This window comes from Vigna umbellata, chromosome 10 (genome assembly GCF_029865625.1).
Source record: "Vigna umbellata cultivar VRB3 chromosome 10, Vumbellata_1.0, whole genome shotgun sequence".
In the NCBI taxonomy this organism is placed as follows: Eukaryota; Viridiplantae; Streptophyta; class Magnoliopsida; order Fabales; family Fabaceae; genus Vigna; species Vigna umbellata.
This window is the reverse complement of record NC_142174.1, coordinates 14,442,658-14,504,163: the sequence shown is the minus strand read 5'-3', so window position 1 is coordinate 14,504,163 and position 61,506 is coordinate 14,442,658. Positions and strand designations below refer to the sequence as shown.

At 33.1% G+C, this 61,506-nt stretch overlaps 5 protein-coding genes and 1 long non-coding RNA gene across 8 annotated transcripts; 2 read left to right on the top strand and 4 right to left on the bottom strand.

The window, feature by feature from the left end:
* Positions 1 to 14,538: 14,538 nt before the first annotated feature.
* On the top strand, positions 14,539 to 16,115 carry LOC124834340 (uncharacterized). The gene has a single exon (XM_047309007.2). It carries the CDS (start codon positions 14,642 to 14,644, stop codon positions 15,866 to 15,868), a length of 1,227 nt encoding a protein of 408 aa, XP_047164963.1. The 5' UTR covers positions 14,539 to 14,641; the 3' UTR covers positions 15,869 to 16,115.
* Positions 16,116 to 23,518: 7,403 nt separating this feature from the next.
* Positions 23,519 to 34,676, bottom strand: LOC124834330 (zeaxanthin epoxidase, chloroplastic-like). Of its 3 annotated transcripts, XM_088100523.1 has the most exons (17): positions 34,093 to 34,675; positions 33,046 to 33,208; positions 32,813 to 32,887; positions 32,420 to 32,520; positions 32,205 to 32,320; positions 31,630 to 31,841; positions 30,469 to 30,560; positions 30,120 to 30,234; positions 29,915 to 30,018; positions 29,020 to 29,262; positions 27,110 to 27,155; positions 26,921 to 26,985; positions 26,735 to 26,818; positions 26,521 to 26,575; positions 26,350 to 26,438; positions 26,180 to 26,264; positions 23,519 to 23,947 (listed from the first exon to the last, which is right to left on the bottom strand). In XM_088100523.1, the coding sequence occupies exons 1-17, from the start codon at positions 34,593 to 34,595 to the stop codon at positions 23,867 to 23,869; spliced, it is 2,229 nt and encodes a 742-aa protein (XP_087956649.1). In that variant the 5' UTR covers positions 34,596 to 34,675; the 3' UTR covers positions 23,519 to 23,866. The 3 variants fall into 3 exon arrangements, 2 of the variants coding, with proteins under 2 accessions (XP_087956649.1, XP_047164948.1); XM_047308992.2 differs by lacking the exon at positions 29,020 to 29,262 and having other exon boundaries at positions 34,093 to 34,672; XR_007028476.2 differs by lacking the exons at positions 23,519 to 23,947; positions 26,180 to 26,264; positions 29,020 to 29,262 and having other exon boundaries at positions 26,369 to 26,438; positions 26,521 to 26,591; positions 34,093 to 34,676.
* A 5,031-nt stretch (positions 34,677 to 39,707) lies between these two features.
* LOC148191977 (uncharacterized) lies at positions 39,708 to 43,333 on the bottom strand. The gene is made up of 2 exons (XR_015782718.1): positions 42,942 to 43,333; positions 39,708 to 39,964 (listed from the first exon to the last, which is right to left on the bottom strand). It is a non-coding gene; the product is annotated as an uncharacterized LOC148191977 (long non-coding RNA).
* Positions 43,334 to 44,028: 695 nt separating this feature from the next.
* Positions 44,029 to 46,820, top strand: LOC124834335 (Remorin family protein). Its single transcript, XM_047309000.2, has 4 exons — positions 44,029 to 45,058; positions 45,516 to 45,840; positions 46,075 to 46,156; positions 46,403 to 46,820. The coding sequence occupies exons 1-4, from the start codon at positions 44,440 to 44,442 to the stop codon at positions 46,607 to 46,609; spliced, it is 1,233 nt and encodes a 410-aa protein (XP_047164956.2). The 5' UTR covers positions 44,029 to 44,439; the 3' UTR covers positions 46,610 to 46,820.
* Positions 46,821 to 47,335: 515 nt separating this feature from the next.
* Positions 47,336 to 51,623, bottom strand: LOC124834339 (RNA-binding (RRM/RBD/RNP motifs) family protein). Its single transcript, XM_047309006.2, has 14 exons — positions 51,463 to 51,623; positions 51,059 to 51,290; positions 50,841 to 50,930; positions 50,245 to 50,310; positions 50,046 to 50,111; positions 49,831 to 49,916; positions 49,653 to 49,698; positions 49,415 to 49,469; positions 49,144 to 49,220; positions 48,788 to 48,929; positions 48,576 to 48,703; positions 48,345 to 48,449; positions 47,781 to 47,912; positions 47,336 to 47,634 (listed from the first exon to the last, which is right to left on the bottom strand). Exons 2-14 carry the CDS (start codon positions 51,077 to 51,079, stop codon positions 47,578 to 47,580), a joined length of 1,071 nt encoding a protein of 356 aa, XP_047164962.1. The 5' UTR covers positions 51,080 to 51,290; positions 51,463 to 51,623; the 3' UTR covers positions 47,336 to 47,577.
* Positions 51,624 to 52,209: 586 nt separating this feature from the next.
* On the bottom strand, positions 52,210 to 57,423 carry LOC124834333 (triacylglycerol lipase OBL1-like). The gene is made up of 5 exons (XM_088100995.1): positions 57,024 to 57,423; positions 55,305 to 55,495; positions 55,165 to 55,198; positions 53,713 to 54,326; positions 52,210 to 53,407 (listed from the first exon to the last, which is right to left on the bottom strand). Exons 1-5 carry the CDS (start codon positions 57,349 to 57,351, stop codon positions 53,153 to 53,155), a joined length of 1,422 nt encoding a protein of 473 aa, XP_087957121.1. The 5' UTR covers positions 57,352 to 57,423; the 3' UTR covers positions 52,210 to 53,152.
* Between the last annotated feature and the right edge of the window lie 4,083 nt (positions 57,424 to 61,506).

Genomic DNA, 61,506 nt, shown 5'->3' with positions numbered 1-61,506 from the left:
ATTAAAATAATACAGTTTAAAATATATACAATTTTGTATGAATTCTATTCAAAATTATGTGGTGATTATTTTTAATAAAATCTCTAATTATTTTGAAATAGAAAAAATTGTTTAACTATTTATTTTATTAAAGAAATAAATACATTTTTTTATTAATTTGTAAAAAGTTTCAATTAAAAGATGTATGTATATCCATATATAATAATATAGATAAATATATGTTTATTATGGAACTCACGTATCATTACCAGCTGAGCTGGTGAACATTTTACGCATAAGATGTCGTCCTCCGGTATAATTATTAAATGCTATTCGGAAGAGTATTTTTTTTCTTCAAGATAAGGCAAAACTCTAAATAGTGCATTCAATTTGAATAATTAGTTCTTATTCCTAATTTGATTTAACGTGATGATGTGAATCGTTAATCTGCTATGATTTAATGGAAAGTATCACGCAATGGTAACATACATTCTTTTATCCATGGTATTGAACTAATATAAAAGTAGTTATATTTATTGAAAGAAAATTGATTTTTGGTAAAGTTACTTTCAATTTTTTTTATTTTTCTGTATATTAAATGTAACATCACAAAATATAGTATAAACTATATCATAGAATATTCACATATTAACAATATTACAGTTCAGTTCTGAAAGCAAATGGGGTACGTTCATGGCCGAACAACCTTACAAAAATATTACAAACTTTAAGATTTACAAAACACAGTCTAGACCAAACGGTTACCAAAACTACGATCATATCGATCGATTATACAAAATAAAATCCAACTTAATGACCGAACAGTCCTATGGTTCCGCTTTCACATCCACTTCTTCCAGAGCCTCTTCCAACAGCTCTTCTCTTTCTGCTCACATCCACAAGATGATCATTGCAACAGGAAAAGACAACCGAACGGACAATACAGACAAGACAGAAAAATAGGGTAAACTTATGTAATTTAATTAATTCGGTAAAACCTATACTTCACATAAACCTAACATAATTCAATATATAATCATGTAACATCCAATCATGCACTTCCAATCAAAATTTCACGTAAAGCATGCAATGACCGACCACTTTACTCTGACTGTCCGGACTGTATGAATTATGTGTAGCTACAACGTTTTGGCACCCGGGTGATGTAATAGCAGGGATGCCCTCAACAGCTGCCACCCGAGGTTAGTCCGTTCCGTCCAAGTTCACCTTATGGACTAGGACCTTTTGCCATTCTCACAGATGACTTACTCCTCTCTACTTGAGAATGAGTAATCACAGAATATCAGAATAACCGCTAGCTAAGCATAACCACATTCATACTCTACCATTCAATAACCACTCATGAGATATTCCTCCCTGGAATACTCTTTCATTTCCATACCATTCCATTTATATTCCATAATACAATCAAACCGAACCAACACAAACAGATCCCATCTGAAACTAAAACTGAACAATAATATCTACCTCAGAGACAAGACCGAATGTTTTGAATACTATCTAAACTAACACAATTGAAAACTTAGTGTAAGACCGAGCGGTCTTCCACTTATACATAGAACAGGACCGAACGGTCCACACTCTATATAAGACTCATCATAAGCCGAACACTCGTAATAATATTTGGACGTTTTACTGGTTACTCAACAATTACTACAGAACAATATTTTACTAGACAGAACTCCTAAGAATGTACAAAATACTAAAGAATACATATAATTTAGACTTAACCAAAAATTAAAATAACTATTGATGGAACCTGAGAACTTAAACCAAACCCTACAAGATTTGATCGAATAATATTGACTTGGACCGAACACTCTTAGTTCAAATAGAGTACACAATGGGTTATAATAAAAATACCGAGCGCTTGGTTAAAGACCAACCACTATAAAGACCGATCGCTTGGTTCAAGACCGAGCACTACTGAGCTTAAATCAAAATGAAAGAATATATATATATATATATATATACATACACACACAATTACACAACACTTATTTTCAATGAAGGATAAAATAACATCTAAGACTTTAAATATTATCAAATATATTACTAACTGATTAGGAAACGTAAAGAGGAAACTATAATTAGACCGAACGCTTACTTACAAGTATACTAAGAGAAAAACGATCGGTCATTAACTGAAATTCTCCACAAAAGAAGAATCCAGTTCAGACCGAATACCCAAGGATAAACCGAACGGTCAATAATGACTCTCGGTTACAGTTTACAGAATTATGCAGATTATTGCAGAATCACTATCAAACTATATTCCTACCCAATTTATGCCTTTTTCCTCAATCATCAATATATCCAAACAAACATGCAGTAACACCAATACTTCATAATAATCAAATGACCAAACAAACATACAACCATTCAAAACAAAGAAAATATTCAAATTATATAAGCTTCCCTTACCTCTAAACGTAGTCGAACGCTCACAAATGCAGGATATGGTTCACCACTACCAGTCTTATACACTTAGAGCTCACCGATTTAAAAACTAAACCAAATACAAGACGAGAATTTCTATCAGAATGAGATAATAAACTCATGCAACCAGAATTTGGGTTTGCATGTGACAGAAAAACGAACGGTCTAAGAAGAGAAGTACTCACTAGCTTAAACCACAACTTGATCGGTGCAAAGTGTAGCTCTTGGCACCAGAAATACAAATGCGTTGCTTGAATGATGACCGAAAGAAGAAAAGGATGAGAAATCATAGAGAGAAGATGAACATTGTAGAGAGAAGGGGGAGAAAATGGAATGTTCAGAAGATTTAAGATGAAGGGTGCATGCATAAAAATGGCACGAAGTTTGAAATTTAGCCTTAAATATTACCGTCACTAAAACCGATCGACCACTCAGCGCTGTACACCTGTCTTCCACTATCTGAAGCTCTGATACCTTCCACTGACACCTGACTTTCACTCACATGAAATTTAAGTGTTCTGACATTAAATTTCTGATTGTTAAATCAAATGTTCTTGTTGACTAAATTAAGAATCTTTTCTTTTTTATAAATAAATTTAATCAAACAAATTTTTACCAATTCATCTTATAGATTGTGAGCTATATTGATTAGTTAGTCTCACTCACTTTCTCGTATGTAGTGAGGCAATAGGTTTTTAACATTATATTGACTACAAACAATTCGAAAAACAGAAAAATAATATTCATAACTATTAAAAAAATACAATAATTTATTTAAGGTTTACTCAATTTATAAATGCATTCTTTATTACTATAACACAAATTTAAAAAACTTACGAAATGTCTAAAATAGATTTTCGGAGGATCTAACTCATCATAGGTTTTTAAATATTTTTATTCATCATAAGATCTTATATGACACGCCCCATCAAGAATCACTGTTCGACATCTAAAATACAACCCTATATAACATCAAGATTTTTTTCCAGATACTACTTACTTTGAAAAATAAGATAAAAGAGAGAAAAAAATATTGTTTAGATGGATAAGAATAAAAATAATTTTTTCCCAAAATATTAGTTTAAAAGTCAAAATAAAGAAATTAAATGTAATGAAACACAATTTTCCCCTAGAGTTGAAAAAAGTGAAATTGCAAAACCTTTTTTTCTTCCTCCTTTTTATTCTGCATCCTGTCCTGTGATTGAATGTTGACAAATTTGTAGCCATGGACCCATTCCCTATAGTCTCTTTTTCCTCCTCGGTTTGGTTTGCTATTAAAACGAGTGAGGAAATGCCATTTTCTTCTGTTTAATTCTGCACATTTCTCTCATTCGTAATTGATCCTGATTATAGCGTATGACCTTTGCCAAGCCACAGATGCGACGGTTAGTCACAGATCTTTCACTAGGATTCATAAGCGAGCCACCATCAAAATGGTTATAGAGTAAACCAGTCCCGTGTAGGTTATGTGAATTTATTGTAATATTAATACTTAAATTGTCAAGATTAAATTGGTTTTTGCATCGGATGTCTTCTGTAAATATTTTTGAACGGTTTAGATGAAGAATTACATAGAATTTGCATGTAAGACAACTTTTCAATATTAGTCAACCGAGGTCATATACTTTTAATGACATATCAAAATGCTTTACTGATGAAATGAAATATAACGGACGCGATAATATATCTTTTTTTCAATAGTGGACGTCTTATTTAAAATTGAACTGTCGAGCTCGACTCTACTTACTGAAACACTCCATCTGAACTATCCATCTGGACTATTGATGATATTTTTTTTAAAATAAACATTATGAAGATTTAAGTTCTTGAGAAATTAATTTGGTGATTAAAGTTTTTAATGAGTTAGTGTCACGTCTCATTAATGTCCATGCTGAGTCACCTAGCTGCTTACATTAATGCACTCACGTCACTCACTCGGTGCATTAAAAATCCACTCAATAATCCATGCATCAAAAGCCACGTGTTGCAGTAGAAGGTTCTGAAGTCAGTATTGGGGGTACAGGTGTCGGCAGGGGAACGTTCGTCCGTTTGGACGTGGATGAAACAAAAGTAATTTCTGGAAAATCATTTCACTTTTCCTGCACTCACCTTCCTCCTCCCAAAACTCAGATTTCAACTTTCTCCTTCTTCTCTCTAGAACCCTTCTCCTTCTCTCTTCTGCAACTTACCATTTCTTACTCCGATCAACATTCAGGCACCGTGGAAGCAGTCCCGGAGTCATAAGCTACGATTTGAACCGAGCGGTTTTTGATTCTGAAACGGGTAAGTTTCACGTTCTCAACTGTTCTTCCTTATCAACATGCAAGCCTAAATCTGGACTGCATGCACCTTATCTGAACCAACCTTGGTTTTCTGTAATTTTAGCTTGAAGAGTTTGATAGAGCGTTAAGAGTAGAAGAGAGTCTTACTGAAAAACTGATTTTCTGTCTGAAGAGCGTACGCACATTTCTAATCCGGGTAAGGGAAGCATATTTGATTTAATTCATATGTTTTGGTTGTTATGAACGATTCGCTGTTTGCTTGATTGAATGTGATTTATGATAATTAATCTGCATGATGATGTTGGATATGTATCAATGTGAAAGTATGTAAATGGATATTGAATGTGAAGTATAAAGTATGAACTGATGTATGGTAAATATGAGATGAACTATAGTATGATTATTTGGAAGTATGAAATGTATATGCTGAAAAAATGAGTTTACTGTAAGTGAGATTTTGAATGTGAAATTAATATGATATTGAACGTTCGTTATCGAAACGGTCTTTGACCGTTCGGTATTCTCAGTAACTTCTTTGAAATAGCTGAACCCTTTCATTTGGAAAGGATTCTATTTGAGGACGAACGCCCTCTTATATTAGCTTTACGTTTGAGCGTTCGGCCAAACGTAGACATCATGAGTGCTGTGTGAGAATTTGAGAAGCCTGAAAATATACCTTTGAACTCTTAGTCAAATTATTAAAACATAAACTTTAAGTATCTCATCTTATATAAATCCCAAATTTCTATGATTTTGAATCAGCGAATAGCCTCGACCCAAAAGCGCACGTCCTAAAGTGGCGCTCGGTCTTATACCGAACGCTCGTTCCAATGCGTAAGTGATAAGTAGCGCTCGGTCCTATACCGAACGTTCGTTCTCCCCGTAATTCCTAAACGAGTATAAATAACGTTCGTCCTAAAACTTAAATAGCGTTCGTCCTAAATTTCAGTAAATTCGCGTACCGCGTTCGGTCATTTACTGGCACTCGGTTCTTCCTAAACGAATGGATCTTGGTAAAATTGTTATTTCTTCCCTTAGTGTTTATATTCTTTTGAGTTTGGTCTAGAGCTCTCATACTTAATTCCTTCTAAGTATTATCCAGATCGTACTAGGGTCAGTTTATTTAACTGATTCAAGTTGAAATGAATTTCATCTAATAAACCTGTGTTGTTTTTATTCTGCTCATAAACGAGTCCTTTCTTGGTATTGTATTAACGTTCGTCCTCTATTACAAAGAGGGCTGGACGTTCGTCCTTTTATGAAAGTGGAACTAAGAATGAAAATGTGAATAAGATGAAAGATTAAGATGTGCGAACGGTATAAGTGATGAAATGATGATTGTGGATTTTGAACGAGCGTTCCAGGGAGGAACGACTCTTGGATGGAAATTGAGATTTGTAAAGTATGAATGTGGTAAGCTTAGCTGGCGGTTCATCCTGATATTCCGTGAGTGCTCGTTCTCAAGTAGAGAGGAGCATGTCATGTGTGGAAATGGCAGGAGGTCTTAGTCCATAACTGTAACTTGGACAGAACGGACTAACCTTAGGTGGCAGCTGACGAGTATTCCAGCTATCCCACCTGGGTGCACGGACGTCGTAGCTACACATAATTCATACAGTCCGGACGGTCAGTCTAGTATCAGGATTTTGATTGAGTTAATGGATGAATTAAATGTATGTGTTTTGAATTATTTGATGTATTCGATATGTATGAAATGTATGTGTGTTTACTTGAATTAAATTCAATAAGCTTACCCTTGCATTTTCCATTGTGTTGTCTGTATATGTATGTCCGTCTTGTCTGTGCAATGATCATCCGTGTGGATGTGAGCAGAGGGAGATGTGTCTCTGGAAGAAACGCTTGAAGAAGGAGTTATTGCTGAGGAGAATCTTGTAGAAGTTGAAGTAAAGGCCGAACAGTAGGACGTTCGGTTATTGGTTAATGTAGTTAGGATAGCGGGCTGTTTGTGAGCGAGCGCCCTTTTGTCTTATGTAAATTCTTGGACGTTCGGTATTTATTTTTGTAAACCGTTCGTCCTCATCATTTTGTGAACGCTCGTTAGATTATGTGTATAGGTAAGGCCGTTCGGCCATTCGCGAATCTTATCCATTATAATTTAAAACTGTTTTGCCATATTAATACATGTAATTATTCTAAGTATATAGTTGATGACTGTATAATTTTGGGATGTTACAGTTAGCGTAATACTATGGCATATATTTAACAAAGAAGAAATTGAATTATGAATATCTAAAATTCTGCGACGTCCAATAGTTTTGCACTTTCTGCTGTGGAACACATCATTACATATATGAATTTTCACATGACATCAGTCTTTTTATGCAGCAACAGGGAATTTGACATGAGAATATCATGTGGGTATTCAGTATGAATTTATTTGTTCACGGTCTTTAAATTAGTGGGTGGAACCAAATGTTTCTAATACTTACAAATGTTTGAAAGAAGCGGGTCTTGTTGAGAAATTTACGTAACAGAGTTCATTCCCAATTGCGTATTCGTGTACAGTTCTCAAAAGCAATACACAGGAACCTCGCAGTCGAAGTCATGAGATTTCCATGACTTAGCTTTTTTCGGTGCCACTGCCATTATCCATAGTTATCTGTTACTATAAGGAATTGCATCAGCAAACATATTGTGAGTTTTACCGCATATTTAATTCAACTTTAAAACAATAATTAGATGTTCTTATTTTTCTTAATTGAAACTAGACACTATAAATGGGTCGGTTGAGTGTTTGGAGATGACAATTGCGCGTAAACTTTTCTGATATATTTTAGTTTTTTGTGCTATCAATCTAACTGTTGCACAGAATAATTGTACCATGAAATCATTGGAATATTTATTGTAAACCTTTGGTTGGATTAAGAAATGTTAATAATCGAATTCAGTAGGATTTGGTCTTGTCTTCCCCTCCTCGTTTTGTTGGATGATATAGTAAGTTGATGGTTGGGTAAAATTGACGATGACAGTTAACAGTATCTGATGAAAACCAATTGCACATTAACTTAGTGGCTACTTTATGTCAGTGTCCACTGTCCAAGATAAGCCGAGAGTTCTTATTTCACCATTGAATTGTGGATGTTCATTGCGCCATGTCATCCAAACAAAAGGCCATGTAATTTGCTTTTGACCAAATTACCTGCGATAAGGATTGGAATTGATTGCAGGTGAAAGAAAATAAAACTGTGGCAGAGATTGAAGATTGAAGCAGACTAAAGAAGATGTGAGGTGGGATAGGGATATGAAAGCCACAAAACTAAAAAGCAGTGCTTTTGCAACAGTTTGAAACTGCCAAGATGATAATCATTTGAGTTTAGGCACGCACTGTTATAGGATCACTGATTAGAGAAATCACATAATGAAAGAATTGATTATAAATATGAGATACGTGATAAGATAAAAAGTGTAAAGAGTGTATTGTTTACTCTAAAAATTTCACGCAAGCTTCTACCTTTCCGATAGCCCTCAATGTTGTGTGCGTGGACCAAGTTGTGATATTATTGTTAGCATAAAAAAGGCAAGTGGGGATGCATGCAATTGAGTAAACTGGTTCCATTCTACCTCTACCGTGAATAGTTGTATTGTAGGCCAAGGAAAAGAAAGTCTAAGATATTTGTTTATATATGGAAATACTAATGAGTTACCGAAAGCTATAGCAATTTGCTATGGCTACTTTCCTTTTCTTTGTCCTTGGCATCTCTCGAGCATTTCTTGAACCTCACGGGATTTTCCAGTATCTGATAGATCGATCGATCGATCTTAAAGCTATGCCATCAAACTCACGTCTAAAACTTCACTTTATTCTGTCCTTTTCACGCCCCACGCCTCTTACCCTTTAACCTTCTATTCTCACCTTTACTTAATACCCTTCCCTACTACTTTTTTTTCACAGACAACACTTTGGAATATCTAACACTATCTTTACTCTCGCACGAGGGCTCACAAATCTTGTTTAAAACACAATCTAATCTTAGCAACTATGGCTAGACATCACCTAGGTAGCTACCTAGCTGGGCCACCACCAACATCTAATTTCCCTATTCTCCCTATCTCCAACTATACCTATAAGCTAACATTTCTCTTGGACAAGGAGAAAGCCTTAACTAAAACAAACCTATATTGCATCTTTAGCTACTTTTCTTTTACTTCTTCCCCCCACTTGAAATGATTAAACCTTTTTGTGGATTATATCAAATATACATGTATCTCAAACAGCTAATCACGATCCACTAATTATATGTTTTCAAAAACTTTCTAACTTTTATTTATATTCTTTCAGACCCAGTTAATTAACATAAAATATAGGTCAAGATTTATATAAGTGAAGCACATGGCGTGATGTATCTTTTCTTGGACGGCTTAATTAATGTATATTTGGTGTCTCAATTGGTACGTATGTGTGTGTATATATATATTCTGCTATACTGTTCAATAATACTGAAAAGTAGGTCAAGGCTCTTACCCTACACATTATATTCTCTTTTAGGCATGCACTCACATCTGATGAATCTCCTATCATCACATGCTTGTACTCTAAAACTAATAAATATATTACACTGTACAAGCGTGTAACAAATAGAAACTACATTTTCCATGTTTATCTGTTTCGAGAAAGAGAGAGTCCTTTTGATGGAGGCATATATATATATATATATATATATATATATATATATATATATATATATATATATATATATATATATATATATATATATATATATATCTCAATTATTTGGTCTGTGTTAACCCTTGTTTCAAATTACCTTCCCTAATATTAGTGCACGTTTACATCATTCTGGCGTCATTTTGGTTTTTCTGTGAGTGTGATATAAGAGGTGAGAAGCCTATGTTCTTGATCAATAATTGCAGTAAGCAGAACCTATTTTCATCCTCATCATTTTCCTTCACCTCCTAGTTTGATATTGATCTATGGATGTTTATGATTATTATTATCAATTCTGAAATAATTTTAAATCAATCACAGAATGATACATATTAAAATATTGTCAAAGTATCGTTATCTTTTCCTGAATATTCATCTACCAACTTTGTTGAAGACTTACTTTATAACCACAGTAATTTCTTCAGTTCAGAAAATTCCTATAAGTAATACTTTTAAGTGATGCATTATACATAAATAAATGTATATTTTATTATATAAATTATAATATAATCAAAACTTATACATACTTTGTTTAAATATATAAATTATAATCAAGATTTTATAAGAAACCATTTAAATCGTTATATAATATTTTGAAATTTTTTGACGTGTTCAAAAGTTTTAGCATATGTCTGAATATTGTGGGACTAAAACTATACGCATAGAAATTGAGAAAATGTGCATTTCGTACATAAAGTAGGAGACCTTTGCCCTCAAGTACCAGCTTTGTCACTGTGACGTAGCAGTACTAAAGTTGTGAATTACACTGAAAATGTCATCAGTTTTTTCATTCTCAATTCACCGTTCCGATCACAAGCCGACAGATGTTCAACTCTAACTTTTTTATCTGTCTCCAAATCACATTACTTACCACTTTGTTTCTTCTTTTTTCTGGATGATTCAATACAACTTTTCTTAATGGTAAACAAAATAGACATAGAAAGAAGGATTAGTGGTATGTATGAAAAGCCTTGATGATTGTTTGGTAGTTAATGGCTACAAATTCTCCCGACCCACGAACGTGGTTAGACTTAGACGTGAACAACAGAGACAATAGAAAATGAGAGCGGAACACACATTTTGGAATGTTACTGAGAAATTGGTTGTCATTTGTTGACAAATCGGTGATTAAGAAGCAAAATGTTGGAAGTTGTTGGTTAATTTGAGAAAGACAAAGAAACAATATAGCCCACAAGCCTCAACCTCCATTTGGTAGAAACATGGACCCCTACGTTGTTCTTTGTGCCCACCAAATCCACTTACATGAGAAGATTTGATCTTTCTCACGACAGGTGTGGAGAATCTCCAAACGGTTCCTCACTCACTCAACCACAAATCGTAGACCTTTCCTTCTACATTTTCTTCTTTTGTAGCTTACGATAAGGTCAGTGACCATGCTAAATGGTCCATGCCTTCCTCAAAAGTCTTTCCCATCCCATCTAATCCTAATCTTTGTGGCCACGGTTCCATATATGTGTTCAAATTCAAGGACCATGGAACCTTGCATTGTTGGCCAAGAACAAAAATATCACCTCTCTCATTAAAGACCCTCATTAATTTTTATATTATTATTTGAAAGTTGCACATGGATCTCCATCCACAAATTAAGAACAGTTATGCATAATATATATATAGTACTAAAGGCTGTGAAAGTGTTGCTCTCAAGAAAAGTACAATGAGGAAGCAAAAACAGCACGGTGGTTCCCAAAGGAGGGGGCTTTTCTTTTAAAAGCAAGTGTGAAAAATGGGCCATCAAAACCCCCAAAAGTCCCACAAAGTCAGATTCTTCACAATAGGATATCAAGAGAATGAGTGGCCTTCAAGTTGCTTCCAAACTAAGACGGTTTCAAGTGGGTTCCCGTTTTGCTTATTACACTGCCCATTATTTTATATATCATGCTAAATAATATAATAACACTAACCATTTTTTTTATATATATATTTTTTCTTTTTAAAGTGTCAACAAATATCATTGAGTCATGCAAGGAATACATACATAGTCATAATACCATAATGGTCAAAATTAAAAATTGTTTGCCATTTTAAAAAATCACGAGTTGACTATTGAAATAAAACTGGATTATCTATGTCTATGTCTTTTATATCTCGTTAAGAAAGCGTTTTTAGTTGATGTTTTTCAATAACTGAAATTCCAAGAACATTAAACCAATTCTTGGTACAAACGGGTAAAAAAAGCATTCAGTAATTATGTGCATGTTATTAATAGGTAACACAAAGTCGTTGACCCAACATCACCTTTATCAACGAACGATCATGTAACATATGAAACCGGTTTGTTTTTTTTTTTCTTTCATGGAAATGGTCCAAGTTTTTGGGCCAAGTTCACATGACAGTTGTTTTGTTTTACTTACTTAATTTCCTCTGTTTGCGCCAATATCTTTGGTGGCTTATAGCTATTGTATTAGCTATTGTAGTTTGGTGGAAAATGAGTGAATCGGTCACGTGCTCAGGCTCAGAAAGTGACCGTTAGTATGCAATTTGGCATCTTATTTAAATCAAAACAAACAGCCATGAACACAATTCTTCACACAAAATCTATTTATTTAGGGCACTGCACGCATATAGTAAGAAAAAGTAGAAGATGGGGATATGACTTTATCCAAAACTATATTCACCTTTTGCAGTTGAGGTTTAAGACGATAAAACCAGGAAATATAACAGGATGCATGTGCTTTTTTCTGTTCTTTCTCTCTTTCTTCGCTCAAACGTTGTAACATGTCTTAATAAATGCATCTTCCTTGATTTCTCGACACGTAACTGTGTTTGACCAAAGGTTGTTCTCTAATCGTTGATGATGATCCTTAAACAGAACAATTAAGTAGAAGCATCCTTTTTTTTTTTTACTTATCCGACAGAAAATCGATCGACAGTGGTGTGGGCGGCCATAATCAAAGTTTTCACAAATGCTTGTGGGATGCCATCATGTGCTTGCATCCAATGCTATAAAGAGACGTTAAGAAAAATAACAAAAGGAAAATATCAGTGCCGGCTTTTTTATCATAAAACTAGATAAATTGATCGCTTTTTCTATTTTGAAAGCCATTTTCTAGGATTCCCCAAACTTTTTGGGTACTGCTTGGACAAAAAAAACGTACCAGTTACACGGTCAATTCCTTGCAAGTTTGACAACGTAGTTCCACTAAACTCCACAGAGTAAGCCCTCGCATATTATTCCAACAAACATGGATGTTATAATTATTTGAAGTGTTTTATATTGTTCTTTAATTAAAAATGACATCAAAAGAACGTAATTAGTTGTCTGAAATTTTGGAAGGGGAGGTGATTTATTAGGTTGTGGAGAATTTGAAGATAAAAAAGAGTAGGTCCACGTGAATGCACCAACCAACCCCATCCTCTAGAGTGATAGTAATGGTTGAGGTTACTATTCTCCCTAACCTCCAAATCCAAATACAATGTCACCTTTTAGGATGAACCATCACATTAATAGCGAGGCTGCGTGATGCTAACTTCTCACCGATGCTCTTAAATCGGTGAACTTCTTGGAAACGGTAGCAGACGCAGCTACCTTCTGACCTTAACCAACACTTTACTTCTTTTATGCCAAATTATTACATTTTCTAAATTCAATATTTCTAAATTTTTATATTTCTTTAATTGCTTACCAAGGATAGGTCTTTAAAGACATTGCTGTTTCACAATTCAAAAGTTTTTACTACAAAATAATTACAAAACCTTTTACTATCAGGGTATATATAAAACCCTGTTAGCACTCTGTGTGAAGGTAGTGTAAAAATAATATCCAATCTCTGTACTAGATGCTTCTTGTAAATTTAAACCAAAAGAATTATGTTACTTATACAAAAATCAAACTACCCAAGAGTAATTTTTAATAACTACTTTTGATCTTGACCTTTTTTTCTTAATATACTGACTACACTATAAATAAAAGTTGACCATTAAATTAAAGAACATAAAGAAGAGTAACTGTATAGGAATAGTTGAATCACTTTGTTTATTAAGATATAAGATATTTTTATAAATAATTAATCAAAAGTTTAAATTTATAGATTTTTTAGTCAAATACATATTTTTTTTAAACATAAACTTTAAGATATTGAATATATGAATATTTGATATGTTAAATTTATGGATCTGGTATTTAATTTTCTGTTTCTTGAAACCTAAACTTCATTTGGTTTGCTAATAAATTATAATTTAAGACCATATATAATAAAGAGAAGATGGATGGCAATTTAAGTATTTCTAATACAAAATAGATAGGAAAAAAATACTGAAGTGTAGTCAGAAACAGAGCATAAAAGGATTTAAAAGAAGTCAATCTCGGTAGCATAAGTAAAATATTTGTTTGCTAAATTGCAAGGAGTTATGTTTGACTTAAAGGAGGCTGAACTTGAAAATGAGAATGGTTATTGATAAATAATAGGTATGATAATTAATTTGGATGGAGGCAGAGGAAAAAGAGGAGAAAATTTGAAGAGAAAAATATTCTTAATCACTAATCATTAGTTGGATATTACTTTTCTTTCATGTTTCTTCGACCATGGCGGAAAGAGAAAAAGATTGGAAGCAAGAAAAAAAAAGAAGAAAGGGAAGAGATTAACGTTGGAGTACAACACACCAATGTGCCATGATGATTGTGTGCTTAGCTTTAAGTTCCCCGGCCAAACATAACCATGATTGCTAGTGGGCCAAACATTAGTCATGTATATACTTACTAATAATCTAAAACTACAACTTAACCATCCCATAACAAAAAACCTAATAGTAAAAACAATAATACCAAATCTCTTTATCTCCATCACTAATCTAAATCAAAAAGGTTAAGGGATTACCATTGACAAAAAAACCAGCCGTGAAAATTCGCGTTCCGTTAATAAAGGAATACATACATACACAATTTCACAACCAAAAATAATAATTATAATAATTTATAATTATAAAAATAAAGTACACTCACTCACAGGTGTTTCCTGAATGAACCGTTGCTCAACAGCTATTATTCATATCACGCCTTGCAATTTGGAATTTCCTATTTACCATTCACGACAAAACATGGGTTATGAGAAAGAAAAGAAAAAAAAAAAATAGATAGGAAATCTGGAAGTGGGGTCCACCGTTTTGATGCTATAAATTGAAGAGGCATGGAAGTTGAAGTCCTCTGTGTGGAAAGGCACCAAAGAGAAAGAGAGAGAGAGAAACACACTAATTATCACTACACTTCGATATAACCGCAATGGTGGACGTGGACCGGAGGATGACCGGTCTAAACCCGGCCCACGTAGCCGGTCTACGCCGTTTATCGGCCCGAGCAGCGGCAGCTTCGTCTGTCCCGGTCCGTAACGGTGTCGTTTCATTCGCTTCCTTGGCAGATAAAGTCATAAACCACCTTCGGGACTCGGGCATACATGTGCAGCATGGTCTCTCCGACGCGGAGTTCGCACGTGCCGAGGCGGAGTTCGGGTTCGTCTTCCCTCCGGACCTCCGCGCCGTCCTGGCTGCGGGGCTTCCCGTTGGTCCGGGATTCCCGGACTGGCGCTCCGGCGGCGCGCGGTTGCATCTGCGCGCCTCGCTGGACCTTCCGATCGCGGCGATTTCATTCCAGATCGCAAGGAACGCGGTGTGGTCGAAGTCATGGGGTCCGAGGCCGTGTGAGCCGGAGAAGGCCCTGCGAGTGGCGCGGAACGCGCTGAAGAGAGCGCCGCTGTTGATTCCTATATTCAACCATTGCTACATTCCGTCCAATCCCTCCCTCGCTGGAAACCCCATCTTCTTCGTCGACGAGAACAGAATCTTCTGCTGCGGCTTGGATCTCTCCGATTTCTTCGACCGCGAGTCGCTCTTCCGGAGCTCCGAAGCGGATCCTATACTTCTGAAGAAGCAGCGATCCGTAAGCGAGAAATCAACCGGAGTTTCTGTTTCCGCCGGGTTCTCACGGCGGAGCCTCGACTCCGGCGGAAGGACGCCGCGGTGGGTGGAGTTCTGGACTGACGCCGCCACGGATAAGCGGAAGAGAAACTCTTCGTCGTCTTTGTTGTCGTTATCAGCGTCTTCGTCGCCAGAGAGGTTTTTCGAGATGCCTCGGAGTAAAGTCCCGGGTTGGGTAGAAGAATATATAGGACAAATCGGGTCGGTTTTGAAAGCTGGTGGTTGGAGCGAATCAGATATAAAGGAAATGGTTGAGGTTTCAGCTTCTGGATTCTTCGAGGGAGAGATGGTGGTGTTGGATAATCAAGCCCTGTTGGATGCTCTGCTTCTGAAAGCAGACAGGTTTTCGGATTCGCTCCGAAAAGCGGGGTGGAGCTCCGAAGAGGTTTCCGAAGCTTTGGGATTCGATTTCCGACCTGAGAAGGAGCGGAAACCGGTTAAGAAGCTGTCGCCTCAACTTGCAGAGAGGATTGAGAAACTGGCTCAGTCGGTTTCCAGGTCAAGACACGATACTTGGGAGAGGGAAACTGGATGAATAAATTTACCTACAGTTTTTATTTTTTATTTTTCCTGGTTTGCTTTTCCCTCTTTTGGGTTGAAAACGAAGGATTGGGGAAACGCGATGTACTATGAAACAAAGTGCACAAAATAGATCAAAGAGGTTTAACATTACACAAGTTGATGATCATCTTTTATTTTTTATATAAATATATATATGGTATAAGTTGATAATAAATGTTGAAGGATTTAGAAGAAGTGTAATGAATATCTTGATTTTTGTATACTTGCTCGTGTTTCGAAATGAGCACCACGGGTGCACGTGTGAATCTGCCACTCACCACACTTGTACGTGTTTTCTGCTGTATGGTTATTTATTTGATTCACCACACCACAGGGGAACCATTCAAAATCAAATTCCCTCTTATCTCTCACCTTAGGATTAGGAGGAACTTCTCATCTTTTCACTATAATTTTCAACTTCAATGTAGTTCACCCTTCTTTTTACTAAGCTCAATTTCCTTGGAATTTGGAAAAGGACATGCATGCAATGTATGTAGGGGCTTGCACGCTCAAAATACTGACACAAAAAGAAATATTACAACATAATACACAGAAACTTTGGCACGGCCATTTGTTATACCATTCACAGTCATATTTAGAGAAGGAAATTATATAGTATTACTATTCAACTAAATTATCTTAAAACTGAGGTTTTATGACAAAGTAACATTTCAAAAATGGATATGGATTTTGTTGGCTTCCCAACAATATCATAACAACAAAAAAAAAATGTACTATTATATTGAATCAAATATCATAGACATTAGACATTAACGAGTCTCTTGAACTCCAAAAGAATTTATTATTTATTACTTTTTTAACATTTATCAAGATAGTTGCATTACCATCACAAATAACTCTCTAACAAAAAACAATTATATGTATGACCGTTTAATAAATCATGATAGACTGTTAATCAGATATATAAACAAATTGTCATTAAGATTAAATGGTAGGAAATTTGATCGGTCAATTACTAGAAAATTAGTTCTAATACTGAATAACTTAAATAAAATTATATTATTATTAATTGGATTATAATTAGATAATTATTAATTAAAAGTTTACTCAAAATTTTGTAAATATAAGTTTAAGATAAAAAAATAGATGATGGCAAGTAATACATAATGAATATCTGAATTATTAAATGTTAAATTAATTTTGATATCAAAATATTTGTAATAAATATTCTTTAAAGAATTTAGATGAACCATTACAAAAGATTTAGAAATAAAAAATAATTTTTGGATATGTTAGACTATTCTCTAAAATATTAACCTTGATCTTATATCCTGAAACAAAAATCAATCATTTTAACAACAATTGAATGAAAAGAACCAGTATACAAAACTTTTGCTGTTAGCATATAAAAGATCTAAACTTTAACGTTTTAAAACTTGTTTTGTCTAGAAAAAAAAAGCTAAGAAATTTGGAAATAGAAATTTGGAGAGGAGGGACGGAGTAAAACGGGCCATGTGATTATGGTCTCTGATTCCTCAACCCAAGATGTTCCGTACAAGTAGTAGCAAGGTGTGCACGAAGCAAGTCAATATAGAGATTCTATGTCGATTTAAAATTGAACGAATTTATTGTAAACAAGTAAGTGTAAAACTTATTTTATAAAACAAATTTAACTTTAAAATCCTTTTAGAAAACTGATACTAAAGTCATCCGAATTGAGTATATGTACATCCATCATGAGGGTATTTTGGAATCATCCATAAATATTGTAAAGTGAGAACGTTCCTATTGTTTGTGAACTTCGTGGGTGCTTCCAATGAAATTTGAAAGACGTTAGTGTAATTTGTTGGGTGATGAAAAATGAAAGAAAAGTGATATATATTTTGTATTTTTTTAGTTAGGTGTTTGTCTTAATTTGGTTGTTTTGTAAAGATTTTGGGGAGCATCTCATCTTAAGCAGACAGAGGGGCAGGTCCTCATGTGGAGGAGTCAGGCAAACATGTACGGGAAACAAAACTATGCATTTCTATTTCTATTTCATTGCCACTTTCTAACCACTTTTCAATTCAAATTGCTTTTGGACTTTACTACATATTATTCAAAGTTAACATTTCCACATTATTTTGTAATATCTGTCACATAAATTATATTTTAATATCATAGCAAATGTTCAATTAATCCAACACATTATAGACTACTCTCTCTCATCTCCAAACACAACTAGTCTTGGAAGATCAAAGGAACCCCAACTAGATGGTACAGAGAAAGGTAAATATTACATGATCAACCTAGATACCATTTTACTCATTTCTTTAATTGAATAAAGCAAATAAACTAAAACATAATAATTAAATAAGAAATATTATCATTTATGTACTATAGACCTACCGATCTACGTTATCCGTCTAGAACGGCCGGTCTACGTCATCTAATCGATCAATTTATAGAAAGTCAACTCCGGTAATCTCAAAATAATGTTAGTCGAACGGTTATTAACTGACTTGATAATCGTTCAATATCTTAAATATTAAATATTTCACAATTTAATTAACAAGGTAAAATTATGCTTAGATGATATTGGACTGTAATTGGACCAACCTATTCAAAAGTTTATTTCAAAACTTATAAATACAAAAGTAAAGTAAAGAGGTAAGTGATTTTATTTATTGATTATTTAAAATTTAACAGTGACTACCAATGGATATAACTAAAAAACTGATTTGAGCTTGGGGGAAATAAAGTTAAAAGTGTGAAAATATAGTTCTTGACTCTATGTACCAAACAATTTATAATTGGTTTTAGTATTCAATTAAATAAATAATAAATTAGGCTAAAAAATAACAGCATATCTCTTATGTTTGAATTATTAGATTTCTTTACAATAAGGAATTCATGTACATATATTATAATGATTAATATAGTTGGAAACTTAAACACCTATAAGGTATATAATCTCTTTCTTACGAGCCCAACATATATACCATGTTTAAAAATTTAGTGTCTTTCTTTACTTTTTATGTATAAATAAAATATATCTTTTAAATAAATGTACATAAAATATTTTAAATTAATATACGTCTTTTATATATAATCTATGTACTAATTCTAAACCAAATATTAATTTTAAAAACATTAAAATTGAATAAAAATATTGTTAAACAATGTAATTATTTTGAAAATAAGTTATTAAAAGGTTGGATTTATGATCCCATTTTTTTTAAAAAAAGACCAATTACATTATTTTTACACATCAAAATAATCCCAATTATCAGTTAGAAAAAATATATTATAGTTACAGAAAAGAAGACACATAAGAAGTAGCTTTTACAATTAAAGTCCACTGAAGAATTGACATTAGAGATGCTCTTAACTTACTATGTTCACTTTGGATTTCTCAAAACCATGCACTAAATATCTCCAAAGGGTACAACTCACATCATCACACATTAATAGTGTGTCAAAATCAAATCAAGTTATTAAGTAAAAAACTTAGGAGCTAATAGTTCGAATTAGTATAAATAAATAAATTATAAACAAAAAATCTTTCTATAAAGTTATAAGTGACTTTTTTTTTTCAAAAATGGCGGTGTTTCATTTTCATCTTTTTGTAGAAGTAACAGGTTTTCTAGTTGGAGCTAGAATGGAATAAACAGTACATCTGATAATGCACCATAGATAAATTTTGGGGTCACAACTTCTGGTATTTCGTGCGGTAAATGTTTTTTTCTTACAAATAGCCTGCGTATAATTATTATATATATATAGTTTTTGAAAAAGAACATTTTTAGGTTTCTGTAATGCCATAAATACATGAAAATGTAAGAGGAAAAAAAGTAATGAAAAAACAAGAATAGATGAGAGTTGACAGATGATAATTATGGAAAAGTTATGAATGGGAATCCAACATGCAAACAATGACAACTAAAAATAGTATTCTTAATGAAAGACCCATTCTAAGTGGAGAGTTTTCAGCTGAAGGTCACACTAACACAGAATGGAAAAAGACAAAAGATGTAACTACAGTAACACAAGGCTTACATCTGCAACTTAGATAACAGAATGAAAACATTTTCTTTGTAATACTGCAATCAATAAATGCATCCACCAACGGCCATAGCAGTGCAGATATTGGACTTGTTTATTTGTCTCTATGTGATCTCTGAACTTGACCGTTGATCTCTTGTCACTTCTCTCTCTCATCATTCATGTGACATGCCAAGACTGATGAATTTACTCACTCCATGTGCCTCTCTCATGATAATGCTAAATATTCGGAAGGAAAAAAATGTTGCAAAGTTGTGTCTTCCTATGCTGCTGCATTTATTCATTCAAACGTCTAAACGAATAGTATAACAGGAAGAGTGATTAGAAAGACTGAGAAAAAAATGTATAGAATTATTGTTATATATTAAGGTGGCCCCACGATGAATGTGTATGGTGTTAACCCTAGAGTTTGGATCCTTTGTAGGGTCCACATACCCTTTAGCCATGCCTATGAATACACATTTGAAAATTGAAGAGCAGAAAGGAGTGATGTGATGGGGAGGGACGGTGGTGGTGGTGAGGCTGAATCCAAGTTATCTTGTCTGGGAGAGAGGGTGATGGTAGTGGCCACCACTTCACCCCCTCTCACATTCCTAGTTTGAACTTTGATCCTTCACTTCCGTTTTGTTCATGCAAAGGGAGACAACACTACACAACGTGAAGAATTGAGGAATGGTGACTACAGCTTGTTGACATTAAGGCAACCTTGTCGAATCTTCCAACATTGTCCTTTGCTATACGGTTTGTGTTTTTACCATGCCATGTCTAACCTCTTCGACTACTCACTCTGCATTATTGATTGTAGGTCCAGCTCCATGCTTCAATCCATCTCCTACCTCTTACTTTGCCCTTCTCCTCTCTGCTTTCTCCATCTCATCACACCAAACCAAACCAATCTCAGACCATTATTAAATCATCAACACATAAATTTGTGTACTTTTCATGTGTGTCCATCGGGGGTCCTATTCAATTCATTACCTCGTCTGCGTTACCATAATTATTATTTTAAAACTTTATATTCACTTTACATATTATATGTTTACCATTCCAAAAACCTACTTACTCTTTACGCCAATTCCACGTCAATTATACATTTCTTTGAGCGTTTAAGGATGTGTGAACACATGTTTTGAAGTTATGAGCATTTTATGTTTTTCTGAACAAATATTTTTCAATATGCATGAATTTGAAATCAAATATTTGATCAAATGTTTAAAAAACAAGATTATCTACAATATTTCAACCTTTTCTTATACTTTTATCCTGTTGTTGTGGTTATGATATTATTATTTTGCTGTTTCTAATGTTATCATGAGAATATAAAGGAAAATTTTATGGGGATGAGCTAATTTGAGAGAAAAATAGCAGGGGTTAAATGAGAAACTTTATGTAAATCAAAAGGAGAGAGGGTCTTGGCATTAAAGATCTAAAACCGTTTAATGTGACACTTTTGACTAAGTGAAAGTGGAAATTGTGTACTGAAGAAGATTCAAAATATGGATTAGGGGAGGAGTTAGGATGATAGAAAGTGTGGACAAAGGAAATGTTGTTGGTGGAATGTTCTTCGAAAGATAAGTGGAGTCGATGAAAAGAAAACTTGGTTTAAGGTAATAATATGATCTAGAAAAGGGTGTGAATGACTATCATATGAAATCAACAATTTAGTGTTCAGGAACGCCAAACTCGATGTAGAAGAAATATTTAGCATAGCTATAGTCCAGGTTTATTCTTTTGTTTAGAGGTGTGGATACATATGAAGGATTAATTAGAAGAATGATGAAACAAGAGTTGTTCACTACTATAGAAAGGCCATAAAACTCACCAAGTACACATCGGTATGCAAATGCAGAAAGTAAAAATAGTCATATAAGTTGGAGAAGTAGAATTAAATAATATCTCAAGGATAAATGTTTACTATCCTCTGTTTAGAATTAGTACTTTAATGTATATAAACAATAGTCATATATATAAACATTGTTTTTAAGCTGACTACCAAGATGAACATCACCAATGTTTAACTTTGTCATTTTAACTTAACATAGGACTTTCACTCATCATACATGGATTACTTCCACTACAATTTTATACAAAATTACACTATTTATTCTACTTTCCTCATTCCAATATCTTAAAGTTAATATTCACAAAATTACACCATTTATTGCTTAATTAAAATTTTGTACCATAAGAATATCTAAAAAAGAAAAAAGAACTCTCAAAACAATAATTATTTACATAATTGCCAAAAAGTAACCGAAAAATAAAATTTCAATCCTAAAAGCACACTCAGAGTTAATTGAACTAGAACTGCTCATACGTACATGTAACACTTTTCTTTGTATGAATTGACGAGTACAAACTTCTCTATGAATATACTGTTTCGTGTAAGACTTTTAGTAAAGATATCTATTAATTGACAATTAATTTTATACTTCAAACACATTACAATTTTTTTTAATAAGAGAATTCAAAAGCAAACAATCTCATTTATTAGCAATTGTCAGCGTATTCCTTCATTTTTAACGTCTCAAATTCTTTAACAAGATTCACTCATTCCATTGAGACTGTTTCACTAAAGAATCTCATACTACATATTCAACTTTCAAAAATAATCTCACATCAAAAACTTTATCAAATTTTGAAAATAAAAAATCTTAAAAAAAAATCTTTCACCAAATTTCGATCTTGGAAAATCTTTTATCAGATTTCAAAATTCGATAATGAAAAAATTCTTCATCTAATTTTGAAATTAAGCACAAGAAATGAGATTATGGATTTTTAAATTGTTAAGAACAGTTTTAAAACTTTTTGAAGGTACATAGTAAAATTATTGGAAATCCAAGGTAAACCAGCCTTCCATTGATGATTTTATCTGCAATATTCATCCTTGAAAAAAAAATCCATATTTGAATTGTCGATTTAACTGTTCATGACTTTTGTGAAAATATATTGTGAGACAAGAAGAAAGAAAAAAGTTCTTATCTTTGACTTTGTTGCTTTGCTTTGCTTTTGATTTTAATCCGGGCCATTGTTGGATTGGCACAAGAAAAACTTCAGTCCTCTCAATCGTTTTCCAAATATCATTTGCCTAGATATGATAATTGTCACCATCAATCACAATGCTAGTGCTATGTAGTGAGTTTAAGTGAATTGAAGCAAGATGCTAATATTTTTATGGTGAGTTTTACTCGTCCAGCCATAGTTGCAGAACAGATCTTTTGAAACAATCGCTAATAGAAAAAACTTAGCTTACCAAGAAGATATATTCAGTAATTTATATGTCTAAACGTTACTTGTGCACAGTATGTGACAGATATGTGAATATGAATACTTGGTCCTTGTTTATCGAATAATTGGCCTTTTAACAGTCTCTAAGAATTTATAGCCGTACACGTTCATTCAAACTTTGCATGTAATCCTATTCTCTCATAGCAAAAATGGTGCATACGTGTGAATATGAAATGAAATCATGATATAAATGACATTCCTTATCCAATAAAGTATCCGAGAAACTGACATCTCGTTCACGATAAAATGCTAGTGTCTGCCTTTTGTCTGTCAAGTATTGATGTGGGAAATGGGAATCATACACAACGCTTGCTCGTGTCAACTCATGAGATGAAAGAACATTGCCAACAAAATTACATTGCAACATACGACCAGAATTCATGCTACAATGAACTAACCATGTAATCATCTGTCATGAATTTAGCTAATGTGTTCAAGTAAAAAGTGTCGGATCCAAATCAAGTTGGCAACATTTTGTTGACATGAAATCAATTTCCATTCATTCTCTTATTAAGCACAATCAAAAGTCGTATAAAATGTTCAAATCATTAATGATTGACATTGTTGTATTATACCCTGCACTAAAAGAATGCAGATGTTGGCTCTACGACTGCGATTTTTGTGCTGTACAACTTTTCTGTAACTCTCAAAGACAAATGGTGACTCAACATATTCATGATCATTCTTTCTGATAAAGTTTTGTTCCTTTCTTTTCTGACTCTCTTGGAGCAGATCTTGTCACCTTAACACGAAATGAAGCCTGCAAATAATTTCGATAGTTAGACACCATAAAAATACACCATTTGGAAGCAAATTCTCATTTTGTCAGCCAGGACATTGAAGTAATGCAAAAAAGATTTATGTCGGGATAGAAGACCGCGACCATTCATGCGTTGGATAGAGAAGGAAAATGTTACTTGACGAACTTTTTTATACTCAAAAAATCAGTGAAGTTAAAGTATTTAACTATTGAATTTTGTGTACTTATTGAAAAATACAATGAAAGTGACTACTTCTGTTCTGAAAATAATCGTTAGTGATAAAAAGGTGTATTTGAGTAACACTTTTCAAATGATGACCCTTGGTAACAGGAAAACAGACAAAATATAAATGGAAGTAAACATTTCTGTATAAAGCTAAGATTGCATCAGTAACATTGTTGTGCAGGTCTTATTGATTCTTTCAGTATGATATTTAGATTAAAGTATGCTTTTGCAGTCACATAAACCGCCTCCTAACTGACTCAATCAGATTAATATATAAACTTAAATACATACCACAAAATGAAATCTATCTTCTGAACCCAGATTTGAGTCCAGTCCAAAAGACCTCTTCGGAATGTCCCAACATTTTTTAAAAAATTCAAAACTATTTTCTTCATTTCAAAAAAACCATTTTTTTAACGGATTTCAAAATCCAGTTTAAGAAAAATCTTTCAACGAATTTCGAAATCCGTTAAAATATTTTTCAAACTTTCAATAAATTTCAAAATTTTTGAAGTTTTTAAAAAATTCTTCAACGAACTATTTCAAAATTCGTTGAAAGATTTTTTTCTTTAACGGATTTCAAAATGTATTAAGAATTTTTCAAAATCATTAATGGATTTCAAAATCTTTGAAGAAGATTATTTTTAGAATGTGGAAATACAAGGAAAAATATGGAGAGATACAGGGAAAAACACTCTGCAGGGCAAGTCCAGGCCCAGAAACATGAGCATGGCCATGTAGGAACTTTACCCAAGACCAAGGTGGCTTGTGGGTCTTGTGATACTTTACCATTACGAATGTACAACTCTATGTAAGGACAATGACCCTCCTATGTTTAGGTACACACTATTCTTTCCTATTTCCTCTATATTTTTTCTAAAGAACAAAGAATACAATCCTTGACAGCATTCATTTCCTTGTACACAACGTAATAATTGCTTTTTGAAGAAGGAAAAAGGGATATGAAAACACCACCTCATCTGTCTAAACTAATTTTGCATGAACATGTGGGTTCGGTAGTATTCAACATAGATACTAATTTCCCCCAAAACATAAAGTTATGTATACGTCAATTTAAATTAAAGGGAAATTAACAAATTTGCATCTCACAGACAAGGATGAATGGTTTTGATTAGATGAACAAACATGGGAAAATTAAAAGAAAGACCAAAAATCCCAAATTTACCTGAAAAAACTCTTATTTTTTCCATGAAAAATGATCTAACTAGTACCTAAGGCATACCCTGCTATACCCCTAGTCGCTCATAGTTCCATTAGAACCATAATCAAGGCATGTACAATTTTAAAATAAAAAATGTTGACAAGTGTTCTCAAGTGAACCTAACTTGCACCAGTACAGGATATGAGTGGCCTAACCTAAAGTTTGTAGGTTACAAAGAATGTTCAATTATTTAAATGTTATGATGCTGTTTCGGGAACTATTTCACCTGAGGCATACCTAGCTATAGCCCTAATACGATTTTCTTTTGTAAAATAATCTTGATAAGTGTACCTGACGTGTAACAGTGCTCGATTTGTAGAGGCTTAAAAACGTTCAATTATTTACATGTTTTGCTGTTTCCAGGACTATTGCACCTGAATCAACAATGATTAAGGCATACCTAACTATACCACAAGGGATGCCTAACTTTACATGTCAACCAACTTAAGGTACACCACAATTTAAGGTACCCAAGTCAAAGTGTACCGGTAGTACTGGATATGCAGAGGCCTAACCTAAATGTTTTGCAGGCTACAACTTACAAGAATGTTCAATTATTTAATGTGATGCTTTTCCAGACCTCTGAACATGACATGAATTAGCCATGACTAAGCTTTCGCAAAGTATAAAATTTGGTTGTGTTTAATGCAGTCAAGGCCTCAAAGGTTTGGCTACTCTTACCTCTCAAAGCATGCACCTATTATAACTTATAAGCTTTACAAAACAATAATATGCAATATTTATGGAATGAAAGTACTTATTCTATAGGGAAAGTGTCTATTACCTTATCAGAACCAAACTCAATCACATCGGATGGACGAACACGAGAAGGATAATTTGAATGTATCCTGTATCGTCTTCCTTCATTGCTGAAAATATGAAAGGGAAATTAAATATATATATTTTAAATAATTTAAACTTAGAAAAAAGCATTAGCCTTATTTGTTTACTTACTCAGTAATCCAGGTGCCATGTAAACTCCTCAAATCAGTCAAGAAGAAGGCACCATCCTTATAGTTAATTCTTGCATGCAATGGAGAAACCTTTAAAATAGAAAGGTTGTTGTTGCATGATGTTTGAGCATTGTGTTTCAAACCAAGTTCAGTTAATGATAAATTATTTTACCTTGGGTAAAGGTATTATGATTGAACTGCCCGGATGATCTTCATGCTGTGAACTCCTGCAGTCACAAAAGCCTGTCAAAGCATGGGTTGGTTGAGAGAAAAAGGAAGCACATTACTTACAATTGTAAGTAGTGGTTAATTTAATCTCTGAAATTACAAACATGTTATTTTATGAACATGTAACACGTTGTAAGTAGGAGTAACTGAAGACCTACCCAATTATGCAGGGTTTCATCTCATCTTGACTTAGAGATATAGGTTTTATAGAGCCTGCTTCATCACATGGTAATAAAATCCACCTATATATCATACAAGGATGGACACAACAGATACGTGATTTATAGATACGAAATACAGTATCATAAGGATAATATTTCATTCATATTGGAACATGGACATACTCTCCGTTAATGGCACGCTCAAGTGCATCGTTGTCTTCAAACCATGTCTGTAACTGGTCGTTTGCCTTCATAAATAGTCACACCCAATGTCTAGATCAGAAAAAAGAAATCTAACAGACATGACCAATGAAAGACAAGCAATCAATTGTTAGTAACAAAGTACAAAAGTAACTTGATTGAGCAACATACTTTGTCTGAGAGCCTGCAACATATAGGTCTACCTTCAAGCTTGGAGCTGCAAAGTAGCACCATTATTCGTGTAAGAAAAATGTTTCCAATTCTTCCCAGCACCAATAAAAAGCAGCAAAACATTTTTGCAGGATTAAAACGTAACTAAGAAACTATGGGCAGAGGAAGATACCATTTTATTTAATAATAATAATATGGTTAAATACAAAAATAAAAAACTGTCTCCTACCATAATACCCTTAATATCTAGTAAATATTTAGGAATTTAAATTAAACAGCTACAGATGCAAACATTCAACACTCTTTATTGCCTCAATAGGAACAAACTAAATGTTTTTCTCTTAGGTTCTCAAACTTTCCTTTGGGGAGTACCTTCCCTGTGTAACAATATTGTAATGAAACTTTCCCTTCCTTCTAAAATAGAGCTTGACATTGAAGTGTTTAGTCTTTCAATGAGAAACTGGGTTGTTAGAGATTGTGATTGTTGCTTGATTATCTACAAACAACTTGGTTAAATCCATTTGAACCAGCTGTAGATCACCCTAGAATTTTCCTTATTCATAATGTTTGATTAAGGACCAAGTGTAAAAGCGATATCTAGAAGTACTCTTCATGGAATTCTCCATATGAAAATTATTTAGTATTTATTTTGCATATTTCCTTTGGCAAATAAATACTCCTTTCTCATCTTGCTTGACTTTTATTCCAAGAGAAAAAAGTCATATCTCCACAATCTGTCATTTCAAAAACCCTCATCAAACTTTGTTTAAAATCCTCAATAAGTGCACCATTTCTTTCAGTCACCAAGAAGTGATCCATCCACAGATACAATCAGAATTCAGCATTTAGACACTTAACATTAGGAGTTGATTTACTTAGGCTTTTTGTGAAACCAAAACTCAGTAAATACAAATCAATTCTAGAATACCAATCCATTGGAGCTTGTTTCAAACCACAAAATTCTTTAGCAAATAGACTTTGTCTTCTTGTCTTGTAATAGCAAATCCTTCAGGTTGCTCAAAAATATATCTCCTCTTATAAATAGCCATTCAGGAAAACAGATTTTACATCTAACTGAAATAATTTCCAACCATTTTGTGCTGCCAAAGCTAGAACCAACATGAGCGTATCAAGCCTTGCTATAGGAACAAAAGTTTCAGAGAAGTCAACTCCAAATACTTGAGCATATCCCTTCACCACAAGCCTGGCCTTGTTCTTATCAATAATACCATCAGCATTTAGCTTTGTCCAAAATATCCATTTAACACCAATAACATTACTGTGTTCATGTCCATAATTAATTTCAAAGTTTGGTTTTCTCAATCATCTTAAGCTCCTCTTGTATCGCAGTTGTCCACTAAAATTTTAAGGGCTCAAACTATATAGTCTTCATAAATGTATGAAAGCAGCCTAACTGGTGGATCATCTACATTTTCATCATGTACTAATGAGAAATTAGGATCTTACCTCTTTGTTATTGAAAGACTCTATAAGCTTTTGAGGTACACTCTCCCTTGAGAAGAAACATTTTCATCAACATTGTTACTCTCTCCCTTGAGAGAAAACATTCTCAACCATGAGTACCTCAAGGAATCCTCACATTTAAAATTCTTCACCCATGTTGTTTGAGACTAACCATGTTGAAATAAAAGAGAGACATAGGCTAAAGCCCTTGTGTAAAATACACAAGCAATGTATTTATAGTAAAAAACATACTAAAAATATGGGCTAAAACCCATTTCATAATTAATACAAATGGCATTATATCTAATAATACCTAATAAAAAACATTTGTCAAATCTTTGGAATGTTCAAGAGAAGAAATGATGGATTCAAACTTCTGAGGAATTGTTGCAAGGATGTTTTGAACTATCCTTGTGTCAAGAAAAATCAGTTCCAATCACCCTCACCTTGTTAAGGATGCTTTGAAGTCTCTTAGAGTACTCCTAATTGTTCCTAACTCCTTTGCTCGTTGCATTTCAAAGTCCTTGATCAGATTCAGCAATTGCATCGCTCTGAACTTGTCATTGCCTTCATAATCCTTAAGAACATTCCAGATGGCCTTTGCGGACTTTAATCTCATGATCCATGCAAAGATTGCCGGGGATGCAGCAGAAAATAAGCATGACTTTGCATTTGATTTCTGCCTTTGGCTTTCCTTGTGATTATTGATTTGAGTAAGAGTTGGATTGTCTAATAATGGAGGAATCTTACAGTCATCCTCAACAGTCTCCCAGAGATTATTTGCATTTGGATAAGCCTCTAATAATTAGTTTCATTATCAGATTGGATTTTGACCTCTACCTAAATAAGGTGTTTAAGATTTGATATTTAACTTTAAAACTCACCAGGTCCCTCAAGAATAATTCGGCTATGTGATACCAATTGTAGGATTAAAACGTAAATAAGAAACAATGTGAAACGGAAGATACCATTTTATTGAATAATAATCTGCTTAGATATAAAAACTGACAACAGAAAAGTTACACACTTTCTAAACTTTAGCTACTACCCAACTTCCTGTAACTGCTAGTAAATAACAAAAGTAGGAAAAAATAAAACTAAGTCTCCTAACATACTTTGCCAAAACTAATCAGCAGATATTTTGGGATTTTAAATCAAACAGCTACTGATGCAAAAGCTTAACAATCTCTCACTATTGTCAGTTTCTTGAGCATCCCCTTTTCTAGAAATAACCCTTTGGCTGAAATTTCTAACGTGCATGTTGTATATCCCCAGATATAAAAACTCCACTAAATCATGATGAAATTTATAAAGCAAAGAAATGCGGGTTTTCATCATTACCTATTGCCACCTAAGACCCAGTTCAACATCAAAGGCATCATCTTGTCAATCAAAAACCTTCCTCCAACTCTTCCAGGATGCGGTATCCGAAACTTGGTCAAAAACTGCAAATGAGAGTAACCATAAATTTGTGGACAGGATTGTGTTTGATAAGTCACCTTCACTATATTCTTCAGTATCTCAATTTTAAAACTGAAGTTCGTACCTCAAATGGTCCAAGACCAACACCAAGATATGCCCTGTAGGTGGAAGCCATCAAAGCTGCCATTCTAGCCATTCCATGAACAATGGCAACTCTTAATCTTCTTTCTCTTTCATAGCTTAAAGCAACAATGGAATACAGGGTAAGATACATACTGAGCCAGTAAAAAAGATTTAAGATTTACTGCTTGAGTATAGGCTGCCATACGCAAGCCTTTCTCTGTTCATATCAAGTCCAAAATTTCATTATTTTTTATTTCCTAGTGCTTTGCCTCCCTCTCATTTGTTCCAAAATTAAAGTAAAGGAGGTAGCTTTAGATTCAAATTCAGCATTCATTAGCATGTTCGGTTACCTTTTTAAGGAAGAATCAATATCAATAGGAGAGCCTGATTTGATACTTTGTTCCCATGCATTGCCTAATTCCAATGCAAGTTGATAACTGTCCTGTAATAATGAAAGAAACTAGTAAGAAATACTTCACCTAAGCATTTGAGCGTTCCATAGATAGTTTGACTTTGTTGATGTCCATTGCATCAACTAGTATGAAATATGTTCATTTTATACATGTTGGAAAGTTTTTTAAACAGCTATAAGGAAAATAAGCATAAAGACAAAGTCAAGAAAGCTTGAATATCTGTATTAAGTTCATATATGTATGAAACTGCTAAAGTTATGAAGAATACAGGTAAATTAATGTTTCACTGAAGCCCATAAGACTTGGACAGTGATATTTATTAGGTCTAAATATGTATGAAATTGCTGAAGCTGGCTGAAAAGTAAAAATAAAATTCATACTTCACTACTTGGTTTAATGGAAATAACATGGGAGAGAGAAAACAAAGTTGTTTTGTTGAGTGAAATAGTATAGTAATAGAAAGGATCCCATTAATACTTTTTCACTCTATTCTTATCCCATTTTCATTCATCTCTCTATGTCTTCAATCAAATACTTCTATTTTCTACTTTATTTCTCATCAACTTTCATTCAATTTTTCTATTTCCACCACTCTATTCATTTCCTCTGTGTAAGTTGACAAGCATTCGTTTCTCAAGCCGTGCATTGGATTGGATTTTAAAAGACTATTTTGAAATAAATAAAAATCTCTGTGAATTTTAAAAGACAATGAAAGAATGTCATTAGTTATAAGGTTTTTTTATAGTTTTTCTGGATTTTAATAGATTTATATTGTTAGAACTCTACAGATTTTAACAGAAATTCAAAACTACAGTAGTTAATGAAAACCCTCAGAAAAAAATAAATAAATAACTTCAATGCAATTTTTAAAATTTTTTAATTGGTTCTGACTTTATGTCCTCTGTGCATTAGCATCTTCTTCCTGCCCTTGGACTCAAAATTATTGGAATAGCACACAAAAAAATGTTCAATCATTTAAAAGTGTTATAGAATATTCATGACCTTTTTATCAAAAAAATCTTTCATAATCCTTTCACCTCCTAGAAAAACACAGTCCCCCTATTTTTATAACAAGTATTTAAGATATATCAATTATACCTCAATAGCCATGCATCCTCCTTGGCCCATATTTGGCTGCATGGCATGGATAGAATCACCAAGCAAGGTGACACGGCCCTTTCCCCATGTAAATGTTGGGGTCCTGTCATATATGTCTCTTCTAAGAATCGCCTCTTCTTCTGTGGCAACTAGTACATCAATTACGTTATCACACCAACCCTCAAACATCTTAAGCAACCTTTTCTTTTTTCCTGCCAGATAGAATTCAAAAGTAAGACATGATAGCTTATCATTTTTCAGAGGCAATCATGTAAAAATAAGGATCCCTTCTTTTCTTTGCACCATCACCAAATTTCTAAATTTCCAGTGCCACGGTTACTGTATTATTTCAATTTATATTTGTAGAGTTATTAGGACAGAGTCACAAACGTTGTGATGTCCAACAAATTTCAGCCAATTAAGAGTGTCTATAAGAATACATTAGAGAGAGTGAAGTTAGCATTTCTCCTTGGTATGTTATGTCTTGCTTATAAATGGAGCACCGAGGAAACTTAACAACAGGAGAAGCTGTGCTCTGACAGATGTCAAATCTCAAACACAATAAGATCACTTACCATTGGGGATATCAGAACCACCAGCGGATTCTTGATGAAATGCATACCATTGCGTCTTTCCAGCACCAACATCCGAAGATACAAAGTATTGCTTATGTCCTAGGAATACTCGATACCTTGCAACAGGGAAATTCAAGTAAGCTTCTCAACATGATAAAGAGAACACTAAAAAAGAGGCAGCAAGGCATACAAGACATTATTCACCGCCAACTTACCCAACAGATTCAATGTCAGCAGGCACAAAATCTGCAACACCAGTGTAACAAGTATAGCCAGAGTAAGTAGCTTCTCTTTCACCAAATAACTTATTCCTTACCTATTCACAGAATAATACCATTTAAGATTGTGTTAAGAAAGATTACATGAGTTAGGACCATAAAGACTCTCTACAGAACAGAATGACATAAAAAGTTCAGCATTTCTAAATTCTACTTGGAAGAACAAAGCTGAAAAATAGGTTGGCATGCAGACATCAAACAGGATATGACTAACTTTTCTCTAGAAGGATACTCCTACCATAAGCAACTTTGTAAATTCCACTGATGCATTCGGATAAGTAAACATTCATTTCTTCAAGGGAAAAATAATCAAAGAGAAATTAATAAGACCTTGGACCATATCCCATCTGCTCCAACCAAGAGATCTCCATCATATTTCTGACCATTCTCCAGCTCCACAGTTACCTGATAATGTGAAATGCAGGATGGCACAAGTTATAAACCAAACATTGTTCAATAACCCCAGATTTCCATTTCATGTTCTTGAAAGAAAACCTTCAAAAACACCTATGATAGCAATATGAGGAGAATCTTCAACTTAAAAGCTTTCTTTAAGTAATTACCTTGTCTCCATGATCAACAAAATCAACAACATTACTTTCATTCATAATGGAATCTTCCCCAACTGCACGAGCAAGGATTTCTTGTAAAGCCATTCGACTAATAACTCTAGTGACTGGAAGCCCACGCTCTGCTGCAGGAGTGAATGTATCAAACTTGATGTACCTAATGCCAAACTAAATATCAATTCATGGTAGGCACAGTGCATGCTAGAATTTTATTAAGTAAACCTTTAAAAGTATATTCAATTTATGTAAGCAGGATTCTTATTTTAGAAAAAAGTACTGTTTTACACTAACTGAACAACCCTGTGCTTATATATTCTGGAACCTGATTTATCTTATTGTCTCATGCTAAACGAATATTAAGATATTACAAATGAGGGATATACTCATCAGATGAGATTTTTGTATCATTTACAAATTCTACCAGCAATTACTTGTTCTTAGAAACTGCCCAGAACTTCTCATAGATTGTCACAACTACACCAAACCCTGAATAATCTCAAACAGCATTAATCAATTTTTTAAGCGTAGTTTGTGCAAATGAGACAGAAAATAAATGTTAACCAGTCTCGTGCAATGTATTGTAGAGCTAAAGTATCATCATGCATAAAACTCTAAATAGTTTAATCAATCCCAACAGCAAACATGATGTTAATAGAAAAAATTTACTAGAAACACTGACATAATTATCACAATTTGTGTGGCAGTGACATTTCTGAATAAGCCAGCCAGTCAAGCATCAGAGTTTACAGTGAATCGGTACCTCTGAATTAGAGGACCATTCATTTGATACAGTTCATTTCGAAATATCTGTTTTACCACGTCTTTCTCCCAAAGAAGACGCCACTGTAAAGCTTGGATGAACACACAAAAACAGTAGTAAATTGAAACTAAATAATTTAGGATTTTATAGTCTGATAATTCCCAAATCCACAAATCATAAACTAAAACCAGTCAGGTATCAAATGCAAAAACATAAAGAGGAAGAAGAAAAGCAAGGTACTCAAATCAAAGATTTTTAACCAGTTTCAAATTCACACTTACCAAGAGCCAGAAACCCCATCCACTAGCCCATTGATCCTATCACCTGTGATGCAACCAACTCTCAAAACTTCTTCCGCAGCCTCAAAGTCTATAGCTTCCAAAGCAGCCAAAGCATTGCTTTGTATCTGAATTGGACCCCTATACTGTCCCTCCCCTCTTATAGCACTCATATCCTTCTCAAACACCACCACGTCGAACCCTTTTCTCTTGGCAGCCAAAGAAAATACCAACCCCCCAATCCCTCCACCAGCCACAAGCACCCTAAGCTTCTTCTTCTCAGGGACACCATCCTCTCCATTTCCAGCCACACTTCTCCAAACATCAGGGACTGCCTCCGCCACTGTTGCTTTGATCCGCATCAGCTTCTTCCATTGTTTTGCTGTTCTGCTTCCATAACTGCCACAAGGTAGTGAAAGCTCTTGACACATAGGAATTGAGAAAAGAGTTCTTGAGAAAACTGGCATTGCGGGATGGAGAGAGCTGCAAGTCAAGGTAAGAGTCATTGTGGAAGTAGCAGAAAGTCAACAAGAGAAGGACATGCAATGAGTGGAAGATTAGATCGTGGGTACGAGATGAGAAAGTGAAGGCAAATGCATGAATATAAAAGAAGGAAAATAGACTCCCACTTAGGAAAGGTGGTTGTGGCAAAAACAAAACACAAAAACATAAAATGTTGGACACGTGTAGATCAACATTCACCAATGATGATGGAGAAGTCAAAACCAGGTGGCACTCTGTGGATGAACATATGGCAGACATATTAGATTTTGGAAATTCAGTTGGAACAGGTGGCTCTATCCCGTAAGGTCACCCACATTTCAATTATATGATACATCAAAACCCACCGCCAGATTATAATATTCATCCCTTTAGCACAGATCAGTATTATACTGAATAATAACTTGATCCGTATATATCACTTCACTTATGCAATGTTTTATTGGAGTTTTTTCTCTATATTATTCTTCAATTACTCAGGCTTTTTATTTCATTTTCTGTTCCAAATTTATAAAAAAAAATTCAAGAAGTAAACAATTTTATTCCCTGTTTTTTAATAATTTTCTATATGGTGCAGTAAATAATCTTTGAAAGTTATATTTGATTTTGTAACAATTCACTATCATATGTGGCAACAACAAAGGTGTATTAAGATATAATTGATTTATACTCAATGAAAAAATAATTTTTTTTTAAATTATATAAAAAATTATACAAATAAGTACATGTACAAATTAATGTTAGTCTAGGAATAAATTAATTATTTTCATATGTTTTTTAAAAAAGTTCTCATAAAAAATGTTTAAATATATCCTAAATGACTTTGCCTATTATTCTGTATGTTTACTTATAAAGCCAATATATTATGAGGACAATTAATAGATACTAATGTTCCCTCTCAACTCAAATATTTCTACTGATGGGATGAAAATTAATTGTTCCATTCAATCATACTAGTTTCTTCCTAAAAAGAAAATATAGATATAAGAAAATAAAATCTCAATGAATAGGTAAAATTTAGAAAAACTATTATATAATATAAAATTAATTAAGTTTACTTATGTTTTAAATAAATAGTATGTATGATTTTTTTTTTCATATTTAAACCCCGACCGCCGGTGCTGTTCGTCTTCTTTTTAAACTTAAATTATCTTCGTTTTCATTAAAACATTTTTTAATCTTTGTTGTGTTTATTAATTTGATTGATGATTGGTCTTTATTTAAACATATTAATTTTATTAATTAAAATATTGATTATCTATTTGTAATAAAATTTATCTTCGCAATCATTTTTTATCTAGAAAAAATTAAATTAATAATATTTTTCCTTTTGTTACATATATGTCAGTGTATGTTTTTTATTTGAATTGGTACCTTTTTAGTTATCTTTTTTTAATTTTACCTATATGTTTATTATTTATGAATTAGTTTATAAATGTCTCTTTATTTATTTTGAAAATTTTATTTTAATTAAAAAAATTGTTTTCATTTTATATATATACAATATATTCATATTGAATAAATTGTTATCACCAAAATAAAATTATTTATGTTAATTAAACTCCTTTTTACTTATTAATACACTTGTAATTAATCATATTTATTATTTTGTTATTAATACTTTCTGAAGTTATTAATTATATTTTAATGAATAATTTATTGTTCTTTATTTACATTTATTAATATGTGTAATATCTCTTTATTATGCTCTTATGTGCTAATTAATAATTAATTCGCTTATTTAATTTTATGCATTTATTTATATGTTATATATTTAATCGGTAAATCAATGCCTCGTTTAAATTCATTTATGGCAATTAAATAGCTAATTGTTTTTCGTATTTATTCTGAGATTGTTGTGAATTGATATTTTTATTGTGGTGATTTTTTTACTGATGTGATGATATTCATGTATATTAACAAGGGTTGTGGGAACATGTATAAATTTGATATTAATGTGATTACTTTAAAGCTGTCTTTTTTATTTTAATTTAATACGATATTTTATTTATTTATTTCTTTAATAATATGGAATGTAAAAAAACATTTTCTTTAACTTTATATTTTATTGAATACATTGATACTAAAAAAATTTCAAATTGTATTTAGATATTAATTTCGCACAAATTTCTCAATTATTGTAAAAATATTACCTTGTCACTTCTTTTCATTACATATATATATTTTTTGATAAATTTTAAAAACATTATTCCTATATCTTATAAGAAGTGGAAAGGTGATTAAGAAAAAAATTCAATTGTAGTTTATTTATTTTATTTGATGTTAAGTTTGTTTTTAAGTAGCATTAGGCTTAACTCATTTATTTATATTGATACAGTTAGTCAAGGGTTAGTTATGTTTTCTTTATATAAGTATTAGTTTTCTCTTTGATTACGATATTATTGTTATTCAACATGATATTTGAAGATTTCTATAGAGTATATGCTAACTTTCATTGTTAAGATTTGTTATCTTTTTTCTTCTTTCTTTGGCTTCTTTAATTATGAATTTTGAAGCGGATCAACGTTTGACCTAAACGAAAAGAACGTAAAATCTGTTGATAACTCATTCTCTAAATCAAATTTGAATCACTTTTTATTTTAATTTAGAGAATAATGCAACAAAATATTTGTCTTATGGTTTGTGTGAACTTTGATTCAATTTCAATTCGACAAAGTATATCACGAATGGATTCTGCAGTTGATATTTGAAAATATTTAAGACTATGATATTCATAAAGGGACTTTTTGTGAATTTCTAATCTTCAGCAATAACTAGCATCAACATCTTGTCAATGTTACCTGAGTTTTGTTATTTTAATCACATTCATCTCCCAATTTTTGGTCTTGTGCTTGCAAACCTTTCAAATTGTTTACATGCATTTTTCTTTGTTTCTCCATATAAAATTTTTATGATGTTGCATGTTTTTTATTTATTTATGTTAATCAAATACTCTGAAAAAGATATTGATAGATGTTTTAAAGAATATGATTTACCATGAAAAAGCATGTTCTTTACTATAATTTTGACAACAAAAGAGTATTTTTAATCAAATTTTTACTATAATTTGATGACATTTTTGTAAATAATATGTCAAATTTTATGTTTCATCTCTTATCTTATTTAGAAAGTGGTTTTTTTAAGCCTAACTCAACCCCACAAACCCCGACAACAGGTAGAACAGAATGTCCATATAGATTTTGTTAGGAAAAGCTCCAACCAGGACTCTGATACCATATTAGAAAATGGGTTTAAGTCTAACTCAATCCCACAAAACCAGCTTATAAAGTAAAGTAAGGTTTGCACCTCACTTATATATTATAATTTGGTCTTATCTCTAGTCGATGTGGATCTTTCAACATATCTTCCTCTCCATCTCCATCTCCCTCCTCCTCTCTCACGCGCTCCTTACATGTAACCCGCCATTTTTCACAATGAATAGTGCAAACATCCTACAAACATTGGGTTACATCTATTAATGAGTGTTTTTTTTCTTCTTCTAATATGAAATTATCTCTCACTTTGCTTACATTTCTCTTTCTTTTTCTCAACTTCTGAACCTCACTTGAAGTTGTCGCGAGCACTTTCGAACCTGCGTGAGGGGTTTTACATTTGAGATGCGAAAATAGGATTCATAGCCACCATTTGCCGCCACCATAATGCTCTCACTGAAGTTCTCATCAATGTCATTAGTGTCGTCGAAGAATGCAAATGCGAGCCACTGCAAACTCAACGCAACGTAGATGCGCACCTATTGCGCCTCACCTTGCCAGAAAGTGTTAGTCACAAATTGCGAGCTCCAACGTTACGCAAATCCACGTGTGCTTTATTGGAAACCAACAAAGATGAGACACACATCATCGAAGAGGTTCAGATTGAAGAGGAATATGAAAAACTCACAGACCTAGCTAGGGTTATTATCTTATTTTTTTTATTCTTACTACACATTGTTCTCATGTTGAGAAGGGGAAAATTGCTTAAAGAAATCTGAGGTGCAACCTTCTTTGAAATGTTACTCATCACTTCATAAACAATAAAGTGAATCTTGAAATACATATCCTTGTAAATTTACGCATGTTTTTTTATCACTAGACATAAATTTATGTTTATTATTTTAACAGTATCTCGAATCTACGTCTGATCTAAAACATATGTAAATAGACAAAATCCTCTTACCTAAAAAGCATTTTTTGTGTTAGTGTGATAGTTAATATTTTTCTTTACCCACTGTTTCTCCTTTTCCTCAAACACAAATTTCTTCCTCTTAACAAATTCCATTGATTAATTATCTCATCAAATTTACATATTTTGTCACTACTTATTCTCCAAATATTTTATATCATTTATCTTTAATAGTATTTTAAGATAAGCTTTCTCCCAAATTTCACAGTTTTATTGTCCATCTTTTCTTATATTAAGCCAAAGTCATACTCAAAAGCATGTAAGTATGATCATTATTACAAATGAAATACAATTTTTTTTTAGAAAAGTAACTCTTAGAATATTGTTTATTTACCTTTTAATAAAATAACTCTAGGTTGTTTAATTTGTTCCGGTTTTGTCCTTACTGAACAAACACATATTATGGGCATGAGCTTTTGTTTTAACAAACGGTGTCAATCATTTGCATTGAAAGTATTGTCCACTTTTAAGCTGATACTTTGTGATGATTTTATCCCTGAATAACATCTCAGAATTAAAAGAGAAAAATGTATTCAAATTGTTATCGACTTTAACTTTTAAATCATGTGAAATTATTAGAATATCATATAATAAACTTTTTTCAATAAAATTATTGATATCTACATTAAAACTCTACCTCTTAAAACTTTCTATTTTGTATATTGAAAGTTCATAATATCAAAATATTTTTTTCTTTTATCTTCTACTTAATAAGATATAATAATTATTATGATGAAATTATTAAATCATATGATCTTTCTCGATATGATTTTCTTTTAATTATTTTTATTTTTCATATAAAGAAGTGTCATTAATTAGGAGAGGAAATATATCCTGTGACATCGAAACTATATAGTTATGATATTATGATTGGGTTTTTTTCATATAAAAAAATGTCATATAATATATATATATATGACATCAGTCTAGCCTAATAGTGTAACATCCCAAAATATATTAACCACATCATATACGTTAGGAGTCGATATTCCCAATAAAGAGATCAGTTAGAGTATGACTTGCAATTAAATACGAAATTACAGTCATCCAAAGCAAAAATACAGAGTTTTCAAACTTAGACAGTTTAGAGTATTTAATATCCAAAAGTTTAAAATATCTAAATTCTAAGTAGATTGTGCAGCAACATCATTCTCCTCCAGCTCTTGCTCCAGAGGTATTTCCTCAACAACATCTGCTCTCATCCAAGAGGATGATCATCGCAAAGAAAAACATACACAAGCAGCACACAACACAGAAGCAAGGGTGAGCTAGATAAACAGGCAATGATCATACTGTTCAATCAATTAATAATCATCATGCTTAGTACATATAAAACAGTTAATACAGAACACTTTAAACCATGACTCAAACACTCACGCGACTCATCCGGATTAGTATAACTGTCGAACTATTGGTCGTCTTTGCACTTGCGTAGTTCAGCTGGCACTCCCCAACACTAAGCAAGGTAAATCCCCCAAATTTGTCCATGTCTAAACTCTAAGACTATAGACGAGGACCTCCCTCTACTCTCACCACTTGCACTGCTCTCCTCTATCTGAGTATGAACAGTGCTTCGAGTGTAGGGATAGACATATCAGTTCAAAGCTCCATACAGTTATACAGAACAACATCATCACCCCATACATCACTTTCAGTCATCTCTCCCTGAGATGTCCTCTTCATATTCATTTACATCATCATACAACATCAACCATGTCATAAAAACAACTCATACATTACATACTTTCACAAAACCATCACTTATTAACACAAATTTCTTTAGGACTTTTAATGTTCAATACTTAAATAATTCAAACAGCTTGGAGACCCTCACCAATGGCTCCGGAAGGGTCAAAACCCCCCAGAACGACCTAAAGAACGTCCAAAACGAACATCCAGAACCCCGAAAACCACCTAAAACTGTCCGGAATGATTTTCCGACGACAATAATCGATTATCATATGTGATAATCGATTATCATATGTGATAATCGATTATTTGCGAGAGCTTTGGAGAGGATACAACTCTCTGACTAAAATAATCGATTATCAAGTGAGATAATCGATTATTCTTATCAGTTTTTGACAGCAACGTGATTTTTGTAGTTTTGGTGCATCTTAGACATATCCAAATGAACAAATTAAAATCTGTAACTCTAATATTGATATGAAACATGTTTATAGATGAAAGTAAAGCATTGCATTGGTCATTTGGATAGGAATTAGATGTACTAAACCAACTCAATTTCTACTCCAAAACATCTAACTCAATAACTAGAGGACCCCAAACCCAATTTTATTAACTCAGGACCCAATTTCAATCCTACCATGTTGCTAATGGCTTTGCTCAATTTTATGATCCTAACCAGTTCTAATAGACTCATATCAGCCAGCCCCCACTGTCCAATTTCACTCAAGACTCCCTAGGCTCAAATCCTCTACCTCAGTTCCTCTCAAAAGGCATAAAACATTACTCTCTTAACCCTTTTACTCTTCTCGCAAGACCAACTCATCAATTCCATTCCAACCACTCTTTACTACCCAGTTGGTCAACGGAGAAGAATCAGATGTTTGAACGCGTCAGTCTCACCTTCGACGCCAACACATATGACTAGTCACAACGTACTGGACCAGGCCAGGGCTGCTCTATGATCAGGGATGTGCCAACTCAGGTTTTTAAGATTCATCTATCCTACCAACACAGTACTCTCAACAAGTCCCAATTCAGTAACCTAAGTTATCCAAACTGACCTATAGTGTTTTAGACTCTACTTGCCCCATTTCCCTTATCTCACTTCCCTTTACCGTAAGCTAACACAGTACATGCACACCCATTTATTAACCCCAAGACCAACATTACATACTCCAGTCCTCTCCAACAACAGTCAGTACAACCAACAAATATATCCAGGTAACATCAACATCAGTACAGCATGATCACACAATTTCTTCATTTTCAACCAACATAATTTAAACATGTTCATCACCAAAACAGCATAACAGTAAAAAGCAAAATAAATTAGACAAGCATATCATACATCATCTAAAATTGTAACTAGCTCCCCTAACCTTGAAGTTGAGCAGTATATCCTACTGGAGTGCCCTAACAGTACCCTCCACACAGAGCGAAACTTGACAGAACCTACAGATCACCAAATTGGTGATAGAACATAGCTCTTAGAGCTCAGAATAGACAGAGAATGGAAGGAATAACTTACAAGGCACGTGAACCCAGTAAAGTTGCATGCCCTAGGTTCTAGAACAGTGAAAGAGAAAGGAAAAAGGAGAACTTTCGGTAGAAATGAAACCCTCTACTCCGCAGACGCTTAGGTAGCACCAGAATCAACTTTCTATGGTTCAAGGTTCTGGGTATCTAGAGAGAAGACAGAGAAAACTTGTAGGGCAAGAGTTTCTTTTTAGAGTGAGAAAGGAAAACAAAAAGAAGAATCTGACAATTTGGGGAAAGACGCTTGCTAAGGTCATGTTCCCTTAGTTTGGGCCTGGCTGCCTCCAACTGGGTCCAATGGCCTTATAATTTTCTAGGCCCTTACAAATAGTGTTTAACATTATTTTTAATTTAAAATATTAAGGAAATAGATTTATGGATCCTTCATTTTATGTACTGTTTCATTTTGTTTTTTCTATTCCATATTCAGAGTTAAATTATTCACAGTACTTTTTCAATCTTATTTATGTATACTAACACGTAGAAAGAAAATAATTGAAAGATAAAAATAAGCTACAGGGATCATTAAAACTAACTCCAACATAAACTCTTCAAACAAGCTGATTCAGAATTCAAAACAAAATATTAGACTAATCATACAGCAAAAAAAAACAATAACCAAACTCAAATCAGAGAATTTACCGATAATAACCAACCAAGTCGTAATATATTAATTAAGTAGTTTAAGTAAAGTTTATTAATTCTACAGAATCATATTTCATGAAGGGCAATTCACCTAAATTACTAAAAAATAGACAACATCAATAAGTGATGAATTGGATCTATATAAAAAATTAATAAATATTTTTTAATACATTATTGATGTTTAATATGATATATAAATTTAGATTTTAATCGTTAACATTATCTGATATATTGAGTAAGAGAGGTGGATGGGAAGAATAGTTGAAATGTAAAAAATGACCTGGAAGTCTCTGATTTACCTGATGAAGATGATATTTGGCAAGGGTGGCCTGCACAACCATGTCAAAAGTACAACAGTTTCGACAGACGAGAGGACAGAAAACATTTGACATTATGTGCAGGTATGCTGATATTTTCACAGGATCTGCCACACAACGTTAACCTTCTGTAGGAAAATAGGCTCAATTGCACAGAATGGGAACCACCAAACAACTTTCATTCATCGCCTGTCACAACAACACCACAAACTCTAACCCTATACGATTCACTTTTTCTTGTTACTCATTAGACAGCGTTTAATGAATCGGCTGAGCACCCGCAAATCAATCTTCTAGTTAAATACTTCCGAAACAAAACAGCGTTTACAATGAATGAAATACGTCATTAGACACTGATATTCACAATGTTTCCATCTCCCTTTTGTTTCAATGTAAACAAACAGTCACTGTTATTTCTGTAATAATAGACTACACTTCCCATATACAGCTGGCAGGTGCCGCTGTCGTTGAAAAGTGTGTATATCAATTATCATGAATTTAAGATATTTTTATTATGTATTTCATATATTTTTTTTCAGGTACAGTGTTTGTAAAACAGTGTTATACTGATTTTTAAATACCACCTAATACAATGTCTTAGCTTCCGGCCCACACCATGTGTCTGACTGACCTCAGGAGTCCCAAGCAATTTTACGGAAAAACCACGTGACAAATGCAAGGCTATGTTTCATATAATGTCTCCCAGAAAATTATTACACGATGTGGAACCCTTCTACACTGATTTTCATGAGATGTACGATCATTTTTTTAACTTAAAAGAATTAGCAAGTTAAATTATGTGTTATGTAAACATTGATTGGAGGAACGATCATGGTTTAATCTGCATCATGAAATGATTTGTGATGTCTCACAGCTCATGTCTTCCTTGTCCTATTATCGTTGGTAAGACCATACACAGCTTCTTATCTCAAGAGAATGGCTTGGTTCAGTGTTATTGGACTTATGCGTTAAGTCTCAACCTATAATTGTCCACACATATGTGTTGTACATATCCCTCTAATGTCGATAGAACCAGAAAATGTTACTTAAACCATTCCATCATTGCCACTCCACAAACATTGATGACAGCATCTCACGCTTAATTAGCGATTAAGTCAGTAATACACTCACATTCAAGGGTCTAATTTCGGCATTTGGTGTCAGAGTTTAACGCGTAACACCACAAATCGTCCCCTTCAAGCCTTTGTTGCTTTCTTGTGTGACCCGGATTGAACCATACCAACTGATTGAGTAATGAGTGGTCAAAACCTACAGCAAGTTCTTTTTTTTGATACTGCCAACATAAAGCTTTGTTTTCCTCTGGAAACTAGTGTTTTCTTTTTCTTCTTTGTTTCAGAATCATCACCTCCGATATTTGTTTCAGTATAAACAAGATTTTCCATATTTGAAGTGACAGAGGGCTTGCTCAAGAGGCTTTGCCAACTGAAAGTTTACCTCCAAAAGGGGTAGATAAAGTGTCATGAAGAAGAGTTCTGGTTCCTCTCAGAAACTTGGTTCGTTTCTAAGTCCAGGGGCACCACACTATAGAGAGAGAAACACTGCGGGCCAAAACGGGTGGAGCTCGGAGAGGGTGTTGCAGCCATCGAGCAGCAGCATAAGGCATCAAGCTAGTGTGGCTAACTTGACACCCTTCAACAGTGGAAGAACAGTACCCTCAAAATGGGATGATGCAGAGAGGTGGATTTGTAGCCCCGTTTCAGGCTATACTAATCACAAAACTAATTCCTATGCACAACTTCATCGGCGACCCAAATCAAAAAGTGGTCCTATTGTGCCTCCAGGAAAAGGCTACTACTCCAATTACTCACCCACAATTCCACTTCGCCAAGGTTTGGCAGTGAAAAACTTCATGATGGGTGGTTCCCCTTTTTCAACGGGAGTGTTGGCACCGGATGCTATTTCTCTTCACCATTATTATGCACACGATGCCGTTTTTGGTCCCCGTTATGACTTTGACAGTACTATGCAATGTTCTAGTCCTCTTCTCGACGATAATAGCGAAGCTCTACTCCCATCAGTGTCTAGTGCACCGGTGTGGTCAGAACTTCTGTGTGACCCATCTTCGCCTAATTCTCAAGGTATGAATACTGGAGTTCCTCTTCAGAGGTATTAGCCTTTCTAAACTCACATTGCATGCTCCATTTAAGATGATGAATATGTATCAAATGGATTTAGATTGGTGAAAACTGATACGTTGATTGTAAGATATAGTTTATAGCCAAATGTATGTGATGTGACTGACTGGTTTCAACTCCAAGTATACTTCACTCAGAACACCTATATTCATAAATAAGAGATGCGTGTCAAGTACAGAGTGGTTGGTGAGACATTTCTTGGTTCAATTTGGTAGTATAGTTAGTGTCTTGGTCTATTTGTGGGAGATAACTCGATCAAAGCGAGGATAAGATTTTCTGTTTTGTGTGCAGTCACCATAATGAATATTGGGTTGATAGTTGAATACGAAAAATTATATGGCTGTGTATTGACATGCGAGAATTCACATATTTAAAACGTTTCAGTTATTTTCCTTTACAGATGAGAAACGAAATGGAACTAAGAATGAGGACGCATTGACATGTCTCTCTAGATGTGATAAAGGAACTCAAATGAGCCCTCCTGAAACTGAGAATGATGCAGCAAAATCCTCACCCACTTGGACCATGAATCGTCAAAATAGCCATGCTGCGAAGTTAGAGGTGAGAGATGTAGAGGTAGACAGTGAGGCTACTATTATTAGGTGGTCTAAGAGCCATGTACCTAGGCTGAGCTTGCTACCTGGTAAACACTCAAGGAAAAGGAGTAGTACGGAAGCCCAACCTTCAGGTTTGGATATTGCAGAGTCAACGTTGGACTCTACCAAGTATGTTCTTTAGATGCTCAGCTGATTTTAGTCCTCATATATTTGAGTTCTTGGGTTAGGAGTTATCCCAGACATAAAATAAATTTGGAATATTTACTGAATGAATCCAAAATTTCTACTGCCATGCATGCTTCTCGTTGTCTAGTATCATTATTATCAAGATATTTGAACCTCTCCAACATTCATTCAGCGATAAAAACAGATTTGATGTCATTGTTTTTGTTTCTGGAGCAGGTTTCAGAGGGAGGAATCCAAAATCATTGCATGGGAGAGTTTGCAAAAAGCCAAGGCTGAAGCTGCAGTACGAAAACTAGAGGTTTTTTTTTCATCACAGCTTGTATATATATTGAACTTTCTCATATGATGTGTGTCCCTATGCCAAGTCAAATTCGTAAGCAAGATAAATTCAACAAGGCTCCATCCCTAAACCGTAAAATCGTTGTCGTGTCGTGTCATGCTGCATGATAAAACTAAACATTATATGCAGAGTGTATGTATACAATGACTATATCAGGGACACCTCGAGTTTTTCTTTCCCTAATGATGGAAGTATTTTACACAGATGAAATTGGAAAAGAAGAAATCGACGTCGATGGAAAAGATTCTAAACAAGCTGAGAAGGGCTCAGGTGAAGGCTGAAAAGATGAGAAACCAAACAAGTGTAGAAGAGGATCAGCAGCAGGTTTCCAAGACTCGGAAAGTATTTTCATTCCAAAAATATGTCCAGATATGGTCTCCAAGGAGTTGCTTCGGCACTCATGCTCCATGATTAATATTTAGTACAATATACAAATTATTAAGGTTTTGCCCCGATAACCACAGAAAATTAACATTCAAGTCAGGTCATTTTCATTTGCCTTTTCTTTTTTGTACTTCCCAATAACGTCAAATAATGAATGACTACTGCATTCTTACTGCCTTTTGACATTTTAGGCATTATGTACCAAATCTAATGGGTTCATTTCTGGATGTTACCTTTACCTTTATTTGTCTTCTATATTCTATTTTAGGGGGAAAAAAATCTTTGGCACCATTTGACACTGATGTAAAGATAAAATAATCATAAAAAAAATTGTATTTATAAAAAAAAAGTGAAGAATCATGTCAATAAGTATAAAAAAAATTTACAATCAAAAAACTATTGCCCATCCTTTTTACATCTATGTTAAGCTAAGAGCATGCTTGGAGGCACAACTAGTCACTAGCATTAATCCATGCAACTGGTGATTCGGTATTAAACACGACTAATAACCACCAGCAAAATTGCATTTTATATAATGTTCAAAATAATTAAGCGCAAAAGCTCGTATTGTTTGTAGCTTCGCTTGATACGATCCGAGCATGCTGATATTATTGATTTCAGACGGAACCCTTTTTCGTTACGTACATATAATATAACAGGCTTGCCCACCAAAAGATGACGGAAAAGCGTAGCCAGGTTCGTTCGCAAATATAATATGGGCATATAACTTAATAATTTATTATGGACCATACATCAGCATCCTGTCTGACAATAGACGAGGAACAAAATACATAGTAAGAAATGTAGCATTGTTCTAGAATATAACATTTCCATCATCTTCGCTTAGTACAAATCGATACAAGATAATATGTTCAAAGAAAGTATTTTCTGGCTTACGATGGATTAAAAAATCCAATCCATAGTTCTTACAACTTTATAAATCATGATTAAATAACAGTACCACAGTTCGCTGTCACAAATAAGCAGTGTCCCTACTAGTATGGTCTATACCTCCAATCTGCTCTTGATGGTCTCCCAATTCCATAACCCCACTGCAAAAGAAAATTTATAATCAAAAGCAGAAACATGAAACTAGATTATACTTCAATGTTTCTTGACATATTGCCCAAATTTTGATGTATGTATATATATGTATGTATGCATACTGCTTATAAAATTATTAGATGTAAATACTCACATCGTCAAAGTCTAAGCTACCATACATCCTCCCATAAGATCGCACAGGACCGCCATATCCCCCAAAAGATTCCATCATGAAATTCCCACTGGGCCCTGCATCATCAACGGGTGTAGCCGAATCTATTGCAACCTACAGGTGAAAACCACTAATCAGTGAAACAGAATTTAAACCAAAAAATATTATCAAATTTTATTCACATCATGATGACATGTCATAAGGAATTCACACTGGAATTATATTTGTCTACTGTGCATATATGTTGTTTAATGCCATTACAGGAGACAGTCACGTTATGTCACAGAGATCTCGTTAAGAAACAACAGAACAAATCCACTAATTACATGTTCTCTCCTGATTTGAATGGACTATGTAGTTAAGGTACTAAAATTTAAATGGGCATTTTAAAGCAGTGGAGTTAATCTCCACCCCGTACCTACACAGATTCCCTCCCACCACATCCATTCATCTAAATTTAAATCACAGAAAAATGAGCAAACAGAAACTTATAGCAGATGAAAGTCGGTAGTAATGCAAGCCAGTAGCGAATTTAAATTAAAGTACCTGATGTCCACAAATCTCATGAGACCTTCGTGAGACACGATCTGCTACACCATCTTCAGCAAAAGTAACAAATCCAAAACCTCTGTGGCCTGTTCTCTTAGGATCCTACCCAAAAATAGACAATCAAGTTAGCAAAGCTTTGTCAAACTCGTAGAAGCATTTTTTTTAATATCTTACCCTTGCAACATAAACATCTAACATCCGGCCAAGTATATGCCTTTAATATCTTACCCTTGGAACATAAACATCTAATATACGGCCAAATCTTCCAAAATATTGACGAAGATCCTCAGAAGATGCTTCTGGGGGTAGACGGCCAACAAAAATCTTTTTACTAGTTCTACGAGCAGGTTCTCCCCCTATTTGATAAAATATGGCAGTGAGTCACTAGTTAGTATGAAGCCACTTAAGTCATTTAATTGAACACCGGTGCTTGCACTTACGTCCATAAATTGGGCCAGGATGATCATACAAAGTAGGAGTACCAAGTGCTGCATATCTAGTGGCTGCAGAAATGTAAGCATTGTATGCACCATATCCTCCCTGTGGTGGCATTCTGCTGCCAATTGGCTTAAAGTCTTCATCCTGTACAAAGAAATATATAATCTTATTTAACTAAAAGGATAAGGAAATTTTAAATTTTAAATATCCTTTTAATCATAAAACAGTACACTTGGGTAGCAAATGAAATTCACTTAATATTTAATTAATTTGAATAAAAATGTCTTGGTTATTACTCTGCAATTTCCCGAAACTATTCTAAGTAAAATGACAGGCTATAAAAAATAAAAACTCTTGCCTTAGGTGTTGCTCGATCAACCACCACCGCAGAACCTCCCAGTTCATGGGTTTCTGACATCAAATTCTCCACAGAATCTGTACAAGAAAACATGTTCCTTAAAGTGATCGGGACATCCCATCCACAATATTTCAAAAGTCCAAAAACCAAAATAGTAAACAAATAGTGCAGGTATGTAAAAATTCCAAGTGATACCCAAGATCCCAGATGGCTTTAGATTAAATATGCAGAAACTTAAAATTAGAGCACACAGGCTGATATAGATGTCAACCTGCACTTGCAAAAGTGATGAAACCAATTCCACGATGTGTTTTGGAGCCTTGATCCTGTAGGAATAAATGGCAAATTATCCATAATTAAGAAAAATGTACAGCGCACGAAACTCTGCAATTTATGTGCACAGCCATAATGTGAATTCAACAGCGAGCATACATACAAAAAAGAATTAAATATGCATACAAGCTGCATTTAAATTCTGCATGGATAACAATCAAATAGGAGTAACGTACCTTTGGCATGTACAGATCTGTTATATCACCATACTTCTCAAAATGACTGAAAGAAAAAGAAAAGAAATATAAGAAAGGTTGTGATACTATTGTATAAATTCAAGTCAAACAAGAATATATTACTAAAGAAAAAAAGTCCTTAGTGGATTATCATAATGAAGATGCTACAAACTCAAACCTTCGGAAAGCAGCTTCTGTTACCGATTGTGGGATCCTGGCTACAAATATTCTAGTAACCTTTTTGACTGGTGCCCTCATTTCCTCCTTTAATATAGAAACATTACAAGAATAAGCAATACTATCATAAGATATGGATATTATATTTCGTATAAAATGCAAACCAGGCATGAAGCAGACTAGATTTCAAGTTTCGAATTGAAATTTGGTTATAACCTTCGGTGTAGCCACTTTGACTTCCAGTGTCCTATTACCAAGAATGTGTTCACTTGATAATACTTCCTGCAGCCAGAAGGTTATCCAAACCATGATATAGCATGTAGACATTATATAGGGGTATATCAAATAAGAGAGGCAGAGAGATGAGAGGAGCTAATCTTGACCGTACAACTCTCCCTCTCTGTAAAGGGACTACCTTAGCATCATCCACTGAAGCAAATGTAACATATCCAAAACCACGAGACCGTCCAGTTGACCGCTCCTAAAATAAATAAGGCAGATTAAAATGACCTCCAGAAAATTTAATAGTATATATAGAGGCAATCTAACATCAATCTGTACAAGAAAATTATATTTCACACCACCAGAAGCCATAAAGCATAACCAGCTGAATATTTCTTCTCTTTTTTCTCTGTATTTGTGGCACCAAGGCCAAGTATGTTACTTTTTCTCTACCACAACCTTTTGACATCAAATTTGGTCAATGAAGGGACGTTTTTTATGTATTTACTCTGATAGTACCAGAACACTAAACTAACTTTATTTTTGAAGGATGAACAAAACATATTTAAAAGCAGCATAAGGAATTTATCCCCTCTTCCTTCTTACTTTTTTTTTTTTGAAAAAAAAATGTAAGCACCAACGACTTACAGAGGGGATAAAGTAAAATTACAGCGGATAATTGAAACACACACACATATTGTTTATTAAATTTAAGTATCGATACATTAGACGAGTATAAATAGAACATGAAATAACAACACTACAGAAAAATGGAAAGCAACGGCTAACCTTCATTACAATGCAATCTTCCAGCTCGCCAAATTTGCTCATATATTCCCTTAATCCTTCAGTATCAACATCCCACGGAATTCCCAAAACCTAATATGCGATTTAAAAGGATACGGATCGATAAAAAAAGATCAAATGATGCCATTTTGATTGTTATAATGAACATATAAGCATACGAATAGAGGAACAAATATGAAAATTGAATGAGCACCACTAACCACAAGCTTTCGCTGCTCCATCAGGAACTTCAAAAAATCACAATTAAAGAGACGGAACGCTGCAGAGGGAAATATCCCTGTCCACCACTCTGAGAATAAAAAGAAAAACAGAAAAAAAGGGGGGAAATAATCTATCCACCTCCTCCTCCTCCTTTTCTTGGGGTAATGGAATCTCTCAGCAGGGCACTCAGCGCTCTCAACCCTCTCTCTCTCAAATTCTCACACTCGCCGCCTGCACATAACAAGCACACTTCTTTCTCACACACAAATATCGTCGTCATCATCATCATCATCATATACTACCAAATGAAAATCAGCTTTTGGGGGTTGGAGTTCTACTGTAAAGGAAAACAAAGATTTATTACAAATTGAAAAAAAAATCGGTGAATTAGGCGCTCACTGACCTTGGTGAATACGAAATTGAAAACCCCTAAATCGAAGATCTCCTCTCTCGCTAGCCCTCCCTATCTCTCCACCTTCCTCTCCCGCTCGTGACGCTTTTTCGCTCCCTCCCTTCTTTCGTTTACCGGGCCATCATAAACATGCCCACTTCGCAATCTCTACCTACGAATTGGGCTGGGCCGAGTCGGACCCGGTTTAACGTGGAACCAACTATGAACCAGACCATTTAAATACATCCTTTCCTTTAAATTATTTATTTTTAAAAATCGGTAATTATATACATTACTATGATAAATTCTGTAGTTTTGTTTACAATAAAATATTCTACTAATAAATTATAATTTAATCTTAAACTTATTTAAATAGTTAAGTAAAATATCATTAAACTATAGAATAAAAAAATAAATTAATTAAAATAAAAAATATTTTAGATAACATACAATTTGTGACAAAATAAATATCAAATACGAATTTGGCATGCAATGTAATACAAACTTAAAATATGATGAATGTGTTATTGGCATGCAGATCATCTTGTGGGATAATTCTCAAATATGGGAACGAAATTTTTATTTGTGGATTTTCTCAATTTCTTGTTTAGGGTTAAAGATATTCATGGCCTTCATGTTTACTGTATTGTATAACGAGTATAAAATTATTATAATAATTTTCTGGAATTATTTTTAATTAAATAAAAATTATTATATGTAACGAGAATATAAATCCGTAACTGTTGCTCAAAAGTAAGGTAATAATATCATAATTTTTCTCCTAAAAAATAACTACTGTAAACATGAAATCATATACAGAAAAGATATATGTGCTGATTTATCTTGATAAAACTATTTATTTATATATACAATGTCACGTTCTTAACATGAATCCATATTTATAATTTAACTTTCAATAAAGGCAAGCCTGAGCAATTGATTGTTTCAATATAAATCAGGCTTAGGCTTAAGTGCTTAGTTCTTCTTCATGTTAAGAGGTGAATTTCTATTCAATATCCAGTTTTAAAAATGAAAACATTGGGTCCTTATGTTATGAAAAGTGTATGAATAAGGTCATGTCGGTTAAGTTGACAGCAACGACGTTAAGTTCATGCTGATGTGATCGTGCTTTTTCTCTTCTCTCTTCTGCTGTCCAGCTTTTTGTCTCTTTTATTCAACTTTTTCTTTCATGATTTGTTGAACTTGTTTCTTTGTGGACCTTACTCATATACTTTTCATAACTAGGGATCCAATCTCTTCATTTTTAAAACCGGATACTAAATAAAAATTCAGCTCTTAACATAGAGACGAAGTAAGTATTTAAGCCTATGAACTAGTGTGAAATTAAAATACAAAATTATTTTTTTAACATAATTCAAAATAAACCTAAGCCAAACTATGATTAACTATTGCAATCAAGTCCCGCTTTGAAATATGATGATTATGAGAAAGGATATAACATTTCCAAACACACACACACACACACATATATATATATATATATATATATATATATATATATATATAACCAGTGGCATTTTTGTGTCTTCAAGACGTGGAACAGGCATTTACCAGAAGAAGAAAAAAGGTGAAAGGGAGAACTTGGCATTAGCATAAACCATGCAGCAAATGAAACAGACTTTAAGGCTGGGTAGCTTATTAAGGAAATAGTTGTAGTAAGTGACTTCCATGGACGCATCCATCAATCTGCTTTAAAGTGCTTTTCAATTGATCCGAGAAGAGTGGAATTAATATAATCTTGTGTAGCATGAGCAGGTAAGCCAGGTAGCACCAAACCAAATAATCTGAATCCAAACAGAAACCATCCTTCTCTATAGTGAGCTCCATGTTTTCGGGCAATGGTAAAGCTCCTTATTAGTTCCAAAACAGCATTGAACGCCATTGGTATCACACACCATGGCGAGAAATAGTTCTTGTTCGGCTCTTCTTCCATAATCTGCAATAATCAAACAACTTTTTCATTCTTCGGTTCACCTTGTTCTTCTGATCCATGCATGTTGTCAAAAATCCTTTTGCAATCCAGATTTACTACTTTCTTTTAATAGTATTTTAAGGATATTGTTTTTATTTTTTTAATTTAAAGTCTTACTGCATATCATTATATATTATTAAAATGGAATGGGTTGTTAAATGGATTTCTTTAGTTTCAAATAATCAATTTTCTTTAGTTTATAAGTTCAACTCGAGTCAATTTTTTTTAAAATAATGAATATATAGTTCAAAAAAGGAAAAAGTACTTACTCTGAGTTCATATCGCCTGTTAAAGAAAAGGCAGACCCCAAAGTGCTTGAACAGCAAATCCTTATCATCGTAGGGCAACCTCGGAACTATGTCGTTGCAATAAACAAACCTGCAATACCTAATAGAATTCTCCCTCAATTTTTGTCTCATGAAGTCTGCATATGCTCCGTCTCCAACTCTCGGTTGCCCAAACGTGTAGATCCCTTCCAACCTCTCTATCAGCAACTTCTCATCATGTAAGAACATGATCGTAGGGTACAGAATTGCGAGTGCTCCTCCCAAACTGTGACCCGTAATAATGAACTTTGCGTTGGGATTTTCACTCAAACCTTTCCTTAAAATGTCTCTGATAACATAGTAAGCCAATGGGGGAAGATTTTCGTCCCTCTGGATCTCCTTTGGCCACCCCACGTTTTTCTGTAACCCTAAAGCTTTCATAAAGCCGCCGTGCATTTTTCCGACGCCGGGAATCCCATACCACGAGATGTCAAGGTCGGTGCACCATGCATCTGCATCAAAGGGTTCTGTTCCTCGGAAAGCCACAACGTAAGTATCGCGCTCCTCGTGCTTGTCTAAAAGAATCAACACTTGGGTTGTGGCCTTTCCTTGAAAATCTGCCATGTCAATGTAACCAAGGGTTGAATACAAGAGTTTAGTTAACGCTAAAATGTGTGAATAGACTTCTAAATTTTCAATTAAATTTGGTATTTAGTTCTTATCTTTTCCATTGTTGAAAGATATATTTTTTTTAACAAATTTGTATCCCATAAATTCTTTTTTAATAATTTAATATTGTCAATCGATTGTACAATTAATATAAATTGTCAATTTACTTCCATCGAAACATGTTTACCCTTTGAAATATATATATATATATATATATATATATATATATATATATATATATATATGTATATGTATATATACTAGACAGAGGAATTGAGATGGTGTATGTGTAAAAAATAATAATTATCTTACATTAATTCATTAATTATTTTTAAATTCATAAATAACACGTTTATCTTTTTTATTGAAAACTTATAATCTTCTTCTGTATACCTTTCATTTAGATCCTAATCAAGATGGTAATTTTTGAGAGATTTAAAAGTCATTTTACCTTCAACTAATCAATCTTCCACACAAGTGCTAAGAACTAATTAACACTCACTGAGTCAGTAAATTTTACTTTTACATCTAATTTCAACCAGTTGTTAAGCCAATATAGTTTACACACAACATATAAAAAATATACTCTTTTTAAATTACCTTTAATTATGTTTATTGATAATGACCGTTAAATTTAAAGATAAAAGCATATTTTTGAAATAGTAATATCAAATAATGTGATATAGGAAACTAAAATTTCACATTTGATATTTAAGTTACCATGACTTGTTTCTTTTACCAGTACGTTAAGACATGCATATGAGATTGGTTATTCGCAGTTCTTACCATTCCAACAGTCAAAAAAGCCCACGAATTCCATCTGTAAGAGGTCACAAGTCACAAACAAAATCAATTAGGACTGCATCTAAACGGAGGAAAAAACAGATAATGTAAAGAGAAAAAAAAAAAGTCACTTTTCTACGTACCTTCCATTGAGTTTTGACTAGAGCTCTAAGATAAGCTGCATTCTCGTAGGAAGCCTTTGAAGCCATCATAGCTAATGAAACATAGTACCTACAGTCATCACGCTTGATAGCATCCAACTTTACTCGTGCATCCAAATTTCCGATACAAGACAAATAATTTGGTGCATTACGATCTGGGACGACCAAGTGACCTGTTTTGTTTCATGAGATTTCATACCAATCAATTCTCTGAGCAGATAAATACTAATGTTTGATTACAACGTAATGGTTTTTTAATCGACATGCGTTAAAATGAACAATTTAAGAGAGTAAACAATACGTGAATATCAATCATAACTCGAATACAACTTATAATAGTGTTTTTTGTCCAATACTATTATTACACGTGGATATGAACAAAAAACAGAAAACAATGGAAGGGACTTCCATAATTGATGATGGGACTGGATTGCGTAGCAGATTTGTTATTCTATTTTATATTAAATCATGGCTTTCACATAATTTTCACTATTTTATGAGTGGCCCCACCCGCTTTTTATTAAGTATTTTTCAATTTAATTATCATCAAACAACTGACTTTTTTTTGTATCTTTATACTTTCTTTCCCCTTAACAAATGTAAACTTAAAAATAAATATAAAGTAAAAAAACTGAAAAGAAGTATAAAAGTTGATGCGTTGGTTATAAGAAACGTGAGAATGAATAAAATAAAACATATGAAGCTTATATCTAAAAAAATATATTCATTATGAATTGTTAAGTGATTGAAGTGGTGGCAAAACAAAACCATTTATTTATTATTCCAAGAAAGTTCTGGCACGTGGTCCATCAAACGCTCCCCAATGAGACTGCGACAAGTTGGGGTGAATTCGGCATGTAGTGTTATTTCTACCCAACCAATCTCTTTTATGTAAATAAAAAATATTAGAAATGGAGATTGGAGGTTCAGCAATTGGTCACAATTTTTTAATTGAGAAACTTATTGAATTTTAATTTAACCTGATTTTTTAAATATATGAGATAAGGTTATATCAACTTCAATTATCAATATAAAAAATAAATATGATATCATTTTATACACACATTATTTATATATATATATATATATATATATAATTAACGCATAATATATAATTAATTATTTACTTCATAAATAGCATGAACATGGATCCAGCTAGAATGAATAATCCACTATTTCTAAACCCAAAAATATTAAATCAGTAGCAAAGAAATCACAACTAGCCATGAAGAAGCTAGGAAAAGGACGCTTTTATTTCTCTTTGGTTTTTCCAGTGTGTCCTTTTTTTATGATTTCAAAATATAATATTATATTTTTAAAATATCGTACAAAGATAATACCAAAAACTCAATAAAAAAAACTGGACTCGAAAAGCATAACAAAAATAAATAAAGAAATCTGAAATTGAAAACGACCTTGGAAGACGATATGATTGACGGAGTAAGTGCAGGCACTACGATACTCTTTCTGAGACAAAGAAAAACGATAGATGGATGCAGATTTCTTCAAAAAAATTCCACAGTGGAAAAAAGGAAGAGACTATAGTAGGGGTTTTAGCTTTGCACAAAACAGTGGATGAAGCAAATGGATCTGATCGATGTGGCAATCATTTTTGTTGGGTTAAGAAGCTAAAACACCAGAAAGTGTAAAATTAAAAAAAAATAGCCTCAGATCTATGGATTATACATTCAAACAAATTACCTGTGAGGAAGTTCACGACAATCATGATGAAACCGCCGTTGAGGTAAACGAGGTTGATGAGGAACTCCATGAAAGAGCCGAACAACGAAAGTGGCTTCGCGACGAACAAGAGAAGCTTCTGCAGCACGACGGAGACGAAGATAAGCCATCTGTGGCGGAAGCTTCCCTCGTAATCTCCCTCGGCGTTGCTGTCCACAAATTTTCGGTTTCCTAAGTTTCGGGAATACAGCACATGAAGAAGATCGAAGAAACGAGCGTCGTTTGGGTTCAGCAACATATAGCTGTCAGCAAAACCCTTGTTGCAGCTGCCATTTGGTTCGCTCGCCATGGCCAACAACAAGCTCCACAAGTTAACAGAAGAAGAGGAAGGGCCAAATGATAAAGCTCGTGTCCCTTTAATTATTTATAATTATGATTGTGAGAATGATAAAGCTCGTGTATATTTTGCAACTCTTTTTTCTATTCAATTATTAGTTAGTGTGAAATCAAATGGACCGGTAACCCTAAAAATAAAAATACAGTTTGTATGTGCAAAGAAATTAAACTTTTTTTTTAATAATTTGAAAAAATAAACAATAACTTAAAAGATAATTTATTCAATCATTCATATATGATGCCTTTGAACATTCCATCAAACAAAATATTATAAGATTTTTTAATTTTAATGTTCTAAGATTAGATAAACTAATCCTATACTTTTTCTCTAAGTATAATATCCACACAGATAGTACTGTGTAGGTGACAAACATGAAGCACCATAATATTGTTCGCGAATACCTCAAGAAGTGCACAGAGGTGATATTCTTTTTATATCTTTATTATTGCCTTTTATTATGAGACTTTGATTTTGTGTATTTAAAAAAGAAAACTAAAACATTAGTATTTTTCATAAATCAAAATTTAGTTTATACACGAATTAAAAATATGATTTTAAAAAATAATATGTAAATTATATTCTATAAATTGATTTATAAATAAGATAATTTTATTTGTTTCTTTGTTTATTTTAAAACATCTATAAAAAATCCTGTATTATATAACTTTAAATGGTATCAATATGTTTGTGTGTAAATGATCATGGCTTATATCAATAATTTTTTTGTGTAAATGAAGTATGGCTTATAGAAGAGAAATTTATGTATATACTAGCTAAATCGGCTTATAAATCTCTTATCTTTTTTATATATATAGAAAACATCTTATCTTATTGATACTTTTTGTCTCTTTAATTTTAACTTCTTTCACACTTTTTCATAGTTGGGTGGCCAAGTGCCGCCAAATAAATCAATCCTTCCGTGCAGAAGGCAAGTGATTCGTTGCAAAAACTGGTTTTTTTAATGACTAGGCATAAAAATATATTATCTTGTGAAAAATGAGCTTTTTTTTTTAATATATTACTTTCGAAATATTTTGATGCGTGTAAATAAGTATCCAATAAAATAATCATTTTTAAAAGAATAGAAGGTAGCTTGTGAGTATTATTTTGTCGATTTCGACAGGAATTTTTTTAATACAAGATACTTTCAAAAATATACATCACCTTGCATAACATCATTTTTTTAAGTTTAATGACTTATTTTGTTTCATTATTTTATTTATTACATTTTTATATCCTACTAATTATTAAAAGTCTAAGCGAGTACACATCTCACATTACAAGTCGATTTTGTGGAGATTGAGTTAGAGTTACAATTTACTTCTTAAATAGTATTAGAGTTTGGTGTACGGGTTATATTGCTCCACTACTGTTGAAGAAATAAAATAAAATGAAAACTTTGAAGAACAACTTTAGTTAACTTTAACAATTTGAGGACATTATGACTATTAATTAATTGTTAAGTACGGTGTTTTTTTTTATTTGAATTTTATAAACTGTGAAGAGTACATGCAATGCAACGGGATCATTGAACTGAAAAAGAAAGGAAACAACCTCATAAATGCCAGAAACTACAGTAGGGTCAGGATAATGGGAACATGGAGAACATACTAATGTGAAGGGAGAAACAAAGAAACTACCAACTGCAACAACTTTCACTCGTGCTTTATTTGAATTAAATAATAAAAGAAGTAAGAAAATGAAAAATAAAATTATTGAGATGAAAATGACTAAAAAGTTAAATATATATTTTTTTATTTTAATAATATTAATTTAATCACTCCTTTCATTATATAAAAATAATAACATAATTCGTTATATTAAAATAAATAAAATATTTTGAAAAGATAATCCATTAATTACTATAGGGTTAAATATGTTTTCGATCCCTTAACTTTTAGTGAAAATTGGAATTAGTCCCTCTTCAAAACTTTGGACTAATTTAGTCCCCAAACTATAGAAATGTGTGAATTTAGTCCTTTTAACCCAATTTTGTTAACTTTATTTGATGTTTCAAATGCATTTCTAAGTTAACATTGAAGCAAAAATGTGTCAAATGGTATAAACAACTCAAATGCTATCATGAAACGCACTTGAAACATCAAATAAACCTAACAAAATTTAGTTAAAAGAACTAAATTCACACATTTCTAAAGTTTGGGGACTAAATTAGACCAAAGTTTTGAAGAGGGACTAATTCCAATTTTCACTACAAGTTAAGGGACCAAAAACATATTTAACCCATTACTATACAACCAATCTAAGAAATGTTGATTTTTTTCACATCTTTTATGTTTATAATGAAAAGTTAAAATGTTACTTTTAATTTTTTATTGTCTTTTATTTTTTATTAAATATAATTTTTGTTTCTAAATTATTTTAAAATATTATATTTCATTTTTAATTAAAATAAATATATGTGTTAAAAAAACAGCGTCACTCATTCAACATCCAATCACTGAATAACAAACATTAAAAAGTGACCCGTGACTTTTTTGTTGAAAGGTTAGTGAATTCAATAAAACATTTGAGCGGAAGATTGAAAATTCATTCACTTCATCTTAATGCGCAAGACTCTCTTCTTTTCTCAAACTTTTCTCGAATGAGTTTGACGACCATCACATGTAATCTTTCTTTCATTTGATACAAATGCATGTTAATTAATTACTTTATGTATGATTTTCGTTTGTTTTGACCGATTATTTTTGTGCTCTTGTCCTTCATAAGCGCATTTTGTTATCTCTGTCACTGGTGATGACACTTTATTCCGACGAACCCACATTTTGAATGTTAGTTTTCGTTTTCGTTTTGAAGAACTTATTTGTTGAACTTGTTTTGTTGTGTTTTTTTGTTGAACTTGTTTGTTGTTGTTTTGTTGAACTTGTTTGTTGTTGTTTGATTGAACTTGTTTATTGTTGATTATTGTTGTTTGTTGTTGATACTACACTACACTTTCATAGTTCTTGTTTTATAAAATACCAAAAATTGAAATTTGTTGTTTTTCTATTTTTTTTTCAGATATCGTAGAGTTGTAAAAAATATCACAATTAATTAAAAACACCAAAAAAATTGATTAACTTCGTATATTGATAAAATTCGACATTAAGTTAAAGTTGTATACTGACAAAATTCGATGTTAATTTAATGTCTCCTGATATGACGTCGTTCGCAAATTCATCGTTAAAAGCCCAAAATATTTGATGTTGTACGCGATTTTTGTATTAGTGTGTACACATGTATTATCTTTGTATTTTATAAAAACCATATCAAATATTTCTTCAATAAAAAGCATATAAAATATTTTATATATAACAAATAGAAGTATATAATAAATTATAATATGATATATACATATTATTTGTTGGACACAATAATTTATATAATTTTAGTAAAGTATACAAACAAAATAGATATAACAAACATACTTTTTTTTCAAAATATATAATCTTTAATATTTTATATTTTTGGTCTATATTCCAAATTTTATACTTTCTAAGCCTTTATATAAACAAGCTGTGATATTGATGCATGAAATTTTGAAGTCCACATGGGATGTTTCGCACCAACTAAAATTAACATTATTATTAAAATTAACAGTATGATATGAATTAAAGAAACAAAAATCCAATAAAAACAACGATATTTGTATCAGCGGTTGACATTCTTTAAGTTTGATCGATAAAAAATGTGAAGAATAAAAACAGTTATCCCGATTTTTGTGATTTAATTGCATTTTTTTCAAATCATTTATTTCAATTAATAAAATGTGCCAACATGTTATTTCATGATTATTATAAAAATGGTAAATAGATCTACGCAAGCTCTGTGTGGAGTGTGACGTGGGATTTATGATATTTTTTTTTACATTACAGCTGTCAGAAAGGTACCCATAAGTTAAGAACATCTTTATGTCAGTAATGAAAAACTCGTCCCACAGAATTCAAATGACCAATCAACGCAAAGGGTAAAAATTTGACAAATGTTTAACAACTTCGAAGCATGAACCTCGTGTTTCGTTATTTTAATATTTTTCCTAACTAAGTCATTAATTTCACTTTCATCACATGTTAAATATGTATAATCTAAATGTTTCGATAGTTTGGGCTG

Coding starts and splice junctions, on each gene's coding strand:
- LOC124834340 (XM_047309007.2), top strand. CDS start 14,642: ATGGTGGACGTGGACCGGAGGATGACCGGTCTAAACCCGGCCCACGTA.
- LOC124834330 (XM_088100523.1), bottom strand. CDS start 34,595: ATGACTCTTACCTTGACTTGCAGCTCTCTCCATCCCGCAATGCCAGTT. Junction 33,209..34,092: donor GATGGGGTTTCTGGCTCTTG/GTAAGTGTGAAT, acceptor GTTTGGCATTAG/GTACATCAAGTTTGATACAT. Junction 26,819..26,920: donor GAGCGTGCCATTAACGGAGA/GTATGTCCATGT, acceptor TATGATATATAG/GTGGATTTTATTACCATGTG.
- LOC124834335 (XM_047309000.2), top strand. CDS start 44,440: ATGAAGAAGAGTTCTGGTTCCTCTCAGAAACTTGGTTCGTTTCTAAGT. Junction 45,059..45,515: donor ATCTTCGCCTAATTCTCAAG/GTATGAATACTG, acceptor TTTCCTTTACAG/ATGAGAAACGAAATGGAACT. Junction 45,841..46,074: donor TCAACGTTGGACTCTACCAA/GTATGTTCTTTA, acceptor TTTCTGGAGCAG/GTTTCAGAGGGAGGAATCCA.
- LOC124834339 (XM_047309006.2), bottom strand. CDS start 51,079: ATGGAGCAGCGAAAGCTTGTG. Junction 49,917..50,045: donor TCAAAGTGGCTACACCGAAG/GTTATAACCAAA, acceptor TCTATATTAAAG/GAGGAAATGAGGGCACCAGT. Junction 47,913..48,344: donor ATGAGATTTGTGGACATCAG/GTACTTTAATTT, acceptor TTTCACCTGTAG/GTTGCAATAGATTCGGCTAC.
- LOC124834333 (XM_088100995.1), bottom strand. CDS start 57,351: ATGGCGAGCGAACCAAATGGCAGCTGCAACAAGGGTTTTGCTGACAGC. Junction 55,496..57,023: donor TGTCGTGAACTTCCTCACAG/GTAATTTGTTTG, acceptor GAAACAAAACAG/GTCACTTGGTCGTCCCAGAT. Junction 53,408..53,712: donor ACAGGCGATATGAACTCAGA/GTAAGTACTTTT, acceptor TGATTATTGCAG/ATTATGGAAGAAGAGCCGAA.